This window comes from Dermacentor albipictus, chromosome 10 (genome assembly GCF_038994185.2).
Source record: "Dermacentor albipictus isolate Rhodes 1998 colony chromosome 10, USDA_Dalb.pri_finalv2, whole genome shotgun sequence".
In the NCBI taxonomy this organism is placed as follows: Eukaryota; Metazoa; Arthropoda; class Arachnida; order Ixodida; family Ixodidae; genus Dermacentor; species Dermacentor albipictus.
The window spans coordinates 93,136,239-93,208,327 of record NC_091830.1 but is presented as its reverse complement, the minus strand read 5'-3'; the positions used below and the strand labels follow the sequence as shown (position 1 = coordinate 93,208,327).

The 72,089-nt window shown below is 45.8% G+C and overlaps 1 protein-coding gene across 1 annotated transcript; it reads left to right on the top strand.

Moving 5' to 3' along the window:
- Positions 1 to 13,657: 13,657 nt before the first annotated feature.
- Positions 13,658 to 51,239, top strand: LOC139050758 (cathepsin D-like). Its single transcript, XM_070527472.1, has 8 exons — positions 13,658 to 13,789; positions 23,562 to 23,661; positions 25,183 to 25,300; positions 34,026 to 34,207; positions 39,368 to 39,621; positions 40,007 to 40,145; positions 43,386 to 43,481; positions 50,965 to 51,239. The coding sequence occupies exons 1-8, from the start codon at positions 13,731 to 13,733 to the stop codon at positions 51,121 to 51,123; spliced, it is 1,107 nt and encodes a 368-aa protein (XP_070383573.1). The 5' UTR covers positions 13,658 to 13,730; the 3' UTR covers positions 51,124 to 51,239.
- Positions 51,240 to 72,089: the final 20,850 nt, after the last annotated feature.

The following is a 72,089-nucleotide window of genomic DNA, read 5'->3' as shown; positions in this document are numbered from 1 at the left end:
AATTTCACAGTCTCATTCACCAGCTCCCTGAACAATACGTGATCACCGCCATCTTTAATGCTCATCACACAATATGGGGAGACTTTCAGTACGACACGAGAGGCCGCGTTTTAGAAAAATTCTTGCCTCCTCTGGTACGTGTCTCTAACATAGAGCCCGCGTATTATAATACCCAAGATAACCCTTATTCCTCAATAGATATAGCGCTCAGTTCTGCGACCATCTTACTATACTTAGAATGGAGTATAAAGAAAAATCGCTCTAAAATAAAGATCCCTTTGGAAACGATCACTTCCTTATACCACTAAAGCTGCTACAGCAACACGAATGCCCTCCAGATCATCCCTCCTAGAAACTTTCTTCGGGAGACTCGGATTGTATTAAAAAAGCAAGTTATTGACAACATTGTATTTTGAGCACATTTTACATAGACGACGCCGTAGCCTATTTTTCCGCGTTTATAATAGACGCAGCAGCAAAATGCATGCCATAGGCTAATGGTCACTGCTGCAAAAGATTACTTCCTTGGTGGAATGATGACTGTGGACAGGTGCCTAAGATGAAGAAAGCATGGGACATTCTCCGTCGATATCCTAATGCGAAGGACCTTACTGCTTTCAAACAAATTAAATCGCAGGAAAGAGGACGCGAAGGCAAGCAAGGAGAAAGAGGTGTGAAATGATTATGTGGGGTAATAATTCTTACACACAGGTAGTGAAAGTCTGGGATGAGCTGAAAACGCTGAAGGGGCAGCAAGTCTATCCGCTGCCCTTGGTAAATGAACAGAGCAACACTCTGAAGGACCAGGCCGACATTCTTCGTGACCACCTTGTGTGGATTTCTAGCTCTATGCACTACGGTGTTTTTTTGAAATTCAAAGAAACAAAGGAAGGAAAATCGCTCGACCGTAAATGTAGCCCGAACGAACCTTTTAACTATCCTTGCTGCATTGTCAAAACACGTCATAACTCTGCTCCGGGTCCCAACAAAGTTATGCACGAGATAAACAAACACCTTCACGAAGACACAGAAATTACGCTACTCGCACGCTTTATTGCTCTCCGGACAGCTGGACACCTTCCACCCTCTTTGAAAGAAGCTATTGTGATCCCTTTGTTGAAATAAGGTTACGACCCTGGCTCAGTAACAAGCGATCAGCCGATAGCGCGAACAAGTTGTCTCTGCAAGTTGTTCAAAAAATGATAAATCATCGCCTTCTAGGTAACCTTGAATCAAACGAAACGCTTGATCTGCGCCAATGCCCATTTAGAGAAAGTTGGTCAACAACCCACCACCTCGTGCCTTTCGAGGTTAATATTCATGATGCCTTTGTCAATAAACAGCTCATATTATAAAAATTTTTGGCACGGAAAAGACTTGAGACACCACGTGGCGCTACAGAATCCTCGGAGAGCTATCACGAACGGCCATAAGAGGGGGGGGGGGACATGCTAAATCTCACAGGGGGCTACCTCTCTAAACGTAGTTCCGGCGTAAAAATAGAGGACACACTCTAGCATTAATTCAAGCCGGAAACTGGGGTATCTCAGGCAGGCGTCATGAGCTGTACGCTTTTTTATTTTGAAGAGCAACACGATGGTTTATTCGCTACCTTCAGCTTTTTTCTAATAAATTTACGTAGCCGACGTACATATAGGTTTTAAATCGTATAGCCTTGCAATCTGCGAGAGGCAAGTTTAGCTCGCGCTTAAGAATGTACCCAAGTGGGCCGACGAAAATTGGTTTATTTATTTATTTATAGTGCTCTCAAGTCTTTCATGAAGGATTACAGAGGGGAGGGCTAATAGATACAGATAACTATGCCTGCAGTGACAACAGACACATAGTGATGCTACTTTGAAAGCTTTGAATGATTTACTTTCCTGGATAATGTTTACACCAGGATGGTGATCGTTTAAGCAACTGGACACTCTATAGCTAAGTTTCTGGGTGCAGTTGTTCGTAAGTATTTTTTTCCTTATTATAACATATGTGCCGGTTGTTGTAGGTGTGTGTTTTCGTTAGATACTGAAGAAAAAAAAGCGGTAGGATCAGAATGCATTTGTATGTAACTAACTAACGCCACCTTTTTTGTTTATATCATTCCCCAGTGTAAGCAGTTGATGTTTTCTAAAGAATGGGGCAGTGTGGCTAAGGTATGGTGCAATATCTATTAGGCGCAAAAATTTCTTTTGTACTAAATGTATGTTTTCTATGCTTCTTTTGGGTGCTGTGCCCCAGACAAGAAGACAATAGTGGAAACGCGAACGTAACAGTGCGTAGTATAGTTGTTTCTTTAGCCAGATAGGCTTTATCCACCTTTATCCACCTTTATTTTATACATGATACCAATGGACAGAGATACCAGTGCGAACTTTTTCAATGTGAGGTAACCAGCCAAGATGTTGGTCAAATATGACACCAAGAAATTTATGGTGTTGATACACGTTCGATAGATTCATCGCGAAATTGGATGAGTATTTCTTGTTTTATGCACTTGTTACGAGCAAGGAGTATAATATGTCATTGTCAAAACCACGCCTGTGTCGTGTGGTTCTTTCTCTGTCTTGTCCTTTTTTGCGCAGTTTTTCTTTGTTCCCATAATGTCATACCAACTAGCCCCTCACCGTACGCTTCTAGTATAATATACTTAGTTTTTTTAGGCTTTAATCTAGTTCATTACCGTGGAGCCACACGGACAAATTTTCCAGCCATACATTGGTTTCTACTTGGATACATTGGTATCATCAACGTACAGTAATATTTCTGGTGTATAGGGCACGTTAATTATATCATCTATATAAAGCAGAAATAACAGCAGCCCAGGGTTGATCCTCTTGGAACTGCATAATATATCTGACCTAAGCTGCACTTTGTATTCATATTATTGGAATTCCAATTAACTTGGAATGAGTAAGTTGGAAATAACACCATTAATGCCACTGGAATTAATGCCAACTTGGAATTGATACCATCAATGCCACACGACGATGACTGCTTTATCTTGGAAATTCTGGCACGGATGCCTGCTGGGTCGAGGGTAATGGGATCCATCGCTAGAATGTTTACTAATGGCAAAGGTGGATGGTCACTGATATTTGCTGTGCAGAATGATTGGGAAAATGTGCTATTGAGAAAAGAAGCGGAAAGATGATTCGGAACTTGAGCCCCTGAATCGGTTTCAACGTCAATCTACATAGAAGGTCCTGCTTGCTTTGAAGAAGAAGAGGACTGCTCACTGATCTCACTACCGCACTGCCAGGACGGCACATCTATGTGAACAAAGAACTCAATTCTTGGGCGTCATTTTCTAGCACACAAATTGTGGTCGTGACAGAAGATGCTTAACGAATGTCTAGAAAACATTGATAAGATCGCTTTTATACTACGGTACTGTGGTGTATCAGTCTACTACAATGAGTGCCCTAAAATGATTGATCTTATTCATCATTTACCCATGCGCCTGGCCTAAAGAGCTCTGCGAACTAGCCCGGTACAAAGTCTCTATGTAGAATTCAATGGGCGGTCAATCCATGTGCAAAGCTCGCTGGCCAGTTGTATGTATTTCCTGAAGGCACACATTAACAGTGAACATCCTTGTAACAAAACCATAAACGATATTACCTGGGCCCCAATTTTTCACAGCCGTCCCACAGTCAACGAACTCTCTTCACTGCGTGTGAGAAATCTCAGCCAACCAATAACTGTTTCACTTATTGAAAACCTTCTTATGACTCCAGCCATGCCAGTACCAACGTGGATATGGCAGCTGGCAGATTGTGACGCGTCGTTAGTAAAAGTTACAAAGAACGCCCTTAAAATACGAATAAATGCACTTCCTAGAATTTCAGTCAATGTACTCGTGCCCAGAATTTTACACTGATGTTTCAAGGTCGCATGTCAGCGTTGCTCATACTGCAGTCAGCCCATCCTGATCGGAATCCGGTTGCTCGCATCCGGAAACAAGCATATATGACGGAAGCCTACACGCTATTGTCGGCTGTTATACACGTCAATGAAATAAAACTAGAGAAGAGAATAACATGTACAAGTTCCTTAAGCATCCTGAAAAGCTAAACTTTATTCTCTAAGAATATAAGTTTTGTCATTACTGAATTTTATTCAATGTCCTCTGGGCTTTGTACGCATCTCAACAACATATCAAAATATGCCAGGTACCTTGACACAAGGCATCGAGGTTAATAAGCTTGCCCAATGTATGGCCACATCAGTAGCACGAAAAATTCTTAAATTCCTTTATAACTGTCCCTTTCATGGCCTTAAATCCCTTCCTTCGAATGCTATCACATGCTCATCCAACTTTGCCAATAATGTTAGCAGTCATATTTCGTTGTATTAACACTTGCTCACCAAGATATGTGTACCCACCCCTTAGGTAATACCCCTCGTGGGTCTTTAAGGTAATGACATGAAACAAAATGAAAGAAACTGAGTGGTTATCAGCGACGTATCTGGGACACTGATAAATTATTAAACTCCGCGGAATTAATCCAAGAGTCGTAAACTGGCCACCAATAATGTAAACACGACAAACTATGGTTCTTTTCTGCTGTCTTAACATAGGCCACACCTTCCGCACTCATTCCTACTTTGTGACCGGTAATGATCCTGCTGAGCTAAATGTGGGGAGACGCTAATGGTCGTTTACCTTTTCTTAGAGTGTCGGGAAGAAGAAGATAAAAAAAGCATTTTACCCTGGATGTAGAAAACACATTCCACCCCACCAGTTGAGCTTTCTTCATTCTCTGCCAAGAAACTAATTTTAATGTTTTTACGAGATATCGGCGCATTGCATGTTATCATCCCAAGGTATACGTAGCGCATCCTCTCATTCGAGGCCACCTTTCCGATCGCATTTCTCCAAAGAACATGCCTCCCAGCACCTGCGTTCAAGTACACACCGGTGAGGCAGGATTGCTACCATTACTCACACGTTTGATTATAATTACTTTGTAATAGGTGTTTTATGCTCGTAGTATGCATCACTAGTTGTTTTCAGTATATTACTACCTGTATATTTTACGCACTTTGCAGCAAATAAATTTTACGCCTCCCTACAGTAAAGTTACATCTTCGATTCGCTATTGAGAATCAGAACTCAGACATTTGTCATGTTTTACCATTAAGAATTAATTCATTATCTTTTCAATGGCTCTCTTTGGCCACACCTGGTCCTTGTACCAATCAAATTCATAAAGTTTCATCTAACTTCGTGCCATCGTCGTCACATCGTTGTCGTCACAGAACCGTCGTCACGGGATTGTCGTGGTGACGTCATCGTCACAGTGTCATCCTACCATCATTAACATTTGATAAATGGGCACCCCATGGTCATCATGCCATCGTTGTCATACCGCATTTGTCGTTCCATCGGAGACGTTGCTTCTTCGTGGCTCTAACATAATTATGTTGTCATCATTCATTCGTGACTATGCCACTGTTGTCATGGCATCGCCAAGGTTGAGTCGTTGCCATGCAGCCGCTGTCATGGATCCATCTCATACAGTCTCGGTACGCCATCGCCGTCTGCCATGACCATCATTCCAGCTTCGTCATGTGCTTTTTGTCATACCGTCGTCATCATGAATAGTCGTCATGCACTTATTGCCAACCTATTGTTCTGAACCCGTGATCGTCAATATGTCGCCGCACCATCATCATCAGCCCTTACCAGCTTGGTATTACTGATCATCCTCTTTCCGGAGTCACGTGCTTCGAGTATCTGGGCAAGTGAATTTCTGATTACCTTTCTTGGAGTAAACTTATTGATACCGTCTCCGCTAAGGCTCTTAGTAAACTGTTCTTTTTCGGGCGGCCATTACGGTGTCCTACCCGTCAAACTCGCCTACCTGCTTATAAAGCTATTGCGCGACCACTCTTAGAATATGCTGTGATAATCGGAGAGCCCTTCACTAAAACTAACATTTACAATATGGAACAAGTTAAAAGAAACTATAAGATTTATCCATAATTCCTAAGAACATACGTGCATCGCGGTCCTTGTAACAAGAAGCGGTTTACCGTTAGTCACTCATAGGAAACATATTTGTCGCTTGAAAATTTTCTCCCAGTAGGTGAATGGGCTTTACAATATTGACACGTCGCAAATAATTAGTTATTCCAGTGGTTACGCTACACGCATGCGACAATCTCTGTCACTAAAACCATTATTACCAAGAACTAACTGTTACAAATATTCCTATTTTCCTAGAACCATTACCGACTAGAACAACCTTGCTGATAGTGTAGTAACACAGAATTTATTGTTATTATTTGAGGTGAATATTCAATAATTAGTGCTTTTATTTTGTGTGTACGTGTTGAGCCACATTTGATGCTTGTAAATCCTGTATCGAAATTTATATTCTGCTAGGGTTGCTCAGTGGCTACGTTGTTGGGCTGCTGAGCACGATTTCACGGGATCGAATCCCGCCGACGGCGGCCGCGTTTCGATGGGGGCGAAATGCGAAAACACCTGTGTACTTAGATTTAGGTGCAAGTTAAAGAACCCCAGGGGGTCAAAATTTGGAGAATCCTCCACTACGGCGTGCCTCATAATCAGAAAGTGGCTTTGGCACGCAAAACCCCACAATTTAATTTTATTATTCTGCTACGATCTTGCGCGTGATAATATTGCTGATGAATTCTCTGCTATATGTTGTTGAAGTTTTTGACCGAATGTATGTAATTTCTGCCTCAATTTGTTACTTCAAAATTATGTAAACCCACCTGCACAAGCATTAATTAATTTATTTATTTATTTGCGTTTTCTGCAGCCCAATGCAGGGCTATAGCAGGGGTGGGAACATTACACATTACATTAGGGACTACCTTATATTTATAATTCGGGATACCATCTGAATCGGTACACTTTTTAGTGTCGAGATTTAAGATTCTGTTTAAGACACCATGAAAACTTATTACGGTCTCGCCTAATTTATTATATTGTGCATTATCACTAAACATTGGAACTACATGGTTGTCGAGGGTGATAACTGATTTTAACTACTAGTTAAAAGCATTCGAAACTATGGTGGGGCCGTAGAAATAGCGTCATTAATCTTGAAAGAGGTACTGTACGTTGGGCTAGGTAAAATTTATGTCCGAAATCTGCAAGAATTTGATTGAAGTAGTATAGGTGTTGCACTGAAAAACAGAAATCCTTAGCAGTTTAGTACGATTATAGTAATCCTCCTTGGCTTTTTGAAAAAGAACGTATAGCGCAGGATTAGAGTGCTTTGATTTACGTAGTCTAGCTACACGGTGTTACATGTGCAAGATAACCCGCTTATTCCAAGGAAGTTTATCGTTTATCTTTTTTGTCTTAAATGGAACGTAATTACTAGTGCAATATTTCAATAATGACACTGAGCAATCAACAACACGACATCCGGTACTCAGTAACAAACAATGGTGAAAGTTAGTTGCCAGAGTATCAGTCATGGACATATCCTTAGCCTAGTTAAAATTATGAAATCAGGAATAGCTAAATAGTTCATTTGGCATAGGGCAGTTAATGTGTTTGAGAACTGCGTTATGATCTGAGGTTCATTCCATGAAACCATATTTAAAACCTATGTGAACAAGACTGTCACCAATAAACACTGAGTGAGGTATGGAGTTCTGCCGCGTATGCTTATCAACTAATTCTATTAGGTTATGGGACAAAGAAAACGTTATTAAATCTCTACAAATCTCTACACTAGTCATGGAATATGTAAGGGAAAGCCAGTGAAGGCTAGGAACGGTAACGTCACCGAGAACGATTAATTTAGAACAGTCGAGGCTATGGTGGTCACACATAAAATCCGAAATATTATCGAACAATTCACAAGGGCTATCAGGAGAGGGGGAGCTATAAAGATAACCAATTGTTCAATTCTGCTTATGCATTACTAACTTGCATCAAACAGACTATCAATTGAGAGGACTTGGTAGAATTACCCCTTCCTTACAGCAGAAATTTTTTTTCGCATGAAAGAATTTAAGTAACCTTCATTTGTAACAGAAACACCCAAACTAAACTTAGCTTTTAAAAATTATGCGCGGTGTAAATTTATTAAAGCTTTTTCTTCGCCTATCACATATGATACACCATACAGTTAGGGGTAATTTTTTTGGACGTGGAGAAAAACATAAGATACGAAGGGAAAGAACAAGCGGGATTTAGAACAAATAGAATGTTCGTGAAATAAGATTTATTGCACAAAGGTGTTGCATCTTCCCTGAAATTTCATCACTAAAGCAAGGGCGATGATATCGCTTGCTTGCATGACTAGTACATCTTGCCCTACTAATGAAACGATGCGAAGCAGTTTCGCTCCCTGTTGAAACAAAGGGCCACATTGCACTTTTTGCATGATGCATTTGTGAGGTGGTTGCAAGAGGGCAGCCTGCAACGCACTCGCTTGTCAAGCGACTTCGGCGTGTGGCTCCTTTTGTCTAGGCGAGCATCAGCTGTTTGGCAGTGGCGACAGCATAGTCCTCTTTTTTGCTTGGAAGAATGACTCGATTTCAGTACTGGGTCTCCCTGTACGTTTCTTTTCGTGTAACTTCCCTGCCCTACAGAGTCCTTCTGCGACAGAAGACTTGTACTGAAGCAGGGGAGTCTTGGCACTTTTTTTGCTTTCGACCAAGAAGCTAGGCATTCACCACAGTGAGAAATATGCGGTGATATCATTTCTCTGATCGAATCTTGATTCGGTAATAGCCCAGCATCGGATCAACGAGGCCCACATCACTCAAATGTATGTTATACATCAACACGACGTTTGGCAAGGGAACCACTACGAGCGATTTTCCTTTTGCGAAGTACCGTTTTACTTCGCACGCTGGTTCACTACCGGCGAACGAGGAAAGCAAAGTGTCTGTTATTGCCCTGATACTGCAGACAGCTTGGTCCGCGACACCTCGCTCACCCTTCTTTCATATGTTCCTCTCTCTTTTCCCTTTCTTTCGAGAGCATGCAGCCAGGTAGGCGATGTCGCCACACAGTACCAAGGCAGTGAATCCCTTCGTTCCCTAAATATACTCGCTGAGGAACAGAAGTAAACCAGTTGTCAAAAACAACTGGTGACTGTTTTGCCTGGTAATTGTGCGAGACAACCTCACGACAACTTGGATGCTTGCGCCTAGGTGAGGCTCACCTGGCAGCTGCTTGCTTTACGAGGCACCGCAGATGATCTCAAAATCGTAGCAGAAAGCAGATACCCCACTCAGAGCAAAAACATTGTATCCCCAGTGATGTGGTTTTTTCGGACTGGATTGCTTCAGTGAGCTTAGTCCTTTGAAAGGAACAATCTGCTCGTCAATGCACAGTTTCTCTTCTCACGGAATTGTCCTCAACTGCTCAAGCAATTTGTTGAAAAAGGGTCTCACTTTCTGCAGCTTGTAGTGGCCAATTTCTGCAGGGATAACAAAAGTATCATTATTATTGAAGTGAAGAAATCGTTTTATGTCTTCCTAGCGGTTGAGGCACATCACGTCTGCAACCTTGTGCTGTCCGATGCTGGAATTCCAGTAGACTTGGGTGCTTGGCAGCTGAATGATCGACATGTAAAGAGTCATTCCAATGAACCTTTAGAGTTCCTCTACGCTCACCTTGAGAGGCTTGATAGGACAACACTGAATTGAGTAGCGCGAATTCCTCGCGAATCATCTTGAAAACCTCAATGGCACAAAGGCATTTGAAGAACTGGAAGGTAGTCTCAAGGTCCTTGATAGTCGATGGCATCACGGTGCTCCCACTGAACTCAATTTCTTTTGGGTCTCTTTCAAGGCATCTGTTTGTCCACTTTGGCGTACACATTGCATGTCCTTTCTTGCCTCTAGAAGTCGATGTTGCAGGAGGAGCTTCATCTTCACTATCATCCTCGCTTTCAGACGACTCCTCTGTTAGCGCAGATGGATCCTGGCGCAGCGCCAGCTCCTGCCCATCGTCGTCTGAGAGCTCGCTATCGCTGCTTCTGTCACCATCACCAGGAACGGGCCAAACTCCCCGTCTTGTTCCACCCTAAAAAGTGCCGACATCCAATGCCTAGGACGAAAAAAAAGGATACTTCACTTTCCAGCAACAAGAAAGCACACAGAAATGCGCCATTATATTGCAAATGTTTCTGTGATGACGACACCGACGCACTGCCGAACACAAGAATTACCCCTAACTGCATAAACAAGAAAGGGGCTGGCAGATGGAATGGCGTCTTGAGAATGAGGCTCACAGACGTCGGACGACATCGCCTGTTCCCTCTTGTAATCTCTCTCTTTAAAACCAGCCGCCAGCGACAACACCCGCACGTGACGTCACTGCACTAACCCTTTAAAACTAACACGCCGAGGATGACGAGGCCGCCTTTGACGAAGATAGGTCCACCTATCGAAACGTTGGCCAGCCTGTCTGAGGTACTTCAACACTGTTTAAAAAAGTTTATACCACCCTAACTGCATAGTGTATCATAGGTGATACGGGTCTAAATGTAGTCCCCGGGGCGCATTGCAAAGGTGTTAGGCGCTCAAATTGTCACAATAGAAAGACAAGAAACCATATAAGAAGCTAATATTTTTTTGAAACGATAGTACATGTCAAAGCTATAAAAACATTGCATTCACTTACCAGTTTGAAGCCTAAAGAACGTGACGCTTCGTCCCCGTGTTGTGGCATACGAATGGGGTTCAGTATAGCTTCAGAAGATGGAGCCACTGCAAGTGTAGTTTCCAGATAGGATATAAATTCAACCTAAATGTGGCAGAATGTTTTTCGTTTCACTCGCCCTCCACGAGCAGAAGTTTGATGCGTTTCATATATGATACGTTATGCAATAAGGGAAAGTTATAATTTGAACGTAAAACCAGAGCAACATCACAACCTTTCTTAATTTGACGGTAATAATGGACAGCAATGCAACCAGGAGGTGTGAACTATGAGCCGTGAATATCTTCATGATGCCGTGTTTCTGTGATCCATATAACATGAGAAGAACATGATGAAACTAGCGTGAGACACTGTGGAATGTTTTTCGTTATGTTTCTTGCAGAAGTGGAAGATCTTTGGCGGAGTGATCAGATTGTCAACCTATTGAATATGATACGTTTGAAAATATTGCGCTAGAATCAAAGCCAGGAGCTATTACTAAACAATTTCAGGCACTGTGCCAATTGTATGAACGTTACCCATAAAGAAATGATCCAACCTCATTTTATTATCCGAGCCGTCGTTCCACTGTTCCGCCAAAGCGTCCTATAGCTCTTTAGGTACTGGACGAAAAATAGTCAGAAAATTTCAGGCTGGAATGTTTCAGCTTATAAGCGTTTTTCAGCATCACTAGCTTATCGCTGAAGTCAATCATTTCCAAAATGATAGAGCGAGAACGCCCAGGCCGCATTATGCCTAACCTATGGAAGCGTTCAATACGCGGACAGCCAAGGGAAAGCCTACTGAAAACGTTCCCAACCTTGGAGAGCAGGGTGTTGCGATTCTCGTTGGTATCCTCTGGTATGTCATGAAGGATAATGTGATTTCTTCGTGAACGCTTTTGAAGATCGTCATATTTGGCAGATAGATCGGCAACAGTGCGCTTGAGGCAAAGCGCCTCAGAACAGTGCCTTCGAACGTGAGGTTATGAGAGCACCCAAGAGCAATTCCAAGGCATCCAAACGTCTATTCACAGCATTTTTGATTTCAGATATGCCTTGTGACATATTTTTCTGACAAGCAACACAATCGGAAAGAACCTTCACAAGAGAAGCGTTATCGCAGTTAGACATTGCCAGCTCAGCCGAGCCTCAAGGGTTTTCAAACCACTTCCTTGGGACGCCAGGTTGGCCCGTTTTAGACGCCGGTCTCCTGGGATCGGCGTTAAGCTCCACGTCACCGCTCAGGATAAGACGAATAAGGTAATCGACGACATCGCAAAAATTGCACATGAGCCTGCTACGTAAATAACTGTGTGCACAACACAGCGTTCAAGAGAGCAGTGTTCCTAAATGAAAAATACATAATTTCAAAATTGTTACGTCATTGTCGTCATGCCTTGGTTGTCGCTTCGCGTCTGTCATTCTGTATTAATCACTGCATTGTAGTTACGCTCAAAGGTGAGCTTAGCAAGCGACTGCTTCATTAAAGGGGGTGGAAACCGCCGATGGCGTACGTTACATGGAAGCCTCGGAATATCCACGGTACGTCACTTTTAGCTGAAGCAACGATGTTCTCGTAAGGGCCAATAGTGACTCTAAGAAACATGACTTAAAGAATACGCTGCTACCCCAGTATATTCTTAGTATATTATTATCAGTACTTAATCCAGTTCTACGGATTGATGTCTACTCTTAGTGGAGCCTGATGGCAAAGGATTTTAAAACAATACTTTTTTATCGTTTTAAAAGAAGGGCGGTGAAGTAATGCATGCCTCTGGTCACAGGCCCTACAGGTGAATAGACGTGCCATTTTTAACGCGATAGCGTTAAGGAGCTCGTGTCGCAGAAAAGCCGGTGTCGTCGGCGTCGGGTGTCGGCGGTGTTGACCGTGAGCGATAAATCACGGCAGGCGCTTCATAAATAAAAAGCAACTTCCAAGATTGGCCCGGTGGGAATCGAACCCGGGTCTCCGGAGTGTGAGACGGAGACGCTACCACTCAGCCACGAGTTCGATGCTTTCAAGTGGTGCAAACGCGCCTCTAGTGAATGCGGTGTTGCCTTCGAAATGAGCCGTGGAAAGTTATACTGCGGTGTATATCGGTAATTATGAACATGTAACGTACAGAAGTCACAATTACACGAGTTGCGAAGTGCGTTTCCGCTGCATTTCTTCTGCGCTTTCCGCACACGCAGAGCCATCTTGCGGCAAACACAGAAGACCCCCTCCTCTCAATGTACGGCGCTGCCCCGACAGGAGGCGCGCCGCGCGCGCATTGGGACCGCTGCCAGGCGCGTCGCGGGACTCCCTCTCCCCTGACGACGCTTCGCCGTGCTCCCGGTTTAGATTACTATCTATCTCTCTGCCCGTGCCGATCACGACGTTTGGCTGGCGTAGATCGTTTCCCCTCCGAGACACCGAGTTCTTTGGTTCGTTTCGTTCGCTCAGGCGCACGTTTCGTTGCCGCGCCGAACGCTGCGTTGCTCGACGCTCACCGCGTGATAGGTGGGCGCTAAGTCCGATGCGGGGCGCATCGTAAGTGATTGCTGTGCCGTAGCGCATTGTCTTATACCCCTTGGCGGGTCGACGGGAACGCTGTCGCGTCCCACTCTTGAAGGCGAAGCTTAAGCGTCCTCCAATTTTTATTACATTGACAAACGTAATCCTGTATATTCCGTTCCTGACACCTGTCATACCGTTATACGCATACTTGGCTGTTCACTGTTGTATATGCCTAAAAACACCGCCTTGCTGACCTCTCGACAGCAGGAAATGACGTCGATCGTCATATATACATTGGGCCGCGAGAAGCATAAAAGTGCGTAGTCAACACCTTGCTGTTGTGGAGCTGTTGTCGTTAGGTGCAATCTTTCGTGGCACCCTGCCGTCCACTTTTTCTAAGTTGCGGACGAAGCCAGTGGTATCTACGCAGACCTAAGCGCCCGGTCAGCGTCTGCCCAATAGCGCGCCACCTTCGCGCGCTCATACCTGCACGCAGAGGCTCAACAACTTCGCACAAGAAAGTACACTCTCCGTGAAACGAAACAACCAGATCTCGGAGCAGCTTGTCATTGACGCAATGAATTTATATGCCGTAACTTTCCTCGCGCTCTTCAGCGCAGCATCCAATGATATGAGGTAAGTTGCTTAACTTTCAATTCAAGCTTTCTTTTATAATATAATGGATTTCGTGAAACCACACAACAGTTCTGCTTTTGAATCATGTACGCATTTCTCGTGAATGCAGCCGAACAAAGGTTGGGCACGCTGAAAATTCTTGCATGAGCACCTTGATCAGTCACGAACGCGTGGTGTGCTTTATTGGCTTCGTCGTATTCTGAAAGAGAAGAAAAAATTATTTCTTCATAACGCTCTGCTCGCACCTCCCATTAAATAATGCACTCTTATATGGGGAACTGTTTCCTGCAGGAGCATTTAAAAAATGTAGGAACGTTAAGAACATTCTACAGAAAATGACACTGCGTCATATAGTGAATGAAAAACACGGTTCGCAAACAAAAGACCCATTTTTAAAATACGGCACAATTCCTTCAACATATTATATGACTTGAATCTACAATAAAATACACGAAGAGTCTTAGGCACCCGGAGAAAAAATCTTCCTTACATTAGGTGCCTTAATAGAACCATTCGACATTACGTATACACTCAGAAAGAGAAGCGGTTGGCTGACGACCTTCTAAAGAACCCGTCGTGTAAGAAACAGGTTAAAATTGCGCATAGCTCGTCTTATAAATGACCTCAAAAATGATGATACTGACACAACTTATCGCACGAGAAATGAAAGACAATTGCAAAACAGCCTGTACTCTTAAAACACACATATTTTTTATGCTTTTGTAGGTATGTTTTTAGCGAAGTTTATTGCTTCGGCAATGAGGTTTCTTATAGTATATGAAGTGCATTGCAATTTCTCTACGCTAATGTTCTGTGGTCTGAAGTTCACGGCAGTCTACAGTGGCTTAGTACAGCAGAAAAGTTGCTTACAGATTTTTGAGTATTTTTCATCTGTGGTTTTCGTTTATTTTCTTTCACTTCTTTATTTAAAATGGCAATTATCTATTTTAGTAGTTACTCAAATGTGTTTTTATATGCCTGTTGTTTGTGCTACTTGACAGGGCTAGAGGCCACACGAGCACTGGCTTAGCATCTGTTTTTGCAGATTCCATTTTAGCATTAGCATTCCATTAGCATTTTAGCATTAGATTGTCTTAGCATGCCATTTTAGTGCCAAAAAAATGCTGATCTAAATTGCTTTCGTTTGTCTGGCATACAACTTCTAACTTCTTATTATTGGATTTAACTATGAAGTAGGTTTATGACGCAGTAGTTCTGCGGAAACCCGCAAGGTGGAGAAGTAAGGAATAAAGGGAAAATGAGACATCCACCCGTTCGTTGTAGGTTTGTTTATTACACTTGTTCCTATTTCCTTAAAAATGGCCTTTCACAAGGTCGGGATATTGTAAGCTGACAGAGAAGCGTGGTGCTTCCACCACGCGCTGACAATGCTGCCTGCGCAGGATCAAACCGCTAGCTTCGCGGCAAGATATCCGATGCAACCTTATATGAAAGACTGTAACCCCTTTCTCTCGAGGGAGCTGTGCTTTCTACTCGGAAATTATGGTCAAATGCAAAAGCCCTCTTTGCCAGAAGCATTGCCTGCAGCGCCAACAAGTCACTACGCCAAGTTGTCCAATGCACAACAGCTCAACCGCCGCTGCAAGAGAGACGTGGATGGAAAGAAAAAAATGGCGCTGGCTTAGCTAAGGTTAAGCCCATGATGCGAAGCATACTAGCCTTTATTTTAGTTGTTGAACCACTGTTTAGCCTGGTGAACTGCTGTTGCTTGGTTATATTTGGTTCGGCTGGACGAAGAAACAACTCATGCAGGCGAGCGCACGAGCTGAGACCCGGTTATGTAGCTACGCGGCCGCAAGCGAGCGCACGAGGTAAGCCTCCGCTTTTGCAGCTGTTATGGCGTCATATGGTAGCTACGCGGCCGCGCGCGGCGCAGCAAGGAAGAGCGTGGTTGTGCGGCTAGTATGCTTCGCATAAAAATGGCCAGGCTTAGCTTGGTTAAGCCAAGAATGCGTTGCATATTGCGCGAGTTGGGGCCCAGCTTTTCCTCCGGCTGTCGTGACGTCATGTCACGTGGTTGCGCTAAAGCTCGATGGTGGCTGGTGAACTGAATGGTGAACTGAGTGATTGCATTATGCAACGCATAAAAACAGAAGCAACTTAATAACAAACATAGCAAACTAGAACTAGAATAGACGTTTAGGAAAGGGCCAGTGGCATCGCCAAATGGACCTGTTTGTTGCTCATAGTGTGAGGTCAAAGATTCAAGCTGTGTCGGATCAGAATCCCAGGTTTCAGGTATTGAAGGGCTGTCACACGTTCTGGCCGATGGAAATTCTGCATTTTCAGAGGGCATTGGATTATTGAATGTTTCGAAGTACAACTAAGCGCCGCTAACTACGGAGGACGTTGAACACTGATTTTTTTGCGAACAAACTAATATTTAGTGATACGAGACCCTACAATCACCCCGAAAATATTCAGGTGGCGTTTGTTTGTCACAGCTTCTGCAACTTTTGCCGTGGTGTGTAGATGTACTAGATTTCAAATAAGTCTTGAAGGCTTGGGAACTTGCCTCACTCTGATTTATCGAATAAAAAAGACGAACTGAACAAAACAGGAATTTGGTTGGTCAGTGTTCCTTAAAACAGATAATTTATCCTCAAATGCATAGCAGAAGTTGTTATTTAGCCTATACATCGGAGCCTAAAGCACTGCATTTGGAGCGTATCACGCTGTGGACGTCTGTCCTGAATCGCTGTCAAAAGCAATAAAGGAAAGCTTCAGTGTCCGTTATAGATGAATAAAATAGCATTAGTTATTGCAAAAAAATGAGGTCTCTAGTGACACTCGCTTTCGGTTATTCCTTTCCCGAAGTACAACATAAAGCAGTACATCGTTGCCAAGGCGGCAGGAAACAACACGGTGATTGGCATCACAGCGACTCTTGTGGCCTTCTTGGCTAGCATCGGGGTTTATGCAAGCATGGTGGCGACACTGGACAGCAAGATGAGACATATACTGGTCGCAAATGAATAGGTACGTGCTGACAGCGCCAGAAAAGAATGAAATGTCGAGGGCGGAGCTTCGATGCCGGCTGTAGGCCAAGAAAAACGGAGAGTAACCTGGCGTGCCCTGGACAGCGGTGTTGTAGGCAAATATCACAAAAGGGAGAATGACATCCTACTTACGATGGCCAGGTTAGATGTACGTGGACAGCATATCACTGAGCCTGCGATGAAATCGCTCTGTCAGAGCATTAGTTTCGAGTTGGTAGCCGGAGGTTGTCTTGTGCACTGTGTTGCAACCTCGGATAACTTCACCAAGCGAGTTTGAGAGAAACGCTTTGCTGCGGTCGCTCAAAAGCTCCCATGTCAAGAAAAGCCAATAACCGCCAGCCACCCAGAGACACCACTAACATGTTTGACAGGCGCTCAGGAGCGATTATAACAGTTCGCGAACCAGTACCTGTCCCTCAAAAATCTGCACTGGTTAGCTTTCCGGGCACTGGACAGGGAGCTATGATCTCCGCATCGTTTTTCAATGGTCTGCCCATCTCTCTGTCACTTTCTCGCACTTGCCATTGTCGTGGTCAGCTCTTGGTGTGACAGAAATAAGTTGCCTATCTAAATAACCTCGCTAGAAATACGCACAGAACATGCTGAAAAAATACGCTACGTTCGTTGCTCAAAATCCCCGGCTCAGACCGTCTGGCTTTTCATTTTGCCTCCTTTTCCTACACTTGACCTCGAAGTTGTATTCCTCCAAATGAGACTTCCATCTCAGAAGTCTCACGTTTTCTTTCCTGGCATTTGCTTCAGCCATGCAAGAGGGTAACGCTCACTTTCGACCGTGAATTTCGTGCCTTGAATATAGCAGCTTGGATTCTGAATGGTCCATACCATGCACAAACACTCATTCACTGACATGCTAAACACCAATTCTCGTGGAGTCAGTTTTTGACTGACGTACAGCACGGGATGCTCTTAACCACGTGCGCTAAATTGGGCAAGGACTACACCTAGACCACCGTTGCTGGCGTCACACCAGACAACGCGTTCTCTGCAAAAGTCTGGAGAGACAAGCACAGTCCGTGAAGACAAATCCTTCTTCACAAAACAATCCGCATATTCTGAATAAGGTTCCCCAAACCTTCCACCTCCGAGCCGCTAACGCAGTAGCATTTCTTTTCTCTTGTTCACAAAGGACCCGCACTAAAAAAAAATAAGATCAATGTTCCTTATGTGACGTGCTTTAAACTACACGAAGATTCGAGCTTATTTCTATATACGGCCACGCCCGGTCAAAGCCATACTAAAACGCTGCTGTCTGACGAATAGACGTGCAAGACACATACCAACACTTTGCTTCTTCGTGTCAGAGCTGGGCGCGCCTTCAAGGTACAATCAAACCGCTTTCCAAATTGTGCTGGTTAAGAACTTCTACGCTAAATAACGCGTTATTTGTATGAAAAAGAATTTTGTTTCCATTTCCACAAAGCTAACTGATACTCAAGACGCGCTAGTACAGGTTTCCATCGAACAGCCAAGACTGCGCGCTGCAAGCGTATCTAAAAAAATGAAGCCAATCTGCTAAAAAGAAAGAACGACATATCGAAAAAGCAAAGTTTCAGAATTGCGCGCTCATACTCTTTCAGAATATCAGTGAGTTTGTAAAGAAACTATCTGAACAGAGCTTAAAACTTGCTTATTAAAACAATATCTGGTCTCGGGCATCTCAAAACCTTTATTCAAACTCTAAAAAAATAAAGAAACGGCCAAACTGTTGTTTACAGAACACCTGTGCCAGCGGTATTCGGTTTCACTAGCCTACAGCTGCGGCATCTCTTTAAACCACACTCGAGGCAAGCGCTGGCCGCCAGCTCTTGTCAAACTTGTCAAGCAGGGAATTCAAAGGGCACGTGGGCCATTCCCCTCGCTGCAGGCCCTCGACACCTTACGTACTGTTCACCTGACTTTTTTCGCCCTGCACTCGAAATGCACTGCTAATTATGACCACTTCCTACCGCATCACCGCCACGCCCTTCCGTGTCGTACAGGCTATACCTCGAAAAGAACTCAATGAGGGGGAACATGATTGCCCCTTGGGTTCTTCTCCTCCACGCCAAACGTCGGTTTCTTTGCAACCTTGTCTGACAACTGGGACACCCTCTGACTCGAAATATTCCAAACGACAAACGCTCCTTCCAAAATCTTTCATTCCGCTCCCCACAGGATTCGGTGGCTTTCGATTTATTCGGCCGCATTGCCTTCTTAGCAGCATGTGTTAATTTGCGACGCCTCTTTCTCTTAGCGCTGTTTGTGCTGCTCATTTCCGAGTGCTTCTTTTATTTGTACCCGTCCACGGCTCCTCAGCCTGACGAACTTCCTGAAATTCCTGTCGAGGAAATCAGTAAGATCTCCTCCACCGGCTTAACTACTCCTCCTGAGCTTGCTGTTTCATCCTCTTTCCTTGCACTGTGCTCGTCGTCGCTGAGCGCCTTACCCTCTTACATAACTTCTGTCAGGAAAATCGGAAAGGTTTACTCCTCCGACATAACTATACGTTCCCGCAGCCAGCTGGTTCGCCCTCTTTGTTTGTGCTTTGCTGTCCCCGAGGGTAAGATTGTGGCACTAGGGAAGGGTTTAGATCGTATTGTACACTACTGCTTTGTGGCCTGAAGTGAGGACTTGCCACATACTCATCGGGTAGCTGTGCAGCACTCTTTCCAGATACACCTTGCAACGGTTGTACACCACTGACACCACTGCAACGGTTGTGCCTCTGTGAGCCACGACAAGGAGATCTGCAGATCCCCGATCCCAGAAGTTGCTCCTCCATCTGCAGTTTACCTCGAGCTTGCCAAGTTCGTGTCTCCCGGAGACACGTTCACAGGTCCGCGGATCCCAGATCGTGGGTACTGCCTTCTCCTGCTCTTTCTTAAGGTTGCCTCGAGTCGACCAAGCCACCACGCCATTATTGCGACGGCTGTGTCTGCCTCAGCCACAAAGAACAGATCTCCTGAACCCGGATGCGCAGATGTGGCTCTTCCGTCACCACTTTAACTTAAGCTTACAAAGGTTCGCAGGTCCGTTGATTCCAGATCGTGAGGACTGCCATATTATTCTCACCGCTGTCGACCAGTTTGTTGCTTGTCGACGTGGTGTTTGGGCCTGGAATCCAGCAAGCCCATTGACGAAGACGTCATGTAGTAAGAATGAGGGAAAAGGGGCTTATTTGATATAAATTACACGGCTCCAGTTAAGGAGGCCCACTCCATGCAGGAGCCTGTTACACGTGTGAGTTCACATCACGACACGTCATCCCACTGCACTAAAGGTCTCCACATTTAATAACGTCGTCTTCCTTAGGGGACTCGACTAGGAAATCTGGTGTTTTATCACGGACAATCACAATCGTAAAATCGGTCGCAATAGCTCACTCATGATATCGCACCAGTCCGCAATACTCCCATCTCCGAGGGTACGTAATAGGCGACCGTATAGCAAGCTGAGGATCTAAGGTAGAAGCAACACCCTAATGTTAGCCTGGTTTTTATAAGTTAAGCATTAACGGTGATATGTTTGGATGAGATATTAAAAAAACGGTATAAAATCCCGAAGAACCATAAGTGACACTAGTATGAGAGCAGTCATGCATTCAAAATCTTAAAACTAAGCTTTCGTAGCGTCGTCAATAAAGCTGTAAAACCTGAGGGCATGCTGTTCTGGCATGACGCAGACGTTGCCATGCTTACGGAGACGTAGCTGAGAAGTGAAATATTTGACAGTGAGTTTGTTTTTAAGGGCTATAAGGTCTTTCGGGGTGACCGCGACAGAAGAATGGAGGAGTGGCCATTTTGTAAAATCATCAATGCAACTTTTTACTATGCCCCATGCGCATGATATTGAAGCTGTCTCTTGCAAACCATACATCAACAAGGTCCGCTTCATCCTCGGCGTTTTTATATGTCTCCAAAGGCTTCTGTTGTGGGACTTGAAAACTTAAGTTAATATATGCGCTGCCAGGTAAAATCGGATGACAGAATACTACTAGCAGGGAACTTTAATTTACCAAACCTTGATTGGCACACCTTTTCATTGCGTTCTGCTCACAGTGTTGATAACACTAACTTTGATATTGCATTCGCGTTTGACTTACAGCAAATGGTAAACAATTTCACGAGAGTGCAGGGAGCCGTAGGCTCAATTATAGATTTATTTTTAGTAAGTGCCGTCATCCGAAATGCGATGACCTGTGAAGTCACAAACGGGATTTCTCATCACAAAGCTGTCCTGCTGAGCTTGTTGAATGTCTACCCTGATCGCAAAAGCAGTGTTTATTTGGTTCCCAATTTTTCTCCTGCTCATGATGAATCGATTCTCGAGATGCTTGCCTTCTACTTCGACGAGTTCAGAAACAGCACTTTCAATATAAATTACTTATGGCTTTCCTTTAGGGGAATTGTCTCTGAATGCATCCACAGTTTTGTTCCCAAAATTGCAAAATCATCTGTGCACCGTAACCGATGGATTTCTCTTGAGACGTTACGAATACATCGAAGGCTTGAAAGGTTAAAAACGAAATCAAGAACAAATGTATCCTTAACAATCTATTGTGGAAGGCACTTCAGAACAACTAACACAGGAAATAATTTGCGACGAAGAAACATAATACTTAATGATCCTGCCTTCATTTATTAAAACGTCTCCCGAGAAATTCGGCGCCAAATCACACCCAAATCTTCTTCCACCAATATGTTCATGATAGACGGCAAATGTGCAAGTGATGAGGCTGTCGTTTGTTCTGCTTTTAACAAGTTCTTCCAATTGGTATTTACCAAAGATAACGGTGCCTTCCAAATTTTTCTATATCGCTTCCTGTTATATCTTACGTTGTCATTTCTGAGAACGGCGTTTTTAATATGCTATAGAACACTGATACTACAAGTTCACCAAGATCAGATAATATACCAGACGCATTTTAAAAGCGTTATTCGGAATAGTGTGCTATGTACTTGTATGTCGTATTCACCAGAAGATTACGCGGTGGTTCCCTACCTTATGACTGGACGACGGCGGTAATCAAACCTTTACGTAAATCCCGGAAAAAGCACACATAGAGCATTACCGACTAGTATCTGGTATCTCTTACACCTACATCATCCAAAATTTTAGAGAATATATTGCATAAACATATATTAGGCTTCTTAGAAGACCACAAGGTACTTACAGATGTCCAACATTGTTTCAGACATAGGTTTTCTACATGTACTCAATTAGTTAAGACTGTTCCCAATCTCGCGCAGGTGAATAATGAAGGGACGCAAACAGATATTGTGTTGATGGAGTTTCGTAAAGCATTTTCCAAGGTGCCACCTAACAAATAATTCCATAAATTAGGGTATTATATAAAATACGAACAGATATTTAGATCGAGCCTACCTTACTAACAGACACCAATTCGTCTACTTAAGCAATACTTCTAACAATGCAGAGGTTGCGTCTGGAGTCCCCCAGGGATCCATTTCGGGACCACATTTATTTCCATTCTTTATTAATGACATAGTCGCAGAACTTTCAGTTTCCGTGAAAATATGTGGAGATGACTGTATTTTGTATGAAAATGATATCTTCTGTTGATGATCAGGTGCGTCTAAATAATGACCTGGCAAAGGTCATTGGTTGGTGCGAACAACGGCAAATGTCTAATAATTTTGAAAAAAAAGTGTTTTTATGAAAATCACACATAAAAAAACCTCTTCAATTTGCATATAATGTTGACCACGTATCTCTATGAGATTTAAGAGAGTACAAGTATTCGGGCCTATGGATAACCAATGAGCTTTCCAAGATGAAGCACATAGATACTGTTATTGCAAATTCTTTGCGTAAACTGTTTTTCTTGAGGCGCTCACTGAATTCATATAACTTTAGTGTTCGTTTACTGGCGTATAATTCCTACATTCGTCCGCTGTCGGAATATGCCATAATTATTTCGGACCCATTCATTTTAACCGATATTAAAAAACTGGAACGTGTAGCATATGTTAGTTAGGTTTGGTTTATTTCCTACGACCGTGCGTCTGTTGGTGAGCTCGTATAACACAGTTGATTACCCCGCATGACTGCGCAACCGTATCTGCCAACTAGAGTTCCTCTTTCAACTTGTAAATGGCCATTATAATATTAACGCTTCCAAGCTCTTTACTGACTCATCAGGTTATAAGACGAGACGAAGGCATGCTTTATTGATAAGGCCCATGAACGCATGGAATAACTGTTTCAGATATTCATTTTTTCCTATGACAATAACACACTGGAATAATTTTAATTGTGATATTGTTACCCCGGATTCCTTATCAATGTTTGTAGAATGCTTGAAAATTTCTATGTATACCCACCCTGCTATGATCTGGTTTCGGATCGCACTGTCTATAAATAAAATAATAATAAATAAAATACCAAAACGATAACTTTTACATATAACAGTTTCTCGTGGTTCAGAGCACCATCCAATCCCGACCTCGTGATACGTATATGCGATTATGTGAGGTGCCACCAGATGGTCTTCTGGGTGCTTTAGTTCCCCTCTGTGGTCACTCTGCCGATTTTCTGCTTTCACCATTCATGACCACATTCTGTAGTTTCTCAAAAGCCACTATCGCCAACGAATACAATAGATATCGTGAATAATGAAATAAATAATCAATAACGAATCCTGGTTAATCTACAGTTCTGCATCACATTACTTGCGATAAACTCTGTATAAGACATAACATCATTTCTATAGTATTTGCCTTTGTCCCCAGGCCACGACAGAGCAACGAAGTAATAATCAGGGGCCATAACTACAGCGCGAACCAATGGGACCCTGATGACGTCTTCACTGTACCTCTAAAAATCAGCAATGTGAGTATGCATAAAGTGCTATTCACTCGCACGCTATTCAGATTTACTTTCTTTCTTGTATTGCACAGTATACATGCCCTAAGGCAAATTGGTGAAGGGACCTCACAAGCCAGTCTGAACCTAAGCGATCACGAGCTTCATTTTTGCGCGTAGCACCCACAAAGCGGATTCCGCCGCTTTCTTCTCTACACTAGCACATGGGAAAAAGGGGAGCCGTCCTGTTGGATCAACGCGTAGCTAGTGCAACTGGGTCGTAGTCAGGCTTAATGCGACTGACGAGGACAATCTTTCTTCCTCGACGAAGTAGATCAGGGCTTGGTGTCATAGGGTGGACCTCCTATTTGACGGGCGAGGAGCGGGTGACTATGCGGTGAGGCCCTCAATATCTGGCCAGCTGTTTATTAGAAAGCGCAGCACTGTTCGGTTAAACCCAAAACCAAACGAGGGCGCACGTTCAGAAAGCACGAGGAGACTGGCCACCGTCGTGTCCCAGTTCTTGTCGACCATTGTCTGTCGTCTATGAACGGGTGAGATGTGCACAGAACTCCGCTTACTTGGAGTCACAGCAATGGGTGTGCATAGGATGTGGAGTCAGGCGTGTAGGAAAGCAAACTGTCCAGCAGGCACGATTGCTCGCCTTCATACAATACGAAAAAAGCGGGGAGCGACTGGTCGCTTGAGTAAGGGGTTTCTACACGTATGTAACGAAAGGGAGGACGGTTTACCAGTTCGTCTGGTCTGATGCAGTGCACATTATCAAGTGTGCTGATTGAAGCGTTCCGGTAAACAACTGGTTTGTTGATGGTGTATGGTTGACGTGCCATGAAACATGTGGTTGACGTACAGAGTTTGCGTAGGGTTGACGTTCAACGCTTGAATACCATAGGACAAGGACGTAGACTCTTTGTAGCTCAAAAGTTTAGGGGGAACACCCTGCCGAAAAGCTAAGTTGATAGCATGAAGAAAGCAACTTCTCTCGCGGTTGGTGCGGTTAGAGCTGCGCTCTCGGCGTTGCGCGTGAGGTGTCCCACGCTAACGGAGAATCTCCTGTTCTGAGGAGCGGCGGAAGGAAGCCGTGCGTAGAGGTCAATACCGACCTGGTCTAAACTACGGCCTGCGCAAAAACGGTCAGTGAAAAAATTTTGCGCAATTTCCTTCGTGAGCAAAGCACGAATGTCACACTATGTCCTTGTATTAGGTTTAAGAGCACTCACGAAGCGTCGCATAATATTATGAAGGATTTCCCTGTCCATGATATTCGTGGAGTGCATAAACTGTGTTTCTGAAGCAATCGCGACTCATCCGCAAGGTATTTTGCAATACCGTCGAAGTTTTCCGAGTAAATGTAGACAAAGAACGATCGAAAACGTTGCATTCTATTAAAATCTTCAAACATGTAATATATGATTGAAGGGTACACGCGATTGAAGGGTAACTAAATCGAAGGCAATGTATAATCCATTTAGACTTTAATGCTGTGTTCACATAAATAATTGAAAAGCTGCTTGCCACACTTTACAGAATCAATACTACGGTGTCATCAGTATCGGAACACCACCGCAAACCTTCAATGTTGTCTTCGACACAAATTCTAATGTTACATGGCTGCCTTCAGTTGGCTGCAGCAGGACGCAATGTGGTAAGTATATTTTGTTGCAACGTTAAAACAACACGCCTTAACAAATATTTTGTCCGTGCTTTTTTTATAATGGCTACTTTCTATCACATAAATCCGGCTATAGCTCCTCTGTACAAACACGCTTAAGGAGCTTAATGAATTGGCGGCGCTCGCGCTGGCTGAATCTTTTTCAGCAAAAAAACTTGTTGAAAGAAAAAGCTAGCTTCTTTCCGGAGCTCGACATCAAACAACCAGCAATGCTGCTTCCTCTAACAGTCATCCTGGCGCAGTGGTCGTTGCCGCGGATATTTCTTTATTAATAAAGCAACTCTCGCTGACTAGCAGATGCGAATAAATTGTTTGTGCACAACATTGTGCGCACTCGCAAAACGATTGCGCCGTGATAAGCAAAAAAACTGGTGGAACCGATCTCCCGAGGAATGTCGACGTCGCTGCAGTTGGCGTTCGTACAATGTAACGATACGCTCTATTGCAACCGCCAAAACGCACCATGCGTATTGCGTGCATTGAGCCGGGATGCACTCCCACGCTTCCCCCTAGAATGTCCGGGCAGAAATGTGCGCACCTGTTTAGAACGGAGAACGATGCCACAGGCGCGTTTCGACTGCCAACTGTTCTTGGTCACAACCACAGTGTGCGCAGAAGTCCAATCAGGCAGCTCGGCCGTGAGATCAAAGCCTGCCATTACTTATCGACTATCCGGGGGTTCATGGCAATTTTTGTAATGACGGCCTATGGCGAGGCAGGCGTCTAGTGTCGAGACATTGCATTTCACATACGCGTCCATTAGAGCCTCTGTGCCTGTACAACAACTTAAGTACAACAGGTGCCGCGCTAAGCAGACGAAGATGCAGTGACACAAACGCAAGATATACGGGTACCAACTTCCAACTGTTTATTCGCCAGAAACCGCGGGATTTCATACATGAAACCAAGGTGCAAAATAATCACAGTAAAAATTAACTAATAAGGTTGGTAGGAGCTAACACCCACTCTTTAGCCTGTGAACACCAGAGTGGGTAGCAACGAAACTGCAGTGACCTGAACGTAACTACCAAGGCAGCCGCATGTGCATTAGAGGCGCAAACCAAGTAGAAAACCAAATGGAGCAGCTGCGCATTCTGATCTTTGTGGTGATTACAGGCTACCTTTCATAAATTACATGTCGTTGTTCCTTACTGCTAGTGATGGCTTGCTTATTGCCTTCTCTTTTTGTTAAGAACGCATCGATTACCTCGATTTTAGTGTGGTTTCTTTCTTTCCTTAGAAAGATTGTTTGGTCCAGGACTTGCACACAACCATAGCGCTTGCAGTAGTCTGCCAAGTGCCCACCCATGTTGCTGTTAACCGCAAACCGATGTTGTCTCATACGATCGTAGAAGCATCGTTTGGCTTGCCCAATATGCACCCTGCCTCAGCGTAGGGAAATATTGTAAACCACATCGCTAACACAATCGGTGTGGCGGGCTTCTTCAAGCATGTAACCGGTAGCTTATTCGCCATGAAAGGGCAAATGTTGGCCACTTTGCACGGAGTGGAAAACACAATGCGCACATTGTATCTGACTGCAACCTTCTTGACATTGTGTGACAGCTAATGTACATACGGTATTACGTGTGTACTCATGTTTTTCTTTGGCTCCTGCAATTTTTTGCCCGCGTTTTAGCTTCTGAAGGAGACTTTAAAGCAACACGCAATATCATATGGTTAGAAAACCAAGAGTACATCAAGCAGCTGTTTTGATTCCTAAAACCTGTAACGAGAATATGCTCGCATGACTTCATTAAAGCGTAATTCGGGCATATCTTAGATACTCTCCTCATGATAAGGTTATAATGTGCGCTCTCAAATGGTAGAACGCTTTTATTTGTCCTTGAGTGATCATCCAGCACATGTTGACCTTTCTAAGGCTTCAAGTCAAGGAATTCAATTGAGTTATTCTGTTGCAACTGCCAGCTAAAATCTAGTCTGCCTGATTCTGCCAAGAATTTGTTTGTTGAATTTGCCCCGGCAACGTCAAGGCTAATGTCCTAGATATTAGCCCTAGATATTAATCCATATACATATAAATACTAACTACATTACAATCGTTCATTTTGGGATAAATGCGTTTGGGAGCTGCTCCAAAAATATCATAGCATCAGTGCAGGGTATTTGAGCATTATCTGTGAAATCACGTTTATACTGGAATTGTTTCACATGACTGGAAAGTTGCTAACGTCATGCCGGTATATAAATTCATGCGGGCATATTCATTCTCCTGTAAAATGCATACTATATTATAGTGTTATAGTGTATAGTGTTATATATTATAGTGTTTATTATAGTATTATATTATATAGTGTACTTTGGTCTTTCGCCGTGGTTTTGGGCTTTCTATTTTACACAAGTGTTGTGTCATTGCCATAGTGTATTTTTGTTTCTGAACCCCACACTAGCCTCTGGCTTTGGGTTCAGTCAGTGTCTGATAAGTTGTATGGCAAGAGTAGAAATAAAAAGAAAATGAAATGAAATGAAATGAAAATGAAAATTACAGGCCCATCTCGTTTAAAGCAATGTGCTCTAAGCTATTCGAGCACATCATTTACAGTGAAATGGTCAAATACCTTGATTAAATCAGCTTCCTCGCCCTGTCTCAGCTTCGTTTCAGAAATTTATACTCATGTATTACGTAGCTAGTCGAATTTGAGCATTACAGTTTACATTCTTTAGACAGAAATTCCCATGTAGATGCAATGTTGCACGGTTTCCGTAAACCTTTCGACATCGTACCACATAACCTATTACAACTTGCGATGCTTTCTGCAAAATCAAACATTAAAGTTATTATATGGATAAAGAATTACTTACACGGTTGCCAACAAAGTGTAGTCCTTAACGTCTCAAAATATTCTGCGGTGACCGTTACGTCTGGTGTGCCGCAAGGGAGCCTATTCAGACCGCTGTTGTTCTTAATTTATAATAATAGCATTGTTGAAGATATCACCTCTGCCATTAAATCGCGCAAAGATGCTGAAAGCTTGCAGAGAGACTTGCGCTCAGCATCGCTGTGGAAAATGAGCCTGAACATCCGCAACCGTTTCTGCAGAGCATTCACCAACCGCATCCATAAATTAGAAACAAGCTACACCATTAACAATGCAATGATTCTGACAGCCTTAAGTGGAATGTGCACATAGAAGTTTTAGTGACAAGACTAAGATGGTATATTCTGAGCGAAGTAACATAACCAGTAATTACCGCGAAGAACACAACCTGCTGCCCCATTTGGTTTGCTATTTGGTCTGCGCCTGAAATTCACGCGTATTCCAATGTTACTGCATTGATAGTTCAATTCAGGTTGCCGCCGTAACATTGATATCCACTCTGATGATCACTGGCTCGAGAGCAGGTATTAGCCCCCACCGCAATTGTTTTTTATTTTTAGTGTGATTTGTTTGCCCCTATATTTCATGTATAAAATTGCGTAGTTTCTGGTGAAAAGAAAACAGTTAGAACTTGGCGCCCTGTATGTCGTTTGTGTTTCAGTTCATCGTCGTCTGCTTATCGCTTTAGCTTTCATCCTAAATTCATTAACCAACCAGCGCCGCGAAAAGTTTCGTTCAATAAACCCACTTCTTGCCATCCTGCTGCAGCAATCGCGATGATGGCATACGGTTATATTAGGTGTGCGCCGTCTGTTTCGGCCGGCGGGGCGTGCAGTGTATTGTCACACGTCACTAATGGTCAAAAGCAACACCGCTCTCCCAGCGCTATCTTCTGCTGTCATCGCGATAGCAAAAGATTGAAAAGATATTCTGTATGACCAGAACTCAATGGCTATGATGGCTTGACGACACCTGCGTGACGACAAGGAGATCCCAATGCTGAAATGACGACGGTGACGTGAAGATGATGCGATGACGATGTCGCCGGGACGCCAGTGAGATGGCAACGCTGGTATGACGACCACTTCATGAGGACATTCACATGAAGCTGGGATGCTGACGACAAAATGAGAATGATGGAATAGCCACGACCGCATAACGACCACAGTATGACAATGAACGAATGGCGTAGATTATGTGACCACGACGGGAGGAGCACGACGGCGTGACTACGAGGTCATGATCATGACTAGGATGGCGTGTTTTCGACGGCGGAGACAATGACATAATACGCTGGCAGAAAGGCGCTTATATCGCGACGAAATGATGATGAAATAACGAAGATAGAGGTAGTTTGTGCTGGAGCCCACGTCTGTGCATATGTAGTCACGACCTTGCGCTACCTCGTGTACCGGCCATTCGTGCAAGACACCAGTCAGGAGCCAGCTCGTGAAAATAAGGGGTAAAAAGCAAGGAAGGCATCGCTTTATTACACGTCTGTGGAAATCTCGGGTATACTTAGCACGAAAATGCTTGGGAGAATTGCACTAGATGTACTTAACGGGAATTGCCAAAGTCGCGTAGACGTCGAGCAGTGATAAAACAGACCTGCACGAATTCCCAGAAGTGTGACCACCCCCGGGTGTGCTCTTTGCATATATCTGTTAGAGGTCGTTATATCTGTTAGATCTTATTTACCCTATTCTTGCACCTCTATAGGCATGTGCCAATTTGACACAAATGGTACAAAAGCGTTAATTCTTGTATATTTCACGTCGCATTTCTCTCATCCATAAATGTCTTCTCGATTTGTGTTTCTGCACGACACAAAATATCGCCTTCACCCTCATGGCATAGCTTCATCGACGCGACTCATTGCATCCATCTCCCCCCCCCCCCCCCGCCGTGCTTGCTTAATGAATTTGGTGTTGCGCTGCTAAGCACAAAGTCACGGGATCAAATCCAGGCTAACCCGGCCGTATTTCGATGGGAACGAAATGTGAGAAAACCCCTGTACCGAAATTTAGGTGTGCTTAAAGAACCCCAGGTGGTCCAAATTATTCCTGAGTGCCACATAATCAGATGGTGGCGTACGCAAAACTCCATATTTTTTGTGCGTCCACATGAACGCTCTTTACAATTTGGCGCAGCATGTGAGTGGGGTGGTGCGTAAAAACACATTCAACGCCCACTGCAGGGGAAAGGCCTCTCCCATACTTCAACTACCCCGGCCATGTACTAACTGTGGCCATGTCATCCCTGCAAAGTTCTTAATCTCATCCGCCCACCTAACTTTTTGCCGCCTCCTGTTACGCTTCCCTTCCCTTGCAATAAAGTCGGTAATCCTTAATGACTATCGGTTATCTTCCCCCTCATTACATGTCCAACCCATGCCTATTTCTTTTTCTTGATTTCAACTAATATGTCATTAACTCGCGTTTGTTACCTCACCCAATCTGCTCTTCCCTTATCACTTAACGTTACACCCATCATTCTGTTGTCCATAGCTCGTTGCGTCGTCCTCAATTTAAGTAGAACCCTTTTCGTAGGCCTCCAGGTTTCTGCCCCGTACGTGAGTACTGGTAAGACACAGCTGTTATACACTTTTCTCTTGAGTAATAATGGCAACCTGCTGTTCATGATCTGAGAATGCCTGCCAAACGCACCCCAGGACATTCTTATTCTTCTGATTATTGCAGTCTCATGATCCGGATCAGCGGTCACAACCTGCCCTAAGTAGATGTATTGCCTTACCACTTCCAGTGCCTCGCTACGTATCGTAAACTGCTGTTCTATTCCGAGACGGTTAAACATTACTTTAGTTTACTACAGAATGATTTTTAGACCCACCCTTCTGCTTTGTCTCTCAGGTCAGTGAGCATGCATTGTAATTGGCCCCCTGAGTTACTAAGCAAGGCAATATCATCAGCGAATCGCAAGAGACTGAGGTATTCTCCATTTACTCTTTTCCCCAATTCCTTCCACTCCAGGTCTCTGAATACCTCCTGTAAACACGCTGTGGATAGCATTGGAGAGATCGTATCTCTCTGACTGACGCCATTCTTTATTGGATTTTTTTTGTTTTCTTTACGGAGGACTACGTTGGCTGTGGAGCCTCTATAAATATCTTTCAGTATTTCTACACATGGCTCGTCTGCACCCTAATTCCGTAATGCCTCCATGACTGCTGAGGTTTCGACTGAATCAAACGCTTTCTCGTAATCAACGAAAGCTATATATGAGGGTTGGTTATATACCGCGCATTTCTCTAACACCTGATTGATAGTGTGAATATGGTCTACTGTTGAGTAGCCTTTAGGGTATCCTGCCTGCTCCTTTGGTTGACGGAAGTCTAAGGTGTTCCTGATTCTATTTTTGATTACCTTAGTAAATACTTTGTAGGCAACGGACAGCAAGCTGATCGGCCTATAGTTTTTCATGTCTTTGGCGTCCCCTTTTTTATGGATTAGGATTATGTTAGCGTTCTTGAAAGATTCCGGTACGCTCGAGGTCATCAGGCACTGTGTATAAAGGGTGGCCATATTTTCCAAAACAATGTGCCCACCATCCTTCAACAAATCTTCTGTTACCTGATCCTCCCCAGCTGCCTTCCCCCTTTGCATACCTCCCAAGGCGTTCTTTACTTCTTCCGGCGTTACTTGTAGGATTTCAAATTTCTCTACACTATTCTCTCTTACATTATCTTCGTGGGTGCCACTGGTACCACATAAATCTCTATAGAACTCCTCAGCCACTTCAACTATCTCACCTATATTAGTAATCATGTTGCCGGCCTTGTCTCTTAACGTATACATCTGATTATTGCGTATTCCTTGTTTCTTCTAGCTTAAATTAAATACAATTATCGTTTATAACATTTTATAGCATTTTATAACATTGCATAGCACATAACATTACGCACTGTTTCGTTTTATAACATTTAGTTAATTTGTTCACAAAAGCTTTGGTTCAGGTAGCTTCCACCACGTGCATTTGATGTGAATATTTTTTCTTTAGATGCTTTCCTAAACGCGCATATTTAAAGCATATAGGAATAATTGAAATCTGTTTATATTTTAATTACGTTACATTTTACCACGTGATGATAACATGTCGACAAGCCAGGCCATGATGTAGAGGCAAATGGGCTCGACGAGCTGCCCATGCAGCATTTCTCCTTGCTCCTCCCCATGAAACAGTAGATGAAAATGAACTTCAAAGTATGCATCGTAAAAAAAAAAATGCATATTGTCGCGTTGTATTTGTCTTGCGTGTCAGTTTGGTCTTGGCGTCGGGTCATGGCTGTGTCGTGTCATGCCTGTGGCTGGAAAGTCGCCTCCTTAATTCTTCCTTTGTCACTGCATTCTTTGCTTCTTGGCTTCGTCGGGATGGCGGCGCCTTCGTCGGTGACGGAGGATGTTCGTCGGTTCGACGAACAGCAACCGTGCGCCCGCCGGTTGCTGCTTTTATTTTTCTGTATATTGGCTTGCAGAGGGGCCCTGGGCTTATACGTGTATGCTCAGCGTTGTGGCGACAGGTGGCCGCCACGTGACGGCGAATGGACGGTCGTCGAGGTCTCCACTTTGTGGCGGCGAGGTAGTCGCCTATGTCACGTGGTCACTCGCCAATCTTTGGACGTGGCGCGTTCATAGGGAACCCTCGTAGACCCATCTAGCGGTGTGGGCATCGGTGGTAGACATCGCCCGCTTCTCCGCAGTTATAAGAAAGCGGACGATGGTCGGGGGCGTCGCCAACGTTCCTTGGAATGCTGACGGGGACGACGGGTTGGAGCGCTGGCGGTGGTTTAGGGCCGGGCTTGTTTAGGGCCGGACCACGACAACGACTCCCTAAGTTACGCTGCCTCACGTCACCGACAAAGAAAATCTCGATGTCACCGCCAATCAAATACGGGCCAACGGAGCCTGCCAGGTTGCCCCCCTGGGCATCAAAAACCAGCACAGGACCAACATCCGACACTACAGTCTTCGTCGCCACGGCATCGAGTACTTGCCCAGTGACCCTGGTTTGGTCTGGACACCTAAACGCCGAGGAGGACTCAGCGAGAAACTATTACGCCTCTATTTCAGACCCTACAAGATCATCCGACACATTGGCACATTGGACTACGAGGTCGTGCGAGACGGCATTTCGCAATCGCAGCGGTGCTGCGTATGACCTGAATTCATGCACGAGATGCTTTTAAGCCTTTATACGCCCACTGAAGAACTTAGGGACCTAATTTCTTTGTTATTTTGTCATTATCGGCCCTTTTTTTATAGGTGGTTTTGTTTTCACATTTGTGTTTTTTTTTGTAGCACCGGTACGATGCTTCATTAGAAGGAGGTACTGACAGGTGTACTTCTTTATCGGGTGACCACGGTTCACCGTCTAACAAATTTTATCGCTCACAGCAGTACGCGCGTACATGCATACGAGTTTCACGAATGTTATCAGTGGTTCTACGGCTTTCTGTTGTTGCCGAACCTTGTGTAATCTTATTGCATGCATGTGTGGCGCGAATTGTGTAGACGTTCAGGAAGACATGCGGGCAGCAGTGATTACTCCCGAACATTCGATTAGTGATGAATAAAAGCCATCGGGTTTGACCCGTTGATCTGATTCTGACGGTCGCCGAATGTGTCCGCTGCTGTCATTGTGCTTTGAGTGTAACCTGCTTTTGTTAGCACAAGTTTCCCTAATAAAAGTTTGTTTCGTCATTAACAGTTTTGCTACTGCATTTTGACGGTCACTTTACAATATGTTATGATGCAGCATTATTAAAATGTGTTCATAACATTTTTTTATAAGCACCCCTCCATACAACGTTTCAACTGAGCTTACCTTATCCTCAAATTTAGGCGATCGCAAGCTGTACGACAACCGCAAGTCCTCTTCGTACTCTCACTACGGAATATGGGTCGACGTCCCGTCTTTTGCTGGGAACGGCATCAAAGGAACTGCCGCACGTGAGACCATTGACATAGGTGGTATCAAGCTCACGGACCAGCTTTTCGTTGAAGCAACCGTCATCGATCCTAAGGTTTGCTATTCTTTTGGAATGAACTATTTCTTTCTGGCTCAGCCACTTCGGCAGTCTGGGCAGAAATAGATATTGGTCACCTCTCACGGCAGAAAACGATTGAAAAACATTTGAGAGAATGTGTAGGAATAATGATTTACTTGATTTTTTTTAGGTTTACGTGCCAAACAGATGATATCTGTTTGGCACGTAAACAAATCTGGAGTTCCCCATAGTGGGGAACTCCAGAACTCCAGGGGCAGAGAAGACCACGTCAACCTGAGATTTTGCCGCTATTTCTTCAGAGAATATGTGAAATGCAATGAATGTATACTACCACAGCAACTTTCTTTGCCCTAGCAGTGGCACGCCAACCACTCGATGCATTTTTACATTCCCTGCTCAAGCCTTCCACTACAGAGGTGAGCATACGCATCAGGTAACCGGAATCAGCCAGGAGCTTTGCCTGATCTCTAAAACTGGCTTGCACTTTGTAGTCACACGACATTGTCAGAGAATTATTGAAGCACGATGTTACATCTGCGCGTTTTACGAATTTTCAATAAGCAGAAGGAAATGGTTGGACTGGCTCATTGCCTCTCGGCTGATAACTCCAGCAGGTCGTTCTTGGGAAAAAGTGCAATCGTAAGTCTAAAAACCTTACGAAATTGCCTATGGGGACTTCATGTGTCAAAGAAGCGCAGTCTCTGTGTATCTGTTTCTTGCTACGTCCTCGTTCAGTAGCGCTTATACACTATCATGGATTCTAACCAGCTGGCCCGCCACGCGTTTTAGAAAGTTATGCCCTAGCAGGAGGAGGGTGTAACGACGCATTGCAAGCTACATCCTACGGTTTGCCTGGGTTCGCCTTCACATGTAGGCAGCCACCAGTGAGTTCAATCTCTTTATCTAACAAACTGATTGAATTGGTGCTTACACAATCTGCGCCGTTTGCTGCGATCCTGCAGGATTCACAGATTTACTTTGTCCGTTAAAATGTGTACTTTTGCAGTGTTGCAATGCGTACTCAAACCGGGAAGGCATCCACATTTTTTCCAATGATTAGAGGGGTTGCTACTAGTCCACGATAATAAAGAATTTATATGCTGCCGCAGCCTCTCGGTGCATCACACGATGTTGTGCAATGTATAACTGGCCACACGATAAAGGGATGTTGTAGACGACTCCTGTACAGCAGGCGGCGTACACGTTCCGGCATATCTTGATGCCTAATGGCACTTTAGGGGCATACGAATTTACTTTTCTGCGCAATTTTTTTCGTGTGGTGTGGAATAGACCGCACGCACCCCTGCGCGGCACGCCGTCCTTTTAAGCTTGAGGTACACGTTGTGCGCAAGCGGAATTCAAACAGCGGGCTTCTTTTCGTCTGTCAAGGTGCGCCTCTACACTTTTTTCTCTCTTAAGCACTTCTGCTAGGTTGCCAAGGAAAGTCTCTGCAAATTATGCTTGAATCAAAGCGGCGTTGTATATGATGCAGGCATGGAGGCACTAATGTATTATTAAGGGCTGCAATTTGTATGCCTCACTTAACGACCTTCGAGTGAGCCGAGGAGAATCGCAGCAGTCTTTTCTTTGACCCGGTGTTATATCGCCTGCAGGTGTGCAGCTTTTTAAGCATTATCACAAGGTCTTTGAAGCGGAACCCTCTTTTTAGTAAAATTTTAGCATGCATGGTTTAAGTGGTAGCGGGGAACAGACGTAGAACACCGTGCCTCTTATCTGAAGGTCGTAAGTTTGAATTACCCTGCAGTCCCCCATATATTCAAGCTTGGAGAAGCGCCTGACACCGGCAAGAAACTTTTCGAGAGCCAGTGGGGCTACACTATTCCGGGCGCAACCAAATAAGCTTCAGTTAATGTTCAACAATGGAACTTCCGTACCTGAACAAGAATTGGCCTCCCTGGTGCAGTATTCTCCCACTGCCTCCCTCATGACTCCACTAATTAACCCACGGCCGTCAGTCTCTAGCAGCTGCTGAGCACCTGACCGAGGAGGTGGTCAGACCTGTGGCGTGGTAGAGGGTGCTAAGGATCTCTGTATATAGAAAGACCACCACTCGAAATAATGGCAACGTTTAACACGTAAACCCTCTCAAGTGAGGCTGACTTAGCAGGGCTCGTTCAGGAATTATCAGGCAGTGCTTGGGATATTATCGCCCTTAGTGAAGTTGGAACTGGTGAGGCTTATACAGTAGCGACTAACGGCCACTTCCTCTGCAACAGAGCTTTTCCAGTTAAGAGATATTATGTGTTAGGGGTTATAATCCATAAGAACATAGCGGGCAATATTGAATAACTATACACCAATAAATAGAGGGTAGAAGCCATCGTTATAAAGCTGAGTAGCAGGGATAGAGTAAAAGTTGTGCAAGGGAGCCTACGCTGCAACCTCAAGTCATGATGAAGAAATGGAAGTTTGATGAAGACGTTGAATGAGCATTGAAAAAACGTACAATATTAGTATACTGTAGTCATGGGCGACTTCAGTGCAAAAGTGATGAAAAACCAAGCTGGGTAACAAGCACTGGCCAATACGTCATATATTCTAGGTACACTAGTGCCAGAGGTTGGCAGAATTCAGAGAAAGGAATAGGCTATGAATAATGAATGCCTTCTTCAGGAAGCGCATAAAAGTAGTAAAAGCTCGTTAATTCGAACCGCAAGGGGAAGCCGCTTCAGTTCGAATTACCGAAAGTTCGAACTAACGAAAGTGAAGGAGGGCAACAGTACACTGCGATTTGGAAGCAGTAGGGCATGTCAGAAAGTGATGGCGTGTGCCGCGGGCACACGCCCTCTTCAAGTCGAAGCTCTGGGTCCGACTGTGCCACACCACCGATGTCCACTGAAACGAACGTTAGCCGAGGCTTAACACCATCACAATGAATCGCGACGGCCGATACCTCCTAAGTTGAAAACAGAGGTGCACAACCGATGAAGACTGCCGAGACAAAGACGCTGAAGATGTGAAGGTGGCGAAGGCCCTGATTCGTTGGTTCTTGATTGCAAGCGCAGCTGCGACGTACTTGATTCGCTCTGTTTTGGAGCTTGCCGTGCCATCTCCGCACAACATTAACAGCTGTACAAGATTTGCAAAGCCTCCGAGATTCGCAACGGGCAAGAAGTTTCGGAGGTTACGTAGAACGGAGAGGCGGCAGCCGCCGCTGCCTTCTGGCTGACCCCGCGTCGGTTAGATTTTTGTCCGATTTTGCCTTCTCTCGCCGTTCTCTCCGTTTCGGAGGCAATATAGCCTTCTGTGTAGGCAGTAGGCGCGTTTCTCTGGCCGTGTGCCAGGCGAGCGTAGTTCGAATTATCCGTGAGGGAACCTTCTCGCGTTCGAATTAACGGACGTTTTTATACATAGACTTCTATGGAGCTTGGCCGGACCAAATCGTACACTTCGAATTATCCATAAATTCGAATTATTGAAGTTCGAATTAACGAGCTTTCACTGTAATTGGACCTCGGCAAGCCCTAATGGGGAAACAAGCAGTTACCATAGGTTAGTGGGGACTTGGATGTCTCTCAGTATGAAGAGATAAACAGCAAAATTAGTCGAGAAGACCTACCAAAACGCAGTAAGGGCAGAAGCACACGACTTCAGGCTGGTGTTGGTAACAAATGTGCAGCTTGAGAACAAGATGATGAAGACAATATAGTGGTAATGAATGAAACCGTATGGTGACTGATTTCATAAAGAGCAATTCAGGTGGAAGGAAAGACACCAAATCGACCAGCAGGTATACTCTCCCAAGTAACGAAGGACATAGTAATGCGACGACAAAGCATCAAATTTATCTCCTCATGGGATTCGTTAGAGTTCGATAAACTGTCAAAACTGGTCAACGAGAAGAAAGTATGGAATATTCAAGCTTATAACGTGGGAACATTTGAGGAAGCAGTCAAAAGTGGCAGCAGCGTGAAACCAGTGAGAAGAAAACTTGGCATAGGACAAAGCAAGATGTAAGCCCTGAACGATAAGCAGGATAATGTCATCAGCAGTTTCAATGATATAATAACAGCAACTGAAGAATTCTATACTGACCTGTCCTTGTACCTCTGTAAAGTAGCCGTGCTACCTTAATTCAAAGGAGCGATGACCAGGACACTGAGAGTATTTCTATAACTAGCGATGAACTTATGAGAGGCTTGCAAGACATGACAAGAGGAAAAGTGGCAGTAGAAGGCTTGATAACGGCCTATTTAATCGAAGGTGGATGAGATCTATTGTTTGAAAACCTTGCGGCCCTTATACGCAATGCCTCTCGACTTCAACTGTACTAGCGAGCTGGAAGAATGCCAACATGAAACGGAACCATAAGAAGGGAGAGGTCAGACAATTGTAGAATTACACGCCCACTATCTTATTCTCAGTAGTGCGTAACATATTCACCAATGTAATCCCCAATATCATAAGGGCAACACTTGAATTCAATTCACCAAGAGAACAGACTGGCCTCACATTACGGAAGGGATACTCTACAATGGATCACTTCCTTGCCACCAATCAGGTGAACGAGGAGTCTGCGCAGTACAATAAACTTTTCTATATTACTTTCATAGATTACGGAAAGTGATATTATATAGTAGAGATATCAGCAGTCATAGAGGCATTGCGTAATGAAGGAGTACAAAAAACATACATCAATATATTGGGAATTATGTACAAAGATTCCGTGCGTAGTGAGAGTAACGGATACATCAATAAACAATTTACACCGACATCTGCCTCTTTTAAATTGATATTTCTAAGTCTGTGGGCTTATCTTAGATGTTTGGCATATGCGGCCGTTGTCTGTTTTCCCAACTTCTCGTCAAATAACAAAGGACAATAATAGAAGAAGCAGTTAAGAGCTCGCGACAGAGCTTGCTTCGGTATTTGGGCGTTTTGCTGTGATTTCCTACGTTGCGTTCTCGTTGTATTGCAGCTGTCATCAGCCGTGTGCTCATGTGGGTACTGTCCGTCGTCATCTAGGGCACCTTGTTGGCTTTGTGCGATGAAAATTGAGGAGTTTCTGTAGTATTAAATGCTTTATTTATAAACACACTCAAGAGCGCTGGCAGGAGCCAGACCAGTATCCGGCATCGCAATACTTGAGTTCACAGACGCACAATAGGCGGAAGGCTGCCCATCTTATATTGCACTTCTCAATCCATATTACAGATGTACAACGGTATAGCCTTCGATGGTGTCGTAGGGCTTGGAACCGAGCCGGAACTTCCTGAGCATTGGTCCGTCTTCGATACGATGAACCAGCGACGCCTGCTGTATATGCCTTTATTCGCCTTTTACCTTCATAAAACGCGTGACGGCGCAGATGGAGAGATTAAGTTTGGGGACTATGACCCGGATCATTATCAATGGGGTCTAGCTTTGCTGCGTCTTCCTGGACAAGACTGGTCCATTCCCATGTACTAGTAAGTACTCGCATGTTATCGTACTCTATGTAAGGTATGTCGTTTCAAAAATTGCCCTACCAGAGACATGTATTGCTATACCAATTACTAGCAATTTCCTTTGTGCTTTAGTGATAGAATGCCTGCGCGAAATATATAAAGGTATTGCTCTTCAGCTTCTGCATGAGATGGTAGTAGATGAACAGCATCCCACCTTAAGCAAATAAACTGTGTATAAATAAAGGGAGGTAAACGTATTAGGCGTCTAGGATGCGCAATAGATACCACTGATCTTAATCAGTACCATTACAGGTGAAGTCCAGCACTTTAATATTGGTATCTCCTCAGGTATCACCTTCTAAGGAATCACTTTCTGAATCACTTGTGTCTTGCATCTCATACTCAGCATTACAATCGGAGAGAAGTCTATATGGGAGAAATTCACTGCCAAGCCTGCTTCCGCACTGCCATTCATCTATGGGCCAGAGAGGTACATTAATGAAATCCACCAGGCCCTTGGAGCAACACGAATCGGTCAAGGCGAGGTGCGTATCTCATGCAGTGTATTTGTTAGCTTCACCGAAAAGTGGCAGTAAATAAGCAAATGGTATTAGGTATCGTGTCATTGCCAGCGCGTTCAATATACCTAAAGCCATTTGCTTGACTTGACTATGGACAATCAGTGTAATATATCGTAAATAATGACTGCATCAAATTTCAACCAGCTGAAAACACGAAGTAAAGTCAAATGAAACATGCAGAATATCGTATTTGTAGCGCCGAAGAGTATACGTAATTGGATCTATTATAACGGAGATAAAACACAGATCCTTCGAAAGTCCTACGTCTTATTTTGTTTCAAGTACCCTCAAAGCTTACATGAATCATTACAGAAGGGACTGGCTAATGGATACAGCTAACTATCTAAAGAAGAAAACATAATAATCACATAACAGTGCATAGTCCAACCTTAAAATAACACGAGCTGCCAGCGGATCGAGAAAGAAAGACATCATCCAAGTATGAATTCGTAATACAAATATTTCAACCTGAATGAGTCGACACAACAATCAGGTAATATATATGTACATACGAAACACTCCACTAAAAACAAATATGTAAATAAAGGAATGATTACGTATCCACGCGGACACGTCGATTGAGCGCATGATACCTGATAGGCTTAAATTTCTGTGTCTAGATTCTCTCAGCTAAATAACCATTGCTTCTCACATTACGAGGCAACAAATATAGGGCTGGTCACACACATAAGATCGCGTTCTTTGCCGCGACAAAACATCAGAAGGAAACACAGCTATCAGGAAAACAATCTGGCAGACAGGTATAAAAAGAACTCTAAAGAGAAGTGCATTTCTCGTTCAGTCGTTAACGATGGCTAGATAATTGTCGATTGTAAGCCTTCAGCGGTTCTTGTTCACTAAATCAGGTAATTAGCTAGCACGGCTTTTAGTCTATGAAACCACATGAAGGAGGTCATGATCTCCACCTAAAATTAAGGTCCCTAGATATTTTAGCTTTCTTACTGTAGCGACAAGCTCTGAACCGCCGCCGACAAATATTATTGGGCGACGTTCATTCCCGACAGCCATGTTCTTCCTGACGCTGTTCCCCTCTCGCAGTCACTTGCTAAAGCTGCTGAGAGCGAACGTCAGGGCTGGCTGGAGAGCCATTATAGTGAGCAGTGTTTCTGTGCGCGTTTATTTGGCAGTGTTTTTACGGTTCCGAATGATATTCTGTGGTTGGCGCGACCATTCTCGAAAACGCCGCATTGCACGTGGAACCTGGGCAGACGTGCGACAGCGTTTGGCGTTTTAGGCCGTATGCACTTCCTATGATGCGCCTCAGTTCTTACACATTTAAGATTCTTGGGCCCCCATAATGAAAAACTCTTCCAATATGTTTTTATTCCAATCTCCTGACTTCAGATTTGCATAACCACCGACGCAACCATCGGGCGGTGACACGCAGGGTTGTTTAAGGAGACCAACCAAATGATTTCCTCGCTTATAGGAGGTCACCTATGTTTGCTTTAATAACGAATAACATTGCCTACACTGAGCGGCTTGTCTTGTTTAATTGGCTGATAAGAGGCGAGGAGCACGGCTCAAGTGGAGACGGTTTCGAGTGGGCCGAGCCAGTACACTGATAATCGATATCCGGATGAAGAGTGTGGTGCGGTGTCTGCGATTGGTCCGCTTTCCTTATTTAGCTTGCGGTGGCTGGTAGAAAATCACGGCGGCATGCAACGCAAGGTTAAGAATGCCGCTAAGAAGGATCATTATCACGGAAAAGTTTACTGCGTGAGGTCGTAAAAATGCCGAAAGTGCTCCAAAACGTTACCCAGCCACGCAAGAATGTGTTACAGCAGCCCATGCTCTCTGGCAGGTGTGAGTAGTCAGTGCCTGAGCGATCGGCGGCAGCCATCTTTTATTCCTCACGGAACAGGACAGCCTGTAGCTCTTCAGAGAAAAATTGAGTTTTGTTCGGCATATTAATGCATCTTTAACGCGTAAACGTCACTTTGACGCCATGAGTTTTCGTGGTTTTGCGACGTCGTGTAACAGGCAGGTAAAATCGGTGCAGCCTGAGAACTTTTGATTAATAGCCGAGTTCTAATAGCAAAAAGGCGTCGAATCAGAAAAGCTATTTTTCTTTTGTTCTCCGCAGTCATGCATAATCAGTGTGTTCACATCATATCAGCTGGAAAGAAACCGCGGTGTTACCGTGGTTTTTGTGACGTCGCGTGACAGACAAGCGAAGAGGGAGTATATAAAAAAAAGTTGTTGGCCGATGGTGGAGGGATGATTGCAGAAATGGAACAGAAGAGTTTGGAGTAGCTTTACGGTATAGCGCCCCTGACTGTGTACATCTCCCGCTGCCGCCTTTTAGCACATTTTATTGACACGAAGCGTAGTTGCCCTTTAAGCACATACCTTCTTAAGCGAAAGCTTTAGCTCGGGTGCTTCTATCTAAATACATGTAAAAGGAGGATTCGTTTTTGACGGCAACCACAGCACCAAATTTGACGAAGTTTGTAAGAAAATAAAAAAAAAATGTATTAACATATAGATACAGCTTTTGCAGAACACTTATACACAACGTAAGAACTTCACATAAGATATATGACAAATCGAATTTGTCCGCTCTGAATGATGTAATGGATACCGTTTACTAAACCGCAATATGTGTTATTGATGCAGACCTATTATTTTTAAACTTCGTGTTTCTATATTTTTCAAACTTCCGAATACTTGAAAATATTTTTTTACACATTCAGGCCTCTAAATCGAGATTCCGCTTCCAACAGTCACTAGAATTTAACCTTCTCTCTCCAATACAGCAAACATCATTAAAATCGGTCCAGGGGTTATCTCAGAAAAACGTCTTTGCGCTTTTCACCTTTTTGAATAGGCAGCGTTGGAGTTGGACCCGAGCTAGAGCTTCCTCTCATGTTCCTATAATGCGCGTGTGCCATTCGGGCCACGGCTGCAGCGTGTCCCTAGAAGCGGCGTAGACTCCGCTTCAGGAGGTCAGGAAGAACATGGCGCACTACGCCGGCTGCGAGTGAGAGGGGGTCTGGAGAGGAGGTAGATGTCGCTACTCAGAAGAATGCAGATATTCTAGGGAGTTTACTTACAATGGGATCTAATCGCCTTCACCAACGGCCGTATGGCTTAAGATGAACAACAAAGGATGTTAGCTTGCGCATTGTACCACTGCAACAATGTTGTTGTTCTTTTTAATTTTGCTTGTTTTCATTTCAGTACACAGTAGACTGCGACCGAGTTCCACAGCTGCCTATTATCGGACTTGATGCCGGTGCTTGGATGCGACTGGGTCCCGAGGACTACGTCGTGAAGGTAATAATGTCACGTAGTGGTGACGTTGAAGAACACAGTAGCACAACTGTGAACGACAAAACTAAATTTTATTGGGCGAACCTGTGCCCACAAAACAGGCTACACTTATAGCACAACAATAGCGGCGAACACAGTCGGCGATCGTCGAAAATCTGATCAGAGGGTCAAGCGCGTCGGCTTTTATAGAGCAGTCGTCGAATGTTCCAGACTAATCGTTCGGACCCGCGTACCTTCCACAAAGTTCTACACCATTCGCGTCAGGTGATGAAATGAGATAACATAAGGTTCGGCGACAACAGACAGCGGATAGAAGCATCGATAACTTTCCAGAAACTTCGGATACATGCAGGCGCGTCCCACGCTGTGCGATTACATTTGTTAGGCGGTGAAACGTGGTTGCCCGATACAGATAAGTACACGCGTCAATACCCCCTCTTAAAAAGCATTGTCCCGATGCTACAAATATAAGAGAGCGAAACACAAAAGGACACATATTAAACATAAGTAACAAAACAACGAAAAGAAACAAAGTCCAAAGGTCAGTCACGCAAAGCCCCAAAGTTCATTAACGCTGGTAGTACGGCATGAGTCGCACAACGTGGACTATTTCAGGTCGTGAGCGGCGCCGCTGTCATAGCGAAATGCCGTCTGGCACGACCTCATAGTCCAGTGCGCCAATACGTCGGATGATCTTGTACGGTCCGAAATAGCGACGCAAAAGCTTCTCGCTCAGTCCTCGTCGGCGTATAGGGGTCCAAACCCAAACACGGTCACCGGGTTGGTACTCGACGAAGCGTCGTCGGAGGTTGTAGTGTCGGCGGTCGGTCCTCTGCTGGCTCATGATTCGCAGGCGGGCGAGCTGTCGGGCTTCTTCGGCGCGCTGGAGTTAGCTAGCTACGTCAACATTCTCTTCGTCAGTTACGTGCGGCAGCATGGCGTCAAGCGTCGTCGTCGGGTTCCTGCCGTAAACCAGCTTAAACGGCGTGATCTGTGTTGTTTCTTGCACCGCCGTGTTGTAAGCAAAGGTTGCGTACGGCAGGACCGCGTCCCACGTCTTGTGTTCGACGTCGACGTACATTGCTAGCATGTCGGCGAGGGTCTTGTTCAGGCGCTCCGTGAGACCATTAGTCTGCATATGGTAGGCAGTTGTCCTCCTGTGGTTTGTCTGGCTGTACTGCAGAATGGCTTGGGTGAGCTCTGCTGTAAAAGCCGTTCCTCTGTCGGTAATGAAGACTTCTGGGGCACCATGACACAGCAGGATGTTCTCCACGAAAAATTTCGCCACTTCGGCTGCGCTGCCTTTTGGTAGAGCTTTAGTTTCAGCAAAGCGGGTGAGATAGTCCTTCGCCACGACGATCCACTTATTCCCGGAAGTTGACATCCGAAACGGCCCCAACAAATCCATCCCAATCTGCTGGAATGGTAGGTGAGGAGGTTCGCTCGGCTGTTATAATACTGCTGGCCTTTTCGGTGGTGTCCTGCGTCGCTGACAATCTCGGCATGTCTTGACGTAATGGGTGACGTCGGCGGTCAGACGCGGCCAGTAATACCTTTCCTGTATCCTCGACAGCGTCCGGGAGAATCCGAGGTGCCCAGCGGTTGGATCGTCGTGCAGGGCGTGCAGTATTTCTGGACGCAGCGCTGGCGGTACAACGAGAAGGTAGCTGGCGCGGACTGGTGAGAAGTTCTTCTTCACGAGCAGGTTGTTTTGTAGCGTGAACGAAGACAATCCACGCTTAAATGCCCTAGGGACAACGTCGGTGTTCCCTTCCAAATACTCGACGAGACCATTTAGCTCCGGGTCTCCTCGCTGCTGTTCGGCGAAGTCTTCCGCGCTTATTATTCCAAGGAAGGCGTCGTCATCCTCGTCATCTTGCGGCGGCGGGTCAATGGGGGCGCGTGATAGGCAATCAGCATCTGAGTGTTTTCGTCCAGACTTGTATGTTACAGCGATGTCGTATTCTTGTAGTCTAAGGCTCCACCGTGCCAGCCGTCCTAAAGGGTCCTTTAAGTTAGCTAGCCAACACAACGCGTGATGGTCGCTGACCACTTTTGAGGCCTACCATATAGGTAAGGGCGAAATTTCGCTGTAGCCCAAACGATGGCGAGGCATTCCTTTTCGGTTGTAGAATAATTGCCTTCCGCTTTTGACAACGACCGGCTAGCGTAAGCTATGACGTGTTCATGTCCATCTTTTCTCTGGACTAGGACGGCACCGAGGCCTAGGCTACTGGCGTCAGTGCGGATTTCGGTATCGGCGTGATCGTCGAAGTGCGCAAGTACGGGCGGCGACTGCATACGTCGTTTTAGTTCTTGAACTCGACGGCACATTTAGTTAGCTGTGTCAGGGGCTCAGTGATGCGCGAAACGTCCTTGACAAATCGCCTGTAGCAGGCACACATGCCAAGAAATCTACGCACTGCCTTCGTGTCGGTGGGCTGCGGGAACTTTGCGACGGCAGCTGTCTTCTGCGGGTCAGGGCGGACTCCAGACTTGCTGATGACGTGGCCTAGGAACAGAAGCTCATCGTAAGCGAAGCGGCACTTTTCTGGCTTCAGAGTGAGCCCTGATGACTTGATGGCCTCGAGTACTGTGGCAAGCCGCCTAAGGTGATCGTCGAAATTTCCGGCGAATACAACGACGTCATCCAAGTAAACGAGACAGGTCTGCCACTTCAATCCTGCTAAAACCGTGTCCATCACGCGCTGGAACGTTGCAGGCGCCGAGCACAGTGCAAATGGCATAACCTTGAACTCATGGAGGCGGTCTGGCGTGATGAAGGCGGTCTTTTCACGATCCCTTTCGCCGACTTCTATTTGCCAGTAGCCAGATTTGAGGTCCATCGATGAGAAGTATTTAGCATTGCAGAGCCGATCCAATGCGTCGTCTATCCGTGGGAGGGGGTATACGTCTTTCTTCGTGATTTTGTTCAGTTGACGATAATCGATACAGAAACGTAGGGTTCCGTCCTTTTTCTTCACTAAAACAACTGGAGACGCCCACGGGCTTTTCGACGGCTGGATGATGTCGTCGCGCAGCATTTTGTCGACTTGTTGTCTTATAGCTTCGCGTTCTCGCGTCGTAACTCGGTAAGGGCTCTGGCGGAGTGGTCGAGCGCACTCTTCGATTATTATGCGATGCTTTGCGACTGGTGTCTGTCGAATCTTCGATGACGTCGAAAAGCAGTCTTTGTATCGTCGAGGCAGACTTCTGAGCTGCTGCCGCTTAATCACGGGGAGACTTGGATTTATGTCGAAGTCTGGCTCGGGAACTACGGTCGTCGGGGTGGATGCGACAGAATCCGAGAGAACAAACGCATTGCTCGCGTCCAGAGTTTCCTCGATGTATGCGATCGTCGTGCCCTTGTTGATGTGCTTGAACTGCTGGCTGAAGTTTGTCAGTAACACTGTCGTGTTTCCTCCGTGCAGTCGAGCGATCCCTTTCGCGACGCATATTTCACGGTCGAGCAGTAGACGTTGGTCGCCTTCGATGACGCCTTCTACGTCAGCGGGTATTTCGGTGCCGACCGAAATAACAATGCTGGAGCGAGGCGGGATGCTTACTTGATCTTCGAGCACACTCAAGGCGTGGTGACTACGAAGGCTCTCCAGCGGTATCGCTTTATCTTGCGACAGCGTTATTAACTTCGACTTCAGATCGATGATTGCGCCGTGTTGGCTCAGGAAGTCCATACCGAGAATGACGTCTCGTGAACACTGTTGGAGGATAACGAAGGTGGCAGGGTAAGTACGGGCATGAATGGTTATTCTTGCCATGCAGATTCCAGTCGGCGTAATCAGGCGTCCTCGAGCGGTGCGAATTTGAGGGCCTTCCCATGCAGTCTTAACCTTCTTCAACTGGGTGGCGATGTGTCCACTCATGACGGAGTAATCAGCACCGGTGTCCACTAAGCCGGTAACTACGTGGCCGTCGAGAAGCACGTCGAGGTCGGTGGTTTTTTGTCTGGCGTTGCAGTTAGGTCTTGGCGTCGGATCACGGCTGCATCGTGTTGAACTGAAGCTGGAACGTCGCGTCGTCAAGCCGTCTTTCGTCGGTGTAGTCTTGGCTTCTTGACTTCGTCAGAACGGCGGCGTGTCGTCATTAGGTCGTCGAAATGGTTTCTTCGTCGTCTTCATCGGCGGCGGAGGATCTTCGTCAGTTCGACGAACAGCAGCCGCACCTCCACCGGTTGCTGCTTTTAGTTTTCCGGATATGGGCTCGCAGACCGGCCCCGAGCTGGACCACTGTATGGTCGGCGCTGCGGTGACAGGTAGCGGCCTGGTGACGGCGAACGGGATGGTCGTCGAGAGTTCCACTGAGTGGCGGCTAGGTAATCGGCGATTTCACGTGGGCGCTCCCCAAGCTGTGGACGCGGCGAGTTGACGGCGAACCCCTCAGTCCCAAGTCGCGGTATGGGCATCGGCGATACACATGGCCGGCTTCTCCGCAGTGATAGCAGAGCGGGCGTTGGTCGGGGGCTCACCAAATGTCCGTCTTCCTCGCGTAGGTGCGCTGGGCGACGGGTGGGCGTGCCGGCGGCGGCGGCGGCGGACGACGGAATTGCGGCGTTGCAGGACCCTGGCACGGTCGCACAGGGGGGCCTTGATGGCGGGCGACGGCGGCGGCGTAGGTAATTGCTTCCGGCTGCGGTGATTCTGGTTCCACCTCAGGAACTCCAAGGGATCGGCGCACCTCTTCTTCCACGATGTCGGCGATCGAGGCAACTTGAGGCTGCGACGAAGGCAAGACCTTGCACAGTTCTACGCGCACAATGGTCCTGATGGTCTCGCGCAGATCGTCCGTGGCCAGTGATTGAATTCCTGCGTAGTGGGTAGAGCTTGTACGGTGGTTGAATTGCCGGTTCCGCCTTTCGGGTGTCTTCTCGATGCTGGTTGCCTCGCGAAGGAACTCTTCTACGGTCTTCGGTGGGCTTCGTACCATTGCGCCGAAAAGTTCTTCCTTCACACCACGCATGAGAAGGCGGACTTTCTTCTCCTCGGGCATATCCGGGTCGGCGTGGCGGAAGAGACGGTTCATTTCTTCCGTGAAGATGGCAACGTTCTCGTTCGGCAGCTGCACTCAGGCGTCCAGCATGGCTTCGGCCCTTTGCTTGCGCACGACGCTCGTAAAGGTGCGCAGGAAACCGCTACGGAAGAGGTCCCATGTCGTCAAGGTCGACTCCCGGTTCTCAAACCACGTTCTGGCGGCATCTTCTAAGGCAAAGTATACATGCCGCAGCTTGTCGTCGGACTCCCAGTTGTTAAAACTCGCGATTCGCTCGTAGGTCTCCAGCAAGGATTCTGCGTCTTCAGTCGCTGCTCCATGGAAGGTCGGTGGGTCCCGAGGTTGTTGTGGGATAACGGGGGACGCTGGGGCAGCCATTGCGGTTGTTTTGACCTCGATCTTCTTTGTCGACTCAGGTAGAAGTCCGTGCTCTGGGGGCAGTCCTTGCAGTCTGCGGCTAGCACGCTGGTCTTGGGCGATGTTGGTTTTGTCCTCGGGCTTCGGGCTTGGATCGCGGCTTTGCGGGTGCGTTCGGTACATGAACGCACAAGCACCTCCACCAAATGTCACGTAGTGGTGACGTTGAAGAACACAGTAGCACCACTGTGAACGACAAAACTAAATTTTATTGGGCGAACCTGTGCCCACAAAGCAGGCTACACTTATAGCACAACGATAGCGGCGAACACAGTCGGCGATCGTCGAAAATCTAATCAGCGGGTCAAGCGCGTCGGCATTTATAGAGCAGTCGTCGAATGTTCCAGACTAATCGTTCGGACCCGCGTGCCTTTCACAAAGTTCTACACCATTCGTGTCAGGTGATGAAATGAGATAACGTAAGGTTCGGCGACAACAGACAGCGGATAAAAGCATCGATAACTTTCCGGAAACTTCGGATACATGCAGGCGCGTCCCACACCGTGCGATTACATTTGTTAGGCGGTGAAACGTGGTTGCCCGATACAGATAAGTACACGTGTCAATAACTAGTTAATTCGTTGGTTTAGGGATTGTTGTTGTAACTGTAACTTTTGTTGTCTGGGTATTTTTTGAAACATCCACAAACTAGAACTGGTGAATCTGCGCCCCCATTCCCGTTGCCAGTCAAGCTGTTTCAACCCATTTTCCACCCATAAAGAAACAAACGAGCATATTTAGTACGCTCTGTGCGACTCCAAATTTAGATATCTTTACACACAATTTTCATTTGGCAATCTAAATGCATGATAAAAAAAGAAATTATTTTAAGGAAAAGTGCACACATATTTTGTGGGCACAAACTGTCCCTCTTGAAATACAAGCTCCACAAGCGTCGTGCATGGATATATACACGTGTTCTTGTTAAGGAAGAGAGTCCACGCAGCACAATGCGCCGTTGCCTTTCACTAAATGTCTATGGCATCCAGTTTGTTTTGTCACGGCGTACATGATTTGGAACGCGCGACGCATCTGGGTAAGGGGGTGAACAACACCACGAGATCCCAGCATCTGCAATGAATCGTAACATGGCCAAATGCACCGTCGTGCAAGTTTCTTTTGTCGGATCCAGTAATGCATCGAATGACATCGTATTGTTTTCCCAGCGCATCGCATTAGGTAAACGGCTCCGTGGTTGCTCAGTTTGTAAGAGCATCGCACGCGTATAACGATGACATGGGTTCATGCCCCATCAGCGGCCAGTTGCTTTTTCATTTCCATTCATGAATAATTTCTTTAATACAAATACTAAGTGCTTGTAATTTCCCAGATGCTGTCCCTGGTGTCTTTAGTTGTTGGCTTCTTGTGATATGAATAATAGGAAAATTCAGCCCTCTTTTTCATTTCTTCTTGTTCATCCTGCTGATAATTCAAAGGAGAGGTGCGAGCGTTCAATGACAAGAACGTCGCCGACAACTTTTATAAATGTTATATATGATTTTTTCTGTAGACAACCTTGGCGTACTGTCGGTAAGGACGGCGCACATCTGTGCAGTTTGTCCATTTATTTGTATCCACCCTTATTAAACAACAGGATGCCTTTTTCCTCTCTGACTTGATCAATTATTGTTGTCATCCGCACCATTTTGAAACGCCTGAATGGCACTGAAAGTAATTAAATCAGCTGAAGTTGGTGCAGATCAATACGCTAAATTTGGCTAAAAGAGAAAGACGGAAGGAACAAACAGACCTAAAAGCACAGTGGCACCGAGTGTATTCCTCTTACTTTGGTAGTCACACTACTTTTACTGACAAGATAGCGCGAGAAAAAGAAAAAGAAAGAAGGCTCCATGCTCGTTCAAGAAGACTTGCCATCATGTTTTCAATATGACGGCTTCGCATAATTCTGTTGCCAATTGCAACCAATCAGAATTTGCTATAGTATACATTGAAGAGCAGAGGTGGAGAAAGATTCAAGAAGCAGCTATAGTGCATGTAACACATAACACGAGAGCACTAATCGATGTGTCTGACTTCTTACAACTTTACATGGTTATCGCAGGTTGGCACTGTGTGCTACAGTGGCTTCGCTGTAGGACAAGAAGGAGTCTGGCTCTTGGGGCAGAACTACCTTCGCTATGTCTATATGTTCTTCCAGCAAGGCGGATGGAACAACCGCAAGGAAATCGCCATCGGATACGTCCAGAAACCAAGCAACTAAGCGGCGCTACGCCTATCGTCGTCAAATGATAATTTCATTTCAGAACTTCGCAAGTACCCGTTTGCATTCAAGAAGAAGGCAAGCTGGGGAATTTGGCGGCATCACATAAAAACATTTATTTTGCCGTAGTCTGTGTGAGAACATTTGTCTTAAAACAGATTACAGCCGTTGGCATGACTTGTTCTTAACTTTTTCTTCTAGCATCATGAAGCAGAAGTCAATCAAAAAATACCAGTGGCAGAGCCATAGTCATCGTTACCAATGAAACATTCTACGCACATTTAATGACCATGTTATGTTTGACCTGATGGCTAGGCACTACAAAATCGTAACGGCCGTTACATATGAGGTTTGGTTTGCATGTGGACTTATCCGCGGTCTACGCAGCCTATTGGCCAAATATCCAAAAAGGCGTTATGTTAGTAGGCCAGTGTATCAAGTTCCAACATATTTCACCTGTCCTAAAGATCTATTTTATCTTGCGTGTTCCAGTGGAATACACCCGATCAAATAGTGCTATGTAATTTTTGTTTCAGATGCTCCGTATCCGAGCACGACGTATAACACGATACAGTTTGTGTCGGTTTCACTCCCACTCATGCAAGCGCTTCCGACAAAGTCTTCAATCTATGCTGACAGACGCCTGCGTCGAGGCACAAAGGTTATCACGGGCCTCAAACGCTCTCTTAGCAGGCACTTAAGGGTTTACCCGGGAAGTATTATTTTCTATAAACTGCATTACGAAATCTCAAAAGATTACGCTTGCAGATCGTTAATCTGGCGCCAATAAATTTGCCTTCGATCTAAAAGTGGCGATAGAACCCAGCCCGAACAAAACATGAACAGTCACGGAAGGTAAACCATTAAAGTTGCCTGATAGCATACGTATCAGAAAAGAAACCAACGAAAAGTGCGATACACTTACCTGTTGGAGAAATAAATAGCAGAACAACAGAAATTATTCAGCTTGCCATTATATAACAATCTGCAGGTCACACACGCATACTTTCCGGAAAACAACGGTGATCAGTGACCCGCAGTGCAAAAAAAATTATAATATTCATCTGGCAGGGACAGCAGCAATCACATACCTTATCCCAGCAATGCGCACATGCTGTCTCGACTAGCAGCGCCAATGAGTTCATCTTGCATGCGTTGGATGTACGCCTTCAATGGCCAGGCGGCACAGGTAGGTGATATTTTTACGCATACCCTAGTCGGTCTGATGGGATTTTCATTCTGCCAGGTTTCTGTTCCTGACCATTCACTCATAAGAAAGCCGAGTGCTGGGCCCGATCCGGATGCATCATGCCATTCCGCAAAAGTAACAGCGCCTACGTGAGGGAGGAATTCTCTTCACCACACCAAAACCGCACAGCGTATACAAAGGAGTACACACAAGAGGACCATTTCTGAGCGTGATGTGGGAGGAGTTCGGTGACGTCAGCCGGCGCGAAGAATTCCCGTAGACGTGCCCTGCTCACACGGGCGAGGGTATCGGGGAGAGAGATCAGTGTTGGCAGAGTGCTCTGGCGGCTTCTTCTCTCGACAGCACTGTTCCTTTCTTCATGTACACTTTGTTGGACGCTTCATATGTAGTGTCCCAAAGGGACGGAAAATATTAAACCAGCCGCCCCCTCGCCCCAAAAGAAATCTGAAGGGCGTCGTCACTTACCTTAACCGTTGTATTGGCACACGTGGAACCTTTGCACTTGTGACGGGACCACCAACCTCATCAAGGAAGTATTTGTGATAGCGTTGCCACACTATGGAGCAGCCAAATTGGTCAATGTCTTCTGACAACAGCACAAAATCTGGCTCCCTCCCCCGCCAAGCGCGGATCGCTTGTTCCGTCCGGACAGAAGTTCTACTCTCCCGGAAATACGCAGCGGCGGCCCGCCATATCCTAAAACTGGGACGTCAATGTAACCTAACGCGCACCTACCGCGCCGAAAGGCGGGATTTCTAGCCCATGTGAACACCTCTCAAAGGTTTCCTCAACACGCCCCGTAGCAAATTTCAATTTTAGGCAGGAATTTGTTAGATGCCCTTTAGGGAGTGTTCTACCGCAAGAATTGTCCAGATTGGTTAACTAATATTGCAATACGAATGTTTCATTGCCGCGAACCCATGATTTTGGGAGCCGAGTTTCGGCGCCAATACAGACACCCGTCACTTGCCCTTTCTAGCCTCGCAGCAAGATGGACTAGTTCGTAAAGGCTGAGTCACACCGTTGTCTTCAGGAGGTCGCGCAACAATCTGCAACCATTTGCGAAAAGAAACTGAAAGGCGACCAATCATAGAGAAAGGAATATGGACCAATGCTCCAGCCGGCAAGCCCGGGCGAGCGCGACATCCAAGCTGCAATTCCACAGCTTATCGTTCTCAGCGACAACTCTAGGGATCTACGCGATTCGCGCGCACTTCGCTGGTTCAGGCAAGAGCCACAGACTCTGATTCGAGCGAGCAATAAGACATCGTCACCGTGCTGATGTGCTCTGCCGTGCGTAGCGGCAGCGCGGAAGCCTCCGACGCAAAAGCGACATTGGTGGGTGCGCGCCCGCGCGTTTGCTATGGGTGGCCGACCACGCATATCATCCTGCCCGAACTTCGCGCGCGTGACATCGTCAGGAGTAATATATAAAATAAGTAGTAATTTCTAGTTCCCGTTGCGTGGGAGTCAAAGCATAATTTTTGAGCTTTCTCTTGCTGCTGCTCAGTTTCCTGCGAGGGCTACCGCGTACACTTGAAACGTTGCTGGAAATGCCGCACCCCAGCATCACGAGGCAAGACACCAACTGCGTTCCTGTAATCTGCCATGGTGGCGCGGAGTTTGTATTTGATGCGACGCGGTAGGACGCCGAATAAAACACTTGCTAACATACCTTTTGGCGTACCGCTGATTGGTTTCGCAGTGTTTCGACCAGGGTCGCGCGACTGGAAAATTTGAAAAATCGATCAACGAGAGACTGACCCAGAACAGTAACTTTTTGAGAAAAGCGAACGTGTGCGGCCATTTGCGACTAATCAGAATGCGGCCTCTTGGTCACGCGACCGCTTTCAGCTGCCGGTGTGAATGCGCCTTTATTGAACATGTTCCCAGATGTGGGCAGACTAACCAGAAAGTTTGGACCATCTGGGGTTCTTTAACGCGCACCTAAACCTAGGGCCCTATAACGTAAAACTATTCCAATACGTTTCTATTCCAATCTCCTGACGTCAAATTTGCGTAACCACCAACGCAAGCACCGGGCGGTCACCCGCAGGGTTGTCTGAACAGACCAATCAAACGCTCTCCTCGTTCATAGGAGGTCACTTTTGTTTGCTTGAAAAACGAATAACACTGCCTACACTGAGCGGCTTGTCGTATCTAATTGGCTGACAAGAGGCGAGGAGAACGCTCAAGTGGAGAGGGATTCGATCGGGCCGAGTCCCTGCACTGAAAGTCAATAACCGGGTGAAGAGGGTGGTGCCAGCCTCTACGATTGGTCGGCTTTCTCTTACTTAACTTGCGGTGGCTGGTCGAAAATCGCGGCGGCATGCAATGGAAGCACAAGAATGACGCTGAAACGGACCCTCAGCAACGAACAGTTGGCAGAATGAGGAGGTAAACGTGCCGAAAGTGCTCGAAAACGTTACACGGTCACGCAAGAAGTTTTATTGTACGCAAATACACCCATGCTCTCCGGCAGGTGCGAGTAGCCAGCGTCTTAGCGATCGGCGGCAGCCATCTTTTATTCCTTTTGGAACGGGGCAGCCTGCGGCTATTCCGAAGAAAATTCAGTTTTGTTCGGCATAATAATGCATCTTTATCGCGTATACGTCACGTTGACGCGGTGAGCTCTTGCGATTTTGTGACGTTGCGTGACAGGCAGGTGAAGTGGGTGAAGCCCGAAAACGTTTTACCAATAGCCGAGGGCTAATGCCGACAATGGGTCGAATCAGAAATAACTGCTTTTCTTTTTTCTGTCAAATCATGCATAATCAGTGCGTACACATCATATCAAATGGGGAGGTATCGCGGTTTTCGTGACGCCGCGTGACAGACAGGTGAAGTGGGGGTGGTCGAAAAAGTTTTTGACCAATCGTGGAGGGCTGATAGCAGAATTGGAATAGAAAAGTTTGGAATAGTTTTACGTTATAGCGCCCCTAAGCACACGGGTGTTTTCGCCCCCATCGAAATTCGGCCGCAATGGCCGTGACTCGATCCCGCGACCTCGCGATTAGCGGCCCAACACCACTAAGCAACCACGGCGGGTGTGGGGACAAGCAGACAAAACGGAAGTGCTTCTCTCTTGCTACGGTACAAAGTAAAGCAAATGCACACAGACATTCAGTTTGTATGTGTTATTTCTCTAAACTTTCATACGACTCTTGGAGCAACAGAATTAACAAACTGATGTTGCCTTGAATAATTATTGAAGTGACGCGTCGCTACGAGCGATGTCACAGCACAGACGTGTACGTAGACGCACTTGCGCGTATACGTCACCTCTTCGGCTATGAGCGCGGCGCCTTCGAGGAGAAGCGCAAACGGCGTTCGGTTTGAAATTTTTGCACTTTCCGTGGCACGTAGCGATGTGATACTGAGCCGACACGATCGTTAGCGCGCATTCTAACAACAGCGCTTGTCAGCCCACATTGCCATACCATACCTGGTGATGGGCTCTTTAAAAGCGGATTCACTCGACGGGAAGGAGGAGGGATTTGTGCAGGGGATAGCGCATCACGTGACGCGTGCGTCAGCAAAACGTGCTGCGCTCGGAGAGTCCGACTTTCTCCGACTGCACACCGGATTAAAAATGCTGGAACGTACTTCAGTCTGTACATTTTACGGCTGTCCCTACTCTATCTAGCCTAGTCAGCGTGAAGTCGGTCAACATGGGCTGTGCAATCGCGTTTGTGTCCGAAAAGGTGAAATTTCGCTTTGTTGTTTTGTTCGCAATAAGCACAGGTGCTACAATCGGACAGAGGCGCATAGACGGATGCTCTCGCCTGCGCTGCTGTGGTAGTGGCTCGAATGCATTAAGAAATTCAAGAAGAGCGGACAGTCCCATAGAGCCCAGCTGCCGAAGTAACTGTAGCGCACCAAGCGGATGGGTTTAACATCTTCCGGTTTTGGTTTTGGGCGCGCGCGTTTTGAACCCGAGCTGGTACATGCCACGGCAGCTCCGCTAATCACCGCGGCATTTTTTTTTTAACTTCCACTGTTGAACCACGCGCGGCTTTGGCGCGGAATGGTTTTATTATTTAGTAAAAATGATTGCGAAAGATCTTTGCAAGCCACCACCGAATCTATGCCACATACAATTTCATAAAGTAAACGGAAGACGTCTTCTTAAATGATGAAATGCTTATTCTGCTCTATAAATGCTTGTTCTGGGATTTTAGTGCATTCATCCAAAGTTGTTGCCCCAGGTAAGCGAAAGTAGTTGCTGTAAGAAGCTCCACCGGACACCAACAGCTAAAAAAGGCTAATCACAAGAATGCATCATTTTCGTATGTAGACCTAGCGAGAATGATACGTGTAGAGGCTAAAGGTGCGTATGTTGTGAATGGGCGGCATTAGAAATCAATTCACCTTTATATAAATTTCGAAGCAAATAGACTCCTCCCAAACAATGCCATAAAATGTGAAGAAAACATCTCATTTTCATGCATTCCTCCCTTCCCTGGCGCTATTTCCTGCATTTTAAGAGCACAAATACACAGGTGACGGTACGTTTCCAAAACAACTTGGCATCAGTCACCGCGATTGTAGGCCCAAGTACACAGAGGTGGCCACAACACAGGCTTCCAGCCAAGTAACGCGCTGGCAGAGTGCCTTCCACTCACACTCCAGACAAATTTGTGGGTGCCAAGCCTGTTTTCAGTCGCTGAGAAGACATAATTTTGAAGTTCTTGGTTTTTGCTCTCCTTGGCGTTATCTCTTGCGCATCCTACCTGCCCGAGCAAGACACTCCCCTGTTATCACTCTTGGATATCGCTCGTCGCGTTTTCAACAAGCGTGAGTACCGAAAGAAGATATTTTTTGTTGCTGGGCAATGAAAAAATTGGAGGACGCTTAAGCTTCGCCTTCAAGAGTGGGACGCGACAGCGTTCCCGTAGACCCGCCAAGGGGTCGACAATGCGCTACGGCACAGCGATCACTTACGATGCGCCCCGCATCGGACTCAGCGCCCACCTATCACGCGGTGAGCGTCGAGCAACGCAGCGTTCGGCGTGGCAACGAAACGTGCGCCTGAGTGAACGGAACGAACCAAAGAACTCGGTGTCTCGGAGGGGAAACAATCTGCGCCAGCCAAACGTCGTGATCGGCACGGGCAAAGAGATAGATAGTTATCTAAACCGGGAGCACGGCGAAGCGTCGTCAGGGGAGAGGGAGTCCCGCGACGCGCCTGGCAGCGGTCCCAATGCGCGCGCGGCGCGCCTCCTGTCGGGGCAGCGCCGTACATTGAGAGGAGGGGGTCTTCTGTGTTTGCCGCAAGATGGCTCTGCGTGTGCGGAAAGCGCAGAAGAAATGCAGCGGAAACGCACTTCGCAACTCGTGTAATTGTGACTTCTGTACGTTACATGTTCATAATTACCGATATACACCGCAGTATAACTTTCCACGGCTCGTTTCGAAGCCAACACCGCATTCACTAGAGGCGCGTTTGCACCGCTTGGAAGCATCGAACTCGTGGCTGAGTGGTAGCGTCTCCGTCTCACACTCCGGAGACCCTGGTTCGATTCCCACCGGGCCAATCTTGGAAGTTGCTTTTTATTTATGAAGCGCCTGCCGTGATTTATCGCTCACGGTCAACGCCGCAAACGCCGACACCGACGCCGACGACACCGGCTTTTCTGCGACACGAGCTCCTTAACGCTATCGCGTTAAAAGCGAGACAAACTTGCCCCTGAAATTCTGTACACGCCAAACTAACTGTCAACGTGGCCAGCCTGCTTTTTTGCCAACTGCTTAACAACCACAGGCGAGGCGAGCATGCCTCACATGTATCCCAAAAAGTTAGGAATTACAGTAAGTTTGGAGGTCAGGGAATGCGTCACGAACTTGTCCCAGTCAAAAAAAGTTTATTCAAAATATGAAAGTACACAGGAAACGTTGAACAGGACATCTGAATCCCTAGCTCAAGGCTAGTTGGGATTCATGCTAATTATAGTTCACAATCTTAACAGGAATATGAGAAAGTGTCAAAAAATCATATATACATAAAGATTTATTCATAAACAGAAGGCAGGGTGCGTGTGATAGCTACCAGAAACACAGAGAACGGAATTTGCATTTAGTAAATTATACACTGCAAGTGAGATGAAAACTCTATGCAGATAATACTACCGAGTGATAATGGTGTTTCACTGATACTGAAAAATATTTTGCTTGTTTTCCGATGGTAAGCTGTTCCATAGAAGTACTCCAGTGTTGTTTAACCTTGGCCTTCCATATACATTACGCATTTTCGGCAAGAAAAAATTTCCATTAAGTGCGCTGCGTGTATTGCTTCTGTTTTGTAAAAAAATTGGTACACTCAAAGGACAGTTAGTGGTTATGTAATTATGAGCATTCAATATAGTTCTAAGATTCAGAAATAAATTAAAAGGCAGTATATTTAAACTTTGAAACAGCGGCATTGATTTAGCATTGTAATCCGAAAAAGCAATACATCGCAAGGCCCTTTTCTGAAGAAGTACAATAGTTTCTACATATTAAACGAACGTGTTACCCCAAGATGCAATACAGTAGGATAGATGGCTATGAAATATGCTAAAGTAACTTGTTCTCACAGTGGCAGTGTGGAAGTAATAACGGCATTTGTACAGCATAAAACAAGCCTTGCTCAACTTTTTACACAGCAATGCAATGTGAGGCTTCCAAAGGAGTTGCTCATCTAGTGTGACACCTAAGTATAGTATTGAACTCGCCCGCTCAAGTATATTATAGTTTAGAGAAAGCGAATGACAATGTTTTAGTGGGGCTTTCCACGAAGAAGTAAAGAGAATATATTTAGTTTTCTTGATATTCAGAGCTAGCTTATTTGACGCGAACAACTGGTTAACACTTCGTAGTTCATTATTAGCCACTTGAAATGTTTTGTCCAAGGAGCCTAGCGCACAAACTAGAGCAGTGTCGTCTGCATACATAACAGCAGAGAAGTTTTTAAGGCATCAGGAAGATCGTTTACAAATAAAGAAAAAAAAATTACCGACGATTACGTTACTTCCTAATGCGAAATTTGAGCGCAGCAAATAAGCTGTTTCACCTTTTCGATAGATTGAGGCAAAGAAATCGAGCAACACACGTATGCGCTATCACAGAATTTTTTTTTATTTTTCACACGTATTCCTTTAACAAAGACTCCACTAACAGTTCTTGACAGTCATGAAGGAAGCTTTGTGGTCGGAGAAATAGACTGATATATGTTCGACTTGGTACACCAATGCTTGATTCTCAAAGACGAGATCTATACAAGTGCCTCGCGAGGTTGTCACAGCCGTGGGACGCGTTACGAGCGAGAGGAACGGGATGTTCTCCCGCATAAGTGTTAGGAAATTGCTGTTTGTCTTTATGTCAACATTAAAGTCCCCCACTACTAACATCGGTGTGGATCGATGGACGGTTAATGCGAGTTGCAGGAAGTGCACGACGTCTTTCGTGAGTGCGGTAGCGGACTCACGAAAGCGGTATCAGTCGGTCGCTGCTAGCGCTGGGGGGATGAAAGGGGGGCGGAGCTGGTTACGAGGCCGACGACAACGCCGACGCGAAACCCAGGAACGGACGCCAAAGAGCCATTTGTGTAGCCAGCCCTCCACCACAGTCTCTCCTCCTCCCTTCCATCATCCTCCCTCGCCCGGAGAGCCGACAGCGCGCATGCGCGGCGGCGGAGCAGATTCGTCGGCGAGCTGGTTACGAGGCCGACGACGACGCGAAACCCAGGAACGGACGCCAAAGAGCCATTTGTGTAGCCAGCCCTCCACCACAGTCTCTCCTCCTCCCTTCCATCATCCTCCCTCGCCCGGAGAGCCGACAGCGCGCATGCGCGGCGGCTGCGGAGCAGATTCGTCGGCGAGCTGGTGACGAGGCCGACGACAACGCCGACGACGACGACGCCGACGACGACGCCGACGACGACGCGAAACCCAGGAACGGACGCCAAAGAGCTGCGCTCTAAAAAATATTAGCCCTAGTACTGTGCCTTGTGGGATCCCTGTAACAACGTCAGAAACGTCTGATTTGGTATCTGCAATGGAAAGTAGTTGTTTTCTGTTATTGAGATAGCTGCAGAAAAATTTTAGAGTTAGAGCTCGAAAACCATGGCGTTCTAACTTCTTTAGCAGCATGTCATGATCCACAGTGTCAAACGCTTTTCTCACATCTAGAAATATGCCTGCGACACTTTTGTTGTTGTTCAAGTTAGAATTTGTGTAGTCACACGAAGCTAATACTGCTGTGCTTGTCGATCTTTTAGCTCGAAAACCATGCTGGCAGTAAGACAAAATGGATTCACGTTCAAGAAATGAAGTGATTCGCTGGACGATAAGTATTTCAGCGACGGTGTTTAAGCGACTTAAGACAGATATAGGACGATTGTTTTCTAGTAGGTTATGGTCCCCATTTTTGTAAATTGGAATAACCTTAGCCATATTTAGTAAGTCTCGATAGGTAGCAGTATAGCAAGAGAGTGATTGAATATTATTTCTAATGGCACGCACAGTATTTCAATACAATGCTTTAAGGCCACTGTGGATATTCCATCCTGACCAGTAGAATGTTTGAATGGCATGCCGTTAACTACGGACACTATCTCCTCCGCTGTAATGTCCACAAAACCAAGTGAGTTTGTCGTCCTTTCTGGGTAAGTAATGGACGAAAGAACAGGTAAATTATTAGATATCGCGTGACGAATCATACTGAAGTACGAGTTGAACGACGAGACTAAGAATTCCATAGATATTCCTAAGATTTTGAAGTCTGATTTCAGATTCAATACACGCGGAACTGCGGCACACAGCCGAGCTGCTATTCGCTAACTTCGCCATAACCCCAGGCGCCGCACGCGTAGCTCAGAGGTATCCCAAGGAGTAGCGAGATACAATAATATGGCAGTAAAGGGAAGCGTCACAAATTAGTCCCAGTAAGATTCAGTACACGCGAAACCGTCATCACGGCCTAGCTTCCTTTTGCTAACTGCGTCACAAAGCCGCGTGTGGGAAGCGTGACCAAAAACTATCGAAACAAGTTAAAGTAATGTTGGGGCTCATAGGAAGTTTCGCAACCATTTCCCAATACGAGCCATTAACTCAAATTAAGTGCCCCAGAACGGGCGCGCTGTCTTTCGCTAACTGCAACACTGGTCCGGGTTTTATGCCGTAAGCCTAAACTTGCTTGAAATTCGTCGCAGATTGTCAAATAAAATTTCCCACCTCGCCGTAGTCCAATGGTGCACAAAGACGAGCTTTATGGTTCTTTTTTTACTTCCTCCGCGTGGCCGGTAGCGCCGCTGCGGCCCATGCGCGTACGTGAGTATCAACTGAAGGTGCTTCAAGGTGGTTTCCTCCGCTTTCGTGCTCATGCTTCCCCTGCACCTTCCTCTCCCACTTTCCCCCTCACGCTCTTTTCGCTCTCACCGCATTTCAGCCCCACTGCGCTCCGCGTTCGCTCTTTAATTTTTAGCCGTACTCGTTACTCAAGCCTCTGTTTTCGGGCTCAGCAGCCCGTTGCTCTAGACACTAGGCCACGCACACTCCTTTCGTACCAAATGCAACCAGCTCTTCAAGACATTTGGTGCCTGCGTCATCTGCCAGTTTTACAGCGAAGATGTTTATGCGGACCCTTTGCTGTCAATGTCAGACTTTGCTAAAACTATCATCATCAGCAGTGCCTCGAGCGTCATCGTCTTGTTCTACAGCTGGCTCGTGGCGCCCGTCGGCGCTACCGTACGAAAGCGCTCGTGCCACTCCTCCCGCGATCGCCGTCGTCTTCTTCCCCAGCGGGCTCTGTTGCCGCGCCTCATTCCAGCGTAGAATTTCAGTTATGTCGTTGTAATGGGGAAGCTGCGGTTAGGGAGGTATGAGCCATCTATTGACTTACCTGATGGACAGATTTAATTTGAAGTAATTTAATTTTGTAGAATCGCAAGTAGCGATGCCGGAAGGATGCTGCTAATTACGCCACAACTATGGGAAGACCACGAGTAGCGCGTACTACTGAGGAAGAAGCTGCCTACCGCCAGCATCAGCGAGAATGGGCTCGTCTACGGGCTCCTTGGTAAGGCCAACTCCGAGCTGTGAGCCAGAGATGTCGAGTTTCAACGGTAGTGCCTTTAGGATGACCCCAAGTGCGGGGAAACGCATCGGCGCAGCCGATGTGTTTCCGATGTCTGATGTTCTCGAGACGCTGATTTCCTGGACGTCGCTTTCCTGGATCGAAGATACCCGATGGATCCCGTGGATCCCGTGGATCCCGTGTTCCCGTGGATCTGGGCCCGAAACGTACGCCGCAGGGTGCGGCAATATCCCCCTTTTATTCAATATTGACATGTCCAAGCTATCGAAATCACTCTCCAGAGTAAACGGCATCAACCACAGTCTCTATCCCGATGACATCACCATCTGGGGTGCCGGCGGCAGCGAGGGCGAGGTCAAAACTGCTCTTCAAGAAGCCCTTGACAAAACAGAACGTTCTCTGACCAACACGGGCCTTAAGTGGTCTTCGAGCAAGTGGGAGCTCCTCCTATACAGGCCCGTCAGGAGGACGTCCAAACCTAAGGGCTGGATGCCGCTGTCGGTGGTCAACATAAACCTGCGCACTATTAAAGGTAATGTCATTCTCCGGGTTGGACGTCCTTTGAGTTCTCGACATGCTGATGGCATTAGAATGGCTGTTATGGTCGAACGATCAACAGAATCCCTACGAATACGGAGAACATGATCATGCTAATCGATGGAGCCTCCAACAGACAGGCACGTCTCAGAAAGGACAATCTTCTGTGGCTCTCTCACGCCTTCCTTATGAGCCAAATCACCTACACGGCGGCCGTGCAATGCAGGCAACGCCACGAGAAGAAGCTGGACATACTAATTCGAAAGAACATAAAGATGGTGCTGGGCATTCCCATTCAAGCGACCACCCAGCGAATTATGCAGCTAGGAGTTCACAACACCTTGGAAGAGATCATCGACACACAGGAATCTGCCCAGGTAACTCGACTTTCATCTACGCCGGCCGAAAGGAAGATGGTCGGGCTGGGTCTCAACCCCACGCACGTTGTGTAGTGGCGACATAAGATTTCTGACGCCCAAAGAGCAAGCGTGCAGGCGTCTCCTTTTCCTCGCCAACGTTCATCCACAGCACAACGGCGGAAGGAGCAGGGCCAGGGCTGTCGCGCTTCACAGCCATGTTAAGGACGAACCTTGCTCGACTTGCTTCGTAGATGCCGTCCAGTATGGCTGCTCCACCTGGTTCGCTGCCGTTGTCATCGATCACAAGGGGTTCGATCTGCAATTCCGCATCTGTCAAAGGCTCTACTCCCTCGAGGGCCTAGCAGGTGGCCATAGCTCTCGCCCTCCTGGACGGTAGTAGATGGCAAATCTATACAGACTCTAGATCGGTAGCTAGGGCCTTGGCTTCTGGCTCCATCTCTGTCGGAGCCTCTAAGATTCTCGGCAATAAAATTATATCCCCACACACCAAAACTTGGTTTCCGCCACGTCTCGGTTCTCAGCTAGAATCCCTCATCAACCTCAATGATACTGCTCACTCTCGGGCACGCGCTCTAACCCCCCGCGCCGGGGAGGACGCATAACTGCAGAAAGGGCATGGGGAATTTAAAGACATTTTATTCATATTCAAAGAAGTCACCAAGCACTATCAAATGGGCAGGCGTGCATTTCCGCCTCCGCAAAGTAAACTCTACAGGTCTCAGGCAATCACACTAGAATGCTGCATACTTGGTCATATCCCAATTTAGCTTTCCTCAGCATTATTGCCCCGGAGGCCTTCGAGCCTACGTGGCAGACTGCTGGTCGGTTAGCAGCTTAGTACATATCCTCCGGTGATTCGCTTCGTGGCGGGGACCCAATCAAGCCACCGAGGAGAAGTGGAGGTTTGCCATCAAGCGTTCCGAGTTTCTCCCTCAACTCCGGGCTATCCAGAGAGTCCATAATGCCACGGTGAGGCTAGGCCTCCTCGTCCCGACGTGAGAGCGCACCGCGGTGCTGCTCTAAGTGCGGTGTTTCTCAGGACCTCATTACAGTTCTTTGTCTGTCTGTCTGTCTGTATGTTCCCTCGAAACAGCGCGTGCTTTGATTCGCTATGTTCGAGTGTACCCGCCGCCTCGGCGATCGTCCTTAATAGCCGAGTGCTTTGCTCAAAGCAGCTTACGCCACGTAGAAAGGTTGCCGTGGTGCGTCACCGTCATGATTGGCCCTGGTCAAACAGGCTTTGGCATTTCATCGCTGGAATTCAAAGGCGTTAGTCGTGTTAACATACGCCACATGACATACTCATAGGTACATACTATGTTATAACACGTAGACGCTCATGACGTCGCGACCACGTTTCTGTCCCCTACGCCCTCGTCGAGTACCTATGTAGAACAGAAGAATCGGCGTGCCGTAAGCTGGTGCCGAACGGCCGGAGGAGCATTCGTTCCGTGGGCTTGCCATGATCCTCGTCACTGTCGTCTTGCAGCTCTCGTCAAGCACACGCTCGCATCTGACATATCGTCTTACACAAACACGCAGTTCGACCTGGTAATGTTTTGCGTAATTCCAAAGGATGCTGGAAACTGGGCCTGGCAACGTTCAACATACGAACTTTCTCGAGAGAAGCTAGTTTGACAGGACTGTTGAGGAACTATCAGGCAGTGTGTGGCATATAATCGGCTTTATTGAGGATAGAACTGGTGAGGCATATACAGTGCTGACCTACGGCCACGGCCTCCGTTATAGAGGACTTCCAGATAAGAAGCTATACGAGGTAGGATTTCTACGAATTCTACAGCGTTAATACGACGGTAGAAGTACTTGTAATAATGCGAAATAGGAGGTAGAGAATAAAGGTAGTACAAGCCAACGATCCAACCTTCTGTCATGGTGATGAAGAAAACGAACAGTTTCACGAAGATGCTGTGCCAACTTAGTATGCTGTAGCCATGGGCAAAATCAATGGAAAAGTTGGAAAAATGCAGGCTGGTGAACAAGCGATTGGCAACAACGGCATCAATTCCAGGGACAGTAGAGGAGAGATGTTCGTACAATTTACAGAAAGGAACAATCTTCGAATAATGAAGGAAGCATAGCAACAGAATGTGGACCTGGAGAAGGCCTGATGGAGAAACAAGAAATGAAATAGGTTTCCTACTTTCTGCCGCTCCCTGTATAGCGCAGGATGTAGAAGTGTTAGGGTGAAGTGCAGTGATCATAACTTAGTGAGGCCTAGTATTCACCCCAATTTGCGATTGAAAAAGTAAAGTTGGTCAAAAAGAAACAAGGCCACCTAGGCGCATTAGGGCAAAAATAGAACAATTCAGGTGGTAATAGCAAACAAATGCGCAGCCTTAGATAATAGAGTTGAAGATAACTTAAAGGTAAGGAATGAAACCGTAACTATGCTGGCCTCAGAACTATAAGGCATCAAGGCAACAAATAGCTAAGCTCTCCAAATTAACGAAGGACCTAATAAAGAAACGACAAAGAATGTAAGTATCCAACTCGAGAATTCAAGGAACTGTCAAGACTGATCCACAAGGATAAAGTAAAACATATTCAAAATTATAACTTGAGCAAAAAACTGAGAGAGCAGTGAACAATGGACGCAGCATGAAATGAGTGAGAAGAAAACTTGGCACAGGAGAAGCCAAGATGTATGCATTGGAAGATAAGAAGGGTAATATTATCAGCCATTTCGAAGATATCGCAGAAGCAGCGGACGAATCCCGGAGAGACATGTACAGTACCCAGAGCAGCAATGCTACCTCCATTCGAAGTAGTAATGAACAGGACACACGGGCTCCTTCTATTACTAGCAATGAAGTTAGAAGGCCGTTGCTACACGTGAACCAGGGAACAGCGACAGGAGAAGATGAAATGAAAGCAGACATTCAAAAATGGACAATATATCAGCCTTGAAATGTTTGTGGCCCTTTTTACAAGATATCGCACGCCTTCAAGGGTTCCAGAGAGCAGGAAAAATTCAACGTTATACTAATCGTCAAAAAGGTAGACATTAAAAAATTGAAAAATTATAGGCCCATTTGCTTACTTTCAGTATTCTATAAAATATTCACGAAGATAAATTCAAAAACAAAAAGTAAGGCAACTATTGACTTGAGTCAATCAAGAGAAGAGGCTGACTTCACGAAGGGATAATCTACCATAGATCACGTCTATGTCATAATTCAGGTAATCGGGAAATATGCAGAATTCAATCATTTTCTCTATATGACTTTCATGGATTGTTAAAAAGAGTATTTGATTCAGCAGAGATACGAGCAGTCATATAGGCATTACGTAAACAAGGAGTACAGTAGGCATACGCGAATATCTTGGAAAATATCCACAAAGATTCCACAGCTACCCTGATTATCCACAAGTAAAGTAGAAATATCCCTATAAAGAAAGGGGTCGGGAAGGAAAAGCAATCTCTCAAATGCTATCCATGGCTTGCTTGGAAGAAGTATTCAAGTTATTAAGCTGGGAAAGGTTAGGAGTGAGGATAAACGGTGAATATCTCAGCAAGGTTCGGTTTGCTGATGAGATTGTCCTGTCGAGCAACACTTGGGAAAAGGCCCCGTAAAGAACGATGGAACGAATAGTGTTAGGCGTAACGTTAAGCGACAGCAAGAAAGCGCTTAGGGTGGGAGAGTAAACGGGATTGCCGATGTTTTATTCTACATTAAGGGAAAAAATTTACCTAGGCAGGCCATGTAATGCATACAATAGATAATCGGTGGGCCGTTATAGCTACAGAATGGGTACCAAGAGAAGGGAATCCCAGTCGAGGACGACAAGAAAACTAGGTGGGGATATGAAATTAAGAAATTAGCAGGCGCAAGCTAGAATCAGTAGGCGCAGCCCAGGGGAATTGGAGATCATAGGGAGAGGCCTTCGTCCTGCAGTGTACATAAAATTGGATTACAATGATGATGAAACAGTGCTGGATTGCAAGCTCGCAGCGAAATTTCTCGGATAGCCTCGATTCCGACAGCGCGTGAGGTATGCTTCATTTGTTCTAAAGAAGCAACCGTTAAAAATTGTGTTAACCATATAAATAAACTATGAAAATATAAATGAACTACGGGAAATGTAGTTCAGATGTAAGCATTAAAAACCGGTTCAAATTTTACTAAAAATATACCATAAAACCCACGCAATAGGTTCGACAACGTGCACAAAAGGCACAATATGTTGTTTTGTCATTCTTTTTGTCTTCCTCTTGTCTTGCAGTGATTTTCTGTACTTTCAGCCAAGTGGCGTACCATCAGCATCTTTCGTAAAATTTACAAAGAACGGCTCCAGAAATAGACATAATAACGTACTTCCTAGAGTTCCAGTAAATGTACTCATGCCGAGAATTTAAAACTAATGCTTCAAGATCGCATTCCGGCGTTTCTTATGCAGACGCCCTATCCTTCTCGGAATCCGGTTGCTCATCCGGAAACGAGCACCTTGATGCCAGAAGCCTACACGTACTTGTCGGCGGTTAGACACATGAAGGAAATAGACATTCATTAAGCACCGACAGAAGCTGAATTTTTCAAAAGAATTATTCCGTCGTTACTGAATCTTAGTCAATGCTCTGCGCTTTTTACGTATCTGACCAACATAATAATAAGCTGCATAGCAGGACACAGAGTCATCGCGGGTAATACGCTTGCTGAATGTATAGCCACATCAGTAAACGCAAAAGACACTAATTGTTCCAGAAGTGTTCTGTCATGAATTGAAAACCCTTCCTTCGCAAGAAACGGAGGTACTATTGGAAACGTACGTGGGACGCGGAGGAATTTGATAGATTCTACGTTATTAAACCATGCGTCGAAAAGTGTTACCAATAAGAAAATACTTGGGGACGCTAAAGCTTCGACTTAAGAGTGGAACGCGATAGCGTACCGGTCGACCCGCCAAGGGGAGTAAGACAATGCGCTATGGCGCAGCGATCACTTACGAGGCACCCAGCATCGCACTTTGCACCCAGCAATCACGCGGTGAGCGCCGAGCAACGCAGCGTTCCGCGCGACAACGACACGTGTGCCTGAGCAAGCGGAACGAACCAAAGAACTCGGTGTCTCGGAGGGAGAAATGATCTGCGCGAACCAAACGTCGTGATCGTCACGGACAGACGGGCCGCGACGCGCCTCCGCACCGGTCCCCGCACGGCCGCGAGAAGCGGGCGAGTGGCGCGCCACCTGTCGGGGCAGCGCCGTACATTGCGAGGAGGAGGTCTTCTGTGTTTGCAGCAAGAGGGCTCTGCGTGTGCGGTAAGCGCAGAAGAAATGTAGCGGAAACGTACTTCGCTACGCGTTCAACTGCGACTTTTGTAATTTACATGCTCATAATTACCGATATACACCGCGGTATAATTTTCTACGGCGCGTTTCTAAGGTAACACAGCATTCACTAATGGCACTTTTGTCGCGCTTTGGACTGCTGAACTCATGGCTGAGTGGTAATGTCTGCGTCTCACACTCCGTAGACCCTGGTTCGATTCGCACCCGGTCCATCTTGCAAGTGATATTTGTTTATGAATTGCTTTGCGGGATATTTCGCTTACAGCCAACGCCGCCGACACCAGCTTTTCTGCGACACGAGTTCCTTAACGCTATCGCGCTGAAATTGGACAAACTTAGTTATTTTCTGCCGTCTTAGGATAGGCCACAGCTGCGACACTCACTAGTGACCGGTGACGATCCTCCTTTCCGCGGTAAATGTGGCGAGACACTAACAGTCCTTCACGTTTTGTTAGAGTGTCGGGAAGTAGAAACTCAAAGAAAATAGTACTGTGCCGTGGCATATACAAAACACGTTCCCCTCCTCCTGTTAATGTTTCTCGGCATTGAGTCACCCTGTGACAATAAGTTAGTTGGAATGATTTTACGAGACATTGGTACATTGCGTGTTATCAGCCCAAAGTATATGTAGCACATCCTCTGATTTGAGGCTCTTATTGCCATCGCATTTCTATAAGGCACGTGCGTCCCACTCTTTGTGCTCAAGGGCCACTGGTGAGGTACGAGTGCTACTGTTATTGAAACGTTTGATTCATCATCCCTCTGTAGTAGAAATAATATGCTCATAGTGCATATCACTAGTCCTCATTATTTCACCAGCTGTATATTTTGGGTACTTTACAGTGACTAATTTTTACGCCTGTCTACAGCGAAGTTGCATGTGCCATTATCTATTAAGATTCAAAGTGCGTACGATTGTCACGTTTTACCATTGAGAATTCATCTATGGTCTTTTGCATGGCACTCTGGGGCCATACCTCCCACTTCCACCAATAAGATACGTAAATATTCATCTAACTTCGTGCCGTCGTTCTCACATCATCGTCATCACATAGCCCTTGCCATGTGATTGTCGTCACGGCGACAGTGTCACGCTGTCTTTTTGCCATCATTACGATATCAGAAACGTGAGCCTAAAGTCATCATAATTCCTTCATCATCATAACAAGTTTTTCATTCCATCGATGACGTTACTTCTTCCTGACTCTATCACAGTTATGTTGTCGCCATTCAAGCCTCATTATGCCGCGGTTGTCATGCCATCATTGTCATTGAGTCATTGTCATAAATTACGTGTCCTGCATCTATCACATACAGTCATGGTGCCGTCATCGTCGTGAATTGTCACACACTGGTCGCGATCCCACTGTTCTAAAGACGTCGTTGTCATGACCTTGTCATAGCATCGTCATAATTTGAACATTGCTTTGCCATTGTCGCCATGCCTTTATTGTCACACTCCGTTTGTAGTTCTATATTAGTGAATGTGTTGTATTCATGCTCATGTGTGACCTTACAAAGTGACTGTGACATCAAAGCGGGCCGATACCGCTGGCCGTGTCCTTTACATGTTGCCAGGGCAGCGGAAGCCTCGGAATACCTAACGTGCGTCACATGTAGCTGAAGCAACGGAAGTCTCACACATTTCGGGAGTACCTCTATTCATTCAAATAGACGTGACCTAAAGAAACACACTGCTACCCCATTATATTCTAATGAAATTCTTATAGATAGTTCATTCAGTTGAAGGGATTAATGTTTACTCAGTCGATCCTGATAGCAAATGAGTTTAAGCCTAACTTTTTACCGTGTTCGCAGCAGTACGGTGAAGTAATGCATGCCTCAGGTCACTGCCGCTACAGCTAAATAGACATGCATGTTTCTATTACATCGCCAAATGACATCCTGTCTACTCCGTTCCTGACACCTGTCCTCTCGTTATTCGCATATGAGGCCGTTGACTCTCATACATGTCATAAAACAGGTCCTTGTTGACCACATCCACTGTTGGACATGAGGACAATCGCCAATTTCAGATTCAACCGCGCGAAGCATAAAAGTGCGTAGTCAGTGCTTTTCTGTCGTGGAGCAGTTGCCGTCAGGTGCAATCTGCTCCGCCACAGTCCACGTTTTCCAACCCACGAAGCACACAACCTTCACGGGCTCGCAGTTGGACGTAGAGGCAGAATAACTTTGCACAAGAAATTACACTCGCTGTGAAACGAAATCAACGAAATCTCGGAGCAGCTTGTCATTGACCTAATGAATTTCCATGCCGTAATGTTTTTCGTGCTCTTGAGCGCCGCACCCAGTGAGTTTCGAGAACTTTGTTAGCTTCAGTGTAACCTTTCTTTCAGATTTAACGGGTTTCATGAAACCATGTAACTGTTCTCCTTTTGAAACGCATACGTATTTCTCGTGAATGCGGCCAAACAAATCTTGATAACGCACAAAGTAGGAGCACCTTGATCTATCACGAGCGTGTCGTGTCCCTTTTTTGGCTTCGTCGTGTTTTGACGAACAAGAATGAATCACTGTTTTATAAAGCTCTGTTTGAAATTATCGTTAAATCCTGTAATCTTACATGGGGAACTTTCAGGTAGGAACATTACAAAAGAACTTGGAACATTCACAAAATTCTGCAAAAAATGAAGCTGCATCATATAGCGAAAGTAAAACACGATGCGCAAAGAAGACCTATTTTCAAAATATGGCATATTTAGTTTAAGACATTATATGATTTGAATGTACTAATAAAATACATGAGGACTGTTAAGGAACAAGAAAAAAGTGCCACATAAGATTATGTGTCTAAACACAACCATCCAAGATTTCATATACACTCGGAAATAGAAGCACTTGCTGACTCCCATTTGCAGAAGACGTCGTCGTTGAAACAGTTTACAATTGCGCATATCTACTCTTTAACATGACCTCGAAAATGAAAATGTAGACATAAAATGCTTATCCCGTGACAAGTAGCAGACACCAGCAGAAGAGTTGCTGCTCTTAGACGCACACGGGCTGTTAACTATGAAGGGATTATTACATCGAATTGAAATATTTATGTAATGCTTTTGATATGTTTCTGTGTTGACTCATTTATTGCTTCTGTAATGAGGTTTCTGAGTATTTGTTATTATGTACTTTGCGTTTTCTCTAGGCTGCTGTTATGTGGCCTAAGGTAATGGTAGTCGACAATGGCTCACTATACCAAAAGAGTGGCCCAAAGCTTTTGACTATTTTGAGTAAATTGAGTATTTTAAGTTAATTGTGACGGGCATTCTGTAAAATTTACAAAGAACCCCTCAAGAAATACGCGAAAAAATGCACTTCCTAGAACTTCAGTCAATGTACTCATGTCCAGAATTTTGCACTCATGCTTCAAGATCGCATGCCGGCGTTTCTTATACTGACGATGGCGCATACTTCTCGGAAACCGGCTGCTCGCAACCG

Bases quoted from the DNA above. Each gene is read 5' to 3' on its own strand.
- LOC139050758 (XM_070527472.1), top strand. From the start codon at position 13,731: ATGAATTTATATGCCGTAACTTTCCTCGCGCTCTTCAGCGCAGCATCC. The intron at 13,790-23,561 runs GTAAGTTGCTTA...CTTTGTCCCCAG, and splicing joins GCAGCATCCAATGATATGAG to GCCACGACAGAGCAACGAAG. The intron at 43,482-50,964 runs GTAATAATGTCA...TGGTTATCGCAG, and splicing joins CCGAGGACTACGTCGTGAAG to GTTGGCACTGTGTGCTACAG.